Genomic DNA, 72,089 nt, shown 5'->3' with positions numbered 1-72,089 from the left:
CTCATGACCACAGCCTCTCTACAATTATTGCTCTACGAATTACAGCCTGATGTTTCACAATATCACCTGTCACCAGGTGCTCTTCCAATACAAAAAATAATATAGTTGCTAAAAAGAACACATGCATGTCAAACAAAATCACTCTGAGCTGAAAAACCCAACAAAATTTTTGGAATAAAAACTGAGACATCCAAACCTACTCTTGCTTCTGCTGCTGATCATCTCCATGCCAAGCCCAGACTATGTCCTTTAGCGCTGGCCGGATGTCTTTTTCCAATAGTTTCTGGTACTCAAGTGAATCACCGCTTGTTTGTTTCATCTCAATGAGATGATGGAATGGCGTGATCTCAAAGATCTCAGTGTCGAACTGAAGGACACCATTCCTTCCCTCCTTCCTCCCTTGAATCTTGACTACACCATTATCCTTCTTCCTTACCCTGAGATTCAGCGTCTTTGCGACATCTTCAAGCTTCGAGATGATGGCTGAGGCAGGCTTATCTGAAGTAAACTTTGCCACCTTTCTGCACTCTTTTTCGATAAATAGGCCAGAGAGATCAAACCCTGTGGAGAAAGAGATAATTTCAAAGGCATTCAAGTTTGTGACAGTCAGGGGCTTCACGTCTTCATGACCATTCTTCTTGCGCCTTGCAGCAAGTGTCGGATCAGCAATTGTGGTGGCATTCTCACTGGGAATTCTCTCCTTCACTGCATGGGTCTCTCCAGGACCTTTTCGGAACCAGGTGGACTCTTTTATCTTCTGGATTGATATTCTTGTGCTTGGATTGGGGTCTAGGATCCTGTACAACAGCTTCTCGAGTTTGTGTGAAAACCAATTGGGGCACCTGAAATCACCATGTTGTATCTTCCGATACATCTCCATCAAGTTTGGGCCTTGGAAAGGGAGATAGCCAGCAACAAGAACAAATAGGACAACACCACAAGACCAGATGTCTGATTTTGCACCATCATAGCCTGTCTTGTTGATTACCTCTGGAGCTACATATGCCGGTGTTCCACAGGTGGTATGGAGCAAGCCATCTTGCCTCTTTGACTCTGAAAGTGCGCTCAGTCCAAAATCGGAGACCTTCAGGTTCTCATTCTCATCCAACAGCAGGTTCTCAGGCTTCAAGTCCCGGTGATACACACCTCGGCTATGGCAGTAATCCACCGCACTAATGAGCTGTTGGAAGTATTTATGTGCATTGGCCTCCGTGAGCTTGCCACTCTTCTTAATCTTGTCGAAGAGCTCACCGCCTTTCACATACTCCATGACAAAGTATATATAGTTCCTTGTTGCCATGACCTCATGAAGCTGAACAATGTTCTTATGTGCCACCAGGCGCATGGTTGTGATCTCACGGCTTATCTGCTCTGAAAGCCCAACCTTCAGTGCCTTCTCCTTGTCCAACATCTTAATAGCAACGCTCCGGTTTGATTCAAGGTTCCTTGCATAGTGCACCTTGCCAAATGTGCCTTTCCCCAACAATCTCCCTAACTCATACCGCTCCATTAAAATCTTTCCTCTACTCTCCATGCCTTCAACTTCAACAATATAAGTCACAGCGCTATCTTCTGGCCGCCAATCAGGTGGACTGCAGTGCTTTAGCCATCCTCCCCGATGTCATGATCCAGGATGGTGAAGAGTATTCTTATGGCTTGGTCTTGTTGGAGTCTGAATGGTGAAGAGTTGATGCAGGTAAGGCGATCACTCACATCAAGGGTTGAGCAGCTCAGTAGCGCTTGTGGAGCAGCGATCAGTGTCTGGCAGCAGAAATCTCTTCTACGAAAGCACATCTTTCAGCATTCCCTGAGGTTTTAAGTTCTTGTTGGAAATGGAGTTATCTGCTAGGAAGAAAAGGACATTCGAGTCAGAAATTGAAAACTCTACTACTCTAGGCTATGCACAAAAGCTAACAACTTTTTGTTATATACTGCAAGGACCAACAGCCAAATGTACCAAATAAAGGCTTCACAAAGAATTAAAAAGGCTAACTGTATAAACCAAGCGAAGAGGATATCGGTGCAAGTGATAAGGCAGCTCGAGGGATCGAGAGCGAAGGGACTTATTGGCGGTTAAGATCGCAAGACGTAGTACACGCGTCGATATCGAAGCACTTTCTTAAGGTGTAAGTAAATGACAGTGAGTCATGCTTTGAGAAGCGTGCAAGACGGTTTTACGGTTTGACCTCAAAACCATAGGAAGTAGGAGTGCATGTTGCATCATCGTGAAATTTTTCTTGAGACAAAGCTAAGTCATGAAGGCATCACTGTCGTTTGATGGAGGAGAAAAAAGATAGACGAAAATGCTTTGATGGTAGGTAGGAGGCCATTTGAAAGAGGGGTATTTTGGGAATAAGAAAACTTAAGGTTAAGTTACTTTCTTGTGATTATAAATAAAGGGGTATAGCTATGTGGGAGATTTGAGTCAACCATTTGAGAGTTTTAAGTTAGGGTTCTAGAAGGGTGAGATGAGTGCTTATCTTATGTATTAGATTAGAGTCTTTGTGAGAAAAATACTCTGTAATATGTTGAAAAGAGAGCTGACCTTTGCAAGTAATGAAGTATTTGTTTCCTCTGATGCTTGTGTTCATCTCCTTCTATTTTTCCTCTATTGGCTCCCTTGCTTTGTTGCGAGTTTTCGGAAAAAAATTCAAAATTAGACAACACACATAAGCATATTTGTTAAAATAGATAACATGTTGTCGTATTTACAAATTTAGCATCCGTATTCGACGCATCATTTATCGAAAATGGATTTTCGGTACAACCAAAAACCCATATTCGCCGCACCGTGTGACAAATATCAATCGTATTCGGCACACGGTGTGCTGAATACGTGTTACAGTGTCGTATTCGCCACACGGTGTGGTAAATATGACCGTGTGCCGAATTAATGACCGCACGGCAGGCAAAGGCCATATTCGGCACATGGTATGCCGAATACGGCACTGTAGCTTGTATTTGGGTGTGCCTAATACGGTTGATATTCGGCACATGGTGTGCCGAATATGGGCTACAGTGCCATATTCGGCACACTGTGTGCCGAATATGACCGGGCTCGCGGTTTTTCGGCGTACGGTGTACCGAAATTCCATTTTTGATAAATGATGTGCCGAATACAAATGCTAAAATTGTAAATACGATAGTATGTTGTCTATTTTAGCAAATACGTTCATGTATGCTGTCTAATTTTAGATTTTTACCGAGTTTTTCTCTTTTTGGTTGTGATTTTTGTTTTGATTGTTGAGCTGAAATTTTCGCATTTTGAGAAGTCATTCTCCTTGTTGCTAGATATATAAAATTCACATATAAATATGTACAAGTGAGTCTTGAATTCTCTTATCTCTAAATCATCAATTTGGAGAGTTTTTTTATCCGGTGGCTATCATTTTTGTTCTAAGATTTCTTTTTTCAAATTGCTATCTTTTATGTAATGATGACTCATAGAATGAGTTTCAATAGAATCAAGAGTTCATTTACATCCATAAGAGATATGCTTCTCTTGTGTTTTTGATCGCAGCTTGTTTCTCTTTGATTTTGCTTTCGCTTGTTATTTTGAGGTTTATTGGATGAGAAAATAGAAAAAGTTCATCCTCTTCAAAAGAAATTAGTGACACGTTTATTCACCTACTCTAGTCACCATTCTCGGTCATTCTCGGTCCTACAGTACTACTGAATAAATTAAGATAACACAAGGTGTGGCCATCTAAAAGGTTGGAAACATAAGAAAGATATGGGCATGCACTTAAATAAACTGAATTTCAAGAAGATGTGAGCATCAGGACATAGAGATGGAAATGGAATGCATACCTTCCGATGCCACGAAGAGGATGAGGAGATCGAGGAGGCTGCAAACTCAGAACTCGTGTGTGTGTGCAATTTTGGTTTGATTTTCTTCTTGCGGTGATTCTTGTTCTCTGGGAGGGATGCGAGGACAATAAGGAGAAGAGGGCTCTTCTTATATAGGGAGAGTTCAGAGGAGGAAGAGATTGATTTGTCGGCCTATTCAGATGGCTGTTTTGACGATAATGACCCTGGCTGCTGCTGCTGATGCGTCTCTGCGTTTCCTGCGCACCGCATCACACAAGTCCGGATGGATATTCTGAGCAGCACAGCACATCGCCGTGTTTGGGAGTTCATATCATACATGCTGGTACAGCTAGAGCGCATCGTCGCTGTCTGGATTACAGCACAGCTCTTGGCTCGTTGCCACCTCCAATTTCATTATTTTCCCAATAGAACGAAATCTTCATTCGAGTTTCATTGTTGCCCAATGACAATTAAGGCAGCTGTAAACTACTTTATCCGTGATGATATGATTTTTTAAAAAAATACCAATATAGCTCGTAGATGTACGTACATATTTATATCATTATACACCTACTCACAGTATTTACCAACATCAGTGGTGATGTGGCTTTGGTTTAAGATTAGTAATAACACAGGATGGTTGATCTCATCCTTTTGCTGAGTCATGGGCAGCCTGTTCCATGGACCTATCCGATATGATTCTTTCGTACGAGTGCTGGATCACATGTGATGGCGATTGCAGTAACCATGTTCGGGTTCCTCATTGGAGAAGTAATTAATCATCAAGCTGCTTGCACACAACTATAATAAAGGCATCCTGTAATAAATCGCCTCCAATTATCTTTTTATGCTTCAAATACAAGCAGTTGCTCCGGAAAAAAAAATACTTCAACTACAAGTGGACAAATAAAACGCCCGGTTTGTTTCTCAACTCTTACTGCGCTCACCTTGATCTCTTCTCAATTTTCTGAAAAGAAAAACATGGTGACCTTGAGCCCAGATTACCAGGCAGATCGTGAAAAACGCTTGGGCCAGAAGGTATTATTTGTGAATTTGTCAGCAGTGCTACCAGCAAGTATATATTTTGATATTGCCATCTCCAGTCCCTAATATTTTACAAATTACATCTATCATCTGGATTTTTTTTCAAGGTGTATTTGTTTCAATATTTGAACTCCATAATTCATGATCCAAAAAATATATCATATTTGTGTAACAGGGTTTCATCTGAGAAGGAAAAAAATACGGTGATATTTGAAACTCAATAATAAAGATATGAGATAAATGAACACGTTAGATGCTAGCGGAGTCGTGTCGCCACATGGAACACCAACCATCCCCACTGATTTTCAGTTAGAAGAATGAGAACCGTCAACTACTCTATCAAGTCTGCTTAACGTGAAATGACGAAAAGAGATATTGATAACATTTTATGGATATATGATAGCGATGTGGCAAATAAAGAGAGTGAAAAACACATCCATCGAAAAAGAAGAGTGGAAAATAAGTGTCCCTTGTTTATAACACGATCCTCGATGTCAACCATTCATTTATATAAGTATCTATAGGAAAAATACAAAAACTTATAAAACTCTTCAAAATTATAGTATGCTAAAAAATTTGAAACTAATAATTTACAACGGAATCGACGAAATGTAGTGTAAAAGAGAAACTATTGTTGCTGCATTAGAGATAATGGGAACTATTAACTACCATTTTCTTCTTGAGACCTCTTGATGTGATGGTAAATACGTGAAAGTACGACTTTACCATAAGTATTCACATCTTAGTATCCACGATTTACGTATGTGTAAGCGTATTATACCTAAGCGTGTGATAGGAGCAAGTATTATATGTAAGCGTGTGATAGGAAAACACTCGCGTATGTGTAAGCGTATTGGTGTGCGCACGCGCGCGTCCCTTTGTAATCACAAAAAAAAAAAGTTTGAGGGTTCATGAACTGCAATTTATTTAGCTAGGAGAAATCCAAATAAACTTTCTTTTCCCTTAGATGAGCAGGTCAACTTTATTAACTTCCTTCCTGACAGGGTTACACCATCTACTAAAATGGGTACAATGAAATCTGGAAATCTGGTACGTCTTCTGATTTTAATGTTGCTCATTTTATGTCGTTTATGACTCAATTTTGTTTCCTGAACTTAATTTTAGTAGCACAACGAATCTTGTCCGGAATGATGTCTCAATTCATTCGCAGGTTGCATGTGGTATATTTCCTTGCACAATAGCACCTAATTTGGCCCGGAGTTGTGGCTCTATTCATCTCTATGAGATGTGTTCAGCTTCTGTACAGATCAATCACGAAGCAATCTGTGGTCCTAGCTACCGACAACGAAGAAATCACTATTTCAAGAACAAATGATCTCAAATAATCGACCAGATTCATCCAAATACATGGTGGTAGTGCATTTCAAAAGAAACGTACTAAGTAAAATCAGGGCCTATTCAGAAGAACCACTCGGGAAATTAAGCTCGAATCCATTTAGAATAGCAAGGGATGTCCTTTGAAATTTTCTCTAGAAGAACAACGGATAATTAACTACCATTTTTTTTTTCAAATTTTAAATTTTGCCAAATAAATTTTCTCCGAATTTATCGAGCGGTTTTTTCAAATTTTTCGCATTATCGGTAACCGCTTGGTTTTTCTCGGTAACCGCTCGGTTTTCTCGATTTATCGAGCGGTTTTCTCGATTTCCAGTGAAGTTCAACAAAAAAACCCAAAAATTATCTCAGTCTTGTAAAATCAATAACTAATTCATCTGAGATTCAAATCAAGTGAAACAAATTTTGTTCGTTTTCTTGTAACATGATCTACATGATAAAAGTATTTATACTTATAAAAAAGTTCAAATTTTCTGTGAGAAATTGTATTTGTTAAACTAAGTTAAATGCATAGTTTACTCTTTGCTAATCCAAAAATCATGAAACTAATTTTGTTAGTCTTCTTAAATGATCCTATGTCTTTTAAAAATACATGAACTCATGAATTAGTTATTGTATCATGCATGATTGTGTAAATATGTTGCGACTAGATTAATTCATAACTGACCCATCACACCTCAAAAATTAGTGAAACCACTTTCATTAGCTTATTTATACTATGATTTATGTAGGAAAAATAATAGTAGACATGAAAAAGTTAATTACAGTGATGTTTCTTAACATATTCATTTTATGCTTGTGAACTTTGTAAAAATCATAGAGAAATTAATAAAACTCTAAATAAAGTGAAATCAATTTTAAAGATTCTCTTAAAATATATTTTACACAAGAAAAATATGTGTTTGCATGTTAAACTTTTCCTTAACATGAGTTAATAACTGAGCCGCACGCTTCAATTTTTTTCAAACTTCCTCCCTATAAAATATGATACAAACGACATTATTATTTTTTTCATATACAGTCTTAGAATTGTGTCTAGTTTTTTTAAGATTTATTTTGATTTTTTTTTAAAAAAATTCGATTTTTTTGAATTCAAATTCGGTTATCGTTCGGTTTCTGAAACCGGACCGGATCGAGAAGGTCGGTTATCGTGGTTTTTAAACGGTTACCGTCGATTTTTTTAACCGTGGCCGTACCTAGCTGCCTAGATAAAGGATAACGAACTGCAAGTCAAAACAGTTAAAATACACCTTATTACTGAGAAAACAGTTAAATAAATATCGTCTAAATAACACATAATAATTATCTAACGAGCTGCAAAAATGTGATCCGTACGTTTAACTTCATGCATTGGCAGATTTTATTTCTTGTAGATCAAACGATTTTTTTCTTTGTTGAGGTCATTCTCGATGGGTCACTGCCACGTCCGCGTCATATACACCAATTCCTATCAACAATAGCCACCTGCCACCACATATTCTGGTGGACAATGATTTATTCCTTGAGATCGCATCCTGGTTGATCGATCAGTGATGGTTCGGATGCTCATCGCCATAGAATGGTCAAGCAATCCCAGATATTCCAAAAGAAAAAAAAATTGACAACTCGGATGGTACATAGAAGGACAAGAACAGGAGCAAGGGAATCTGAAGTGTGGTAGAAAGAACTACACCATCCACTCAAGACTGTAATCGATGGCTCTTTTTTGTTTTCTTCCCCCCAGCTCTGCTCTTGTATATTTCCTAACTTTTTCTTTTAATATATAATCCATAGAGACTAAATCCCTCTAGTTTCCATAAAAAAAAATAGATTTATTGTAAGACTATCTCTAATCATATTCCTTTATTTTATTTTTTTTCTGATTCTTATTTCTATTCTCTTTATTTTCTCCCACCTCCAACAGCTGTCATTCAAAAAGATTTGTAAAGGGTAATAAGAGAGAATTCCGTAATGAAGAGAATAACCTTAGGAATATTTTCGTGACAAGAATTATGAAAAAAAAACTGTTGAAACGCTGAAGTAAATGAAAATCTTTTCGTGAAAAAAATTCTGAGTCATGATAAGAATCGATTGAGATAGTCTAAGGGCAGAAAGGGGCTAAGCCCACCTACCCTGAGCGGACTAGAAGCTCTAAGTCTCTTTTAATTTTTAGTATGAAAAAGAAAGAAGTAAATAAGGAGAGGAGAAAGAATAGGACAACCTTACTCGATGGTTATAGATCCGTTGCTGGATAGGAGAGAGAAAGGTGAAAAAAATCTCAATTTGTTGTGGGGTTTGGTTTGGCCAACTAATTGAATTACCAGATGAGGTTGCACGTTCCAGATAGAACCAAAGCACACCAACAACGACAAACATAGACCATAGTAGTAGTATAATCATGTACCCTTCATCTAATTATCATGCGGCCAAACAAATTAAAGGAGCTGTCACATATATAATAAGCCTGTCCAGTGATTTGTCGGGGGAAAAGATATATAAGAAGCCTGTCCAGTGATTTGTCGGGGGAAAAGATGGGTCCCGTCATCAACCTATAACTTATTTCCAAGGACAAACTTGATGACGACGACGATTAATCGAATAAATGTCAGTATTTAGAGCCCAGATGAGAGAGTTTTGACGTTAAGACGTGTAACAACAAAACTAAACTATATACACAATATAGATCTTATTTAACATCCGGCGCTTTAAATAGGGATTTTTTGTTACTTGGTTTTCTAATTTTAGAATGAGTGTTTTCTATTTTATAATAGAGATTTTACGGTCTTCAGTTTTTCTGTTTTATAATGTGTGATTTTTTATTTTGTATTAAGGATTTTACTATCATTAGTTCTTTCTGTTTTATAATGTGTGATTTTGTTTGTAAAAGTGTTTTTTTATTATAGGTTGATTCGACAAGGTTAGATTAGCTGATGCGTTAAATATTTATTTAAGACAACCATGTTAAATAGCATAGCGTGTTAAAAGAGAAGGAGTGTTTTTATGTTTTATTTGGCTAGAAGGAAAAGGACAACCAGAAGGCAAAAGGGAAAAACAACATGCCGTCTGCTGGATCGTTCCTCCGACTTCAACGTCACCGTGATCTGAGCTGCAGCTGCTTAGAGAATCTTGGTTGAATGGGCAGCTGTTTAGCAGAACTGGAGAAGCAGGTACAAATCGAAACAATTGAGGCCAATATATTTCAGGCTTTCTCATGTGTCAATTACCTTGGTCATGGGTAATTTTATTCTCTTCTCCATGCAGATGACCTTGTCTGGGAAGTCGGCGAGCTAACGGAGCGGAGTATTATACAAGCACAGTAGTAGCAGAAATTAAGCGTCAGCAGTATATTATAGGAGCACAAGTGCCGGCCGGCCCTTCATGATCAATCAACAGGCATATGGCATCGCGACTCAGCTTATGGAGTTACCAGTCAAAGCGTGTTTATCCTCTTGATTTTGTAGCCGCTACTAGTAAATCGCGCGTTTGACGTACTAGCCGTCCATAACATTATTAATATTATCACGGATGTCTAAAGAATTTATTGTACTTCTATAGAATAAAAAAGTTATAGCAGATTTGATTAATCTTCACCGTCCACCAAAGTTAATTAAATAGTCATCGTATAAAATTGGATCACGTTCATCCTTCTAAAAATACATTTAATATTCTATTATTTACCTTTCATACATAAACATTCAATATTTATCTTCCATATATTTCAAAAATATATTCGATCTTCTATTATTTATCTTTAATAACTAAATGTCTAATATTTATCTTTCATTCATCCATCATCAGGTTTTTCTAGAGAGTGTACCGTCTCCCGTACTTCACCTACAACACTAACTTTTTAGAGAGAGTGTGCCACCGCCCGCATGTCGTCTCCACCGTGGGCTACTACGGAAGTTGACTTCATCGTCATATCTTTACACCAAGGTACTATACGATAATTATTTTTATCCTCTCATAAACCGGTCATTATTATGATCCTTCTCGTAGCGTTGCTACAGAAAGCAAACTCTGGACGATATGGTCCTCTATGTTTTTATCTAGATACTCGTCGTTCTCCTCCTTTCTGAAATTAGATGATCATGTTATAAATTTCGTATATGTAAATCTTATTTTTGTTATGCTATTTTTTGTTTTTTGAAAGTTTGAATTACTATATCTTAAATTAATTTTAAGTGTGTGAAATACACGTATAGTTACAAGTGAGTCAAAAAGATCCAGAAGAACAAGTATGGCGCGTCGTCGTCGTTGCTAGTGTTATCGGCGGCCTGAGCTGACCAGGACCTGATCCATCCACGTACCTTAGATTCACTGAAAGCAGCTACGAGATTGTAATGTTATCTACATGAGCAGAGTATACACAAAAACTAGTATAAGCTAATTAAATGACATCATCGACTAGTTCTAATTTAGAAATAATCCTATGTGGGGCTTCATTAAGTATATTGATCACCCAGCCAGTCTGTTCCAAATCTGTGGTCAGGTTTGCTTGTTTCCATGCCAATAATGGAGCGCGAGCAGCACAATACATATCCATCAAGAGCGTCGATCAATTTAGCACATCTCCTATTGATTACTCGGCTAAAATTTTGATTTCTTACCGTCGAGTAGCTCTGGCAAGTTTCCTTCGCAATTTGAGTTTGAGGAGGTGGTGGATGAGGATGGCGGTGAGGGCGCCGTCGGTTGTAAGTGGTGGAGGAGTAACAATTGGGTAGGATTGGGGATAGCAGATAGCTAGAGGATGATTCAAGATAGCCCTGGTGATGCTAGGTTGGAACGATGAGGGTCGCATACGTGGATCTGACAATAAGAACACTGGTCAGAGATAGAGGAGGCTGGTGGTGCAGGGGTGCAAGTACATCCCGAGGAGGAGGATGATTTTAGCTGGAGAAAGAGTAAAGAGGAAGGGTGTACGGCTACAGTTTAGTAGTTTAAGTTTGTGTTATTGTCTAAGCTAGTTTCCTATCAGATTGTAATGGTGTGGAACTACATAATGGGCTTAAATTTTTGTCACTCTAAAGATTTGTTTCGCAGAATTACCATTAAAACAGTGATGAATTGATTTTCTTGCTATTATGTTGTTTTAAAATAATGTTTTGAGTGTCATTATGCATACCATAAATTGACATAATGATAAGAAAATCAAAGAGGCAGTGCGTTGAGTAGCAATTTTGCGAAGTCAATCTTTGTAATGGCAAGTCTACTAAGCCCACTATTTAGAGTGGCAAAAATGCAAATTTCTCCGGATATATATGCATGCTTCGTTGGATGTACGCACATAGCTAGAAGCATCGACATATCTTCATTGATTACTCGGATCAGATCAAGAGAGATTAGTGAATAACAAGCTAGCGATATTAATAAAACTGCTAATAGTACTAAATCAATCGTGATATATAGTTTATAACTTCAGGTCAGTCGGTTAAGCATAGAGAGAAAAAATGGACAAAGCCAAGGCTTGGGCTTGGGTCTGGCCCTCTTCTACGTTTGCTCCTGTCGATGTCCATCCTCACCATTTTCTTCGCCTTCTTCCCCTCAGCTGGTGCCACCGACCCCTTTGCCGCTGCAGAGGATGAAGACGACAGCAACATACTAGAGCAAGATGAGGAGCGAAGCGCCTCGCAGCCGTTAATGTCATTGTCAGTAACCGATGCCCCCTTTCCGGCAACAGCAAGATACTGATCTGCAGGGTTACTCATCGTCGATGGATATGCCTGGACGATTACGTGGCCGGCCAGAGGTGCAGCTGTTGGGCTAAATTCCATCCACGTGGAGCTAAACATCAGTCCATTGCAGCTCACAAGCCCATTGATTTTGGTTGGAAATCAACTCTGGGGATGTCTCCTTGAAAGAGAGGAGAGAAGAAGAAAACCTTAGCCCCCTTTGCCTCAACGGCTGGCTGTCATTGGGAGTGAGAGAGAGCAACACGCACAACTTGAAGAGAAGAGAGGAAGGAGAGATGAATCTGTCCAGATTTAGTGGCTCTGAACTGATCGTCTTCAAGCTTGTGATCGGAGGCTCAACTGTAGTTGAATCGACACCAAACTTGGTCCGTTCGTTTTACACTTAGAGTACTTCGATTTGGTCAGTTAGTTTAGTGGAGCATCAGATTTAAGAGGGGGTTTGTCAATTCGGGTTACTGCAGTTTTAACACTGAGCAGTTTTAGTAGATGATCATTTTGTATAGTGAAAATCTGTCCGATTGAGCTGAAATTTGACTGTTTGGGACTCGTGGAACTACGTGCATGCCAAAATTCATGCAGTGTGGAAATGTGGTTGTAGTTGTGGATGCCAAAACTGCAACTTGATGAATGCGATGTTGTTGTAATCCTCTAAAGGTTCTAAAGAAGACTCCTTCTTTCCATGAATTTATTCATTATAGTGGAAGTTTGGAATGGACCGGTGGGTCCCGTATTTTTTTACTCCTCATCTTGATGAGGTTTTTCCATGTAAGTCGATGTGTTAAATATGCATATGATTGTTATTATTCTGCTATATATCTGTTGATTGAAACTTCTCTCCTTGTTCATCAGAAGATAGAGGAATTAATTGGTTCTTACTGTGTCCTTGTTCCCATCAGCAGCGTCATGCCCTGCTGCACCCACACGTTCCACAAGGGCTGCATTGCTCGCTGTGCCGAGCAAAAGTGGTAGCCGCCATCGTCCCCGTATCCGACAAGGTCGCGGACACTAGTCACTAGCCACCAATCTTCTTCCTCTTTTCTTTTTTCCCTGGAGGAATTTCCTTTTTCTTTTTCAGAACAGGGACGTCCTTTATTACGCCAAGTATTGTACATGCCCAATAAGCACATGAAGAATTGGTCCAATCCAGCCCGCAATACAACGATGCAAGCTTGTAGTTTGTTGTTTTATAGACTGTCGCAAATGAGCACGAGTAAAAATCATTTTGCAATTTGTAGTTTTTTGTTTTTTCTTAAGTGTGAACCATGTTTTGTTAACACTGGACGTGTACAGAGGTTAATTTTTTCCCTTGATTAGCAATGATCGAAACGATAAAACACGTGACTCATGATTAAGAAAAAGTAAGTCATATGATTAAAAAAGTATCCGATCCTGATTTCGAGTCAAAAATATCTGATGCCAATTCCCCAAAAATATATCGGTTTCCGATTCTAACTCGGATCGACTGAAAATTATCCGAGTCGCTTTCATCTCTACCTAAACTAACCATACCCCTTAGCATAGCTGCAGATCTACAGCCACATAATATTTATTTATCTGTGGATTCTCTGTCAAAAATTAAAGAGAAAAATTTATCCATCCGCCTCGTTAGCTACGGTACTTGCCACATCTGTAGAGTAACGGTAGTCGTGCCAGCATAACAGATCATTAGCTGAGGTTTTTTTAAAATAATATTATTTTATTGAATTTTTTTTAAAATGATATTTAAAGAAAAATTCATAACTTTTTCATATGACTTAGATAGAGATGTTCGTTATATTAAAAAAAATTGTATCTATCGATGATATCTATAATTTTGTAGTTGTACATTTTTCTATTAAATACCTAAGAAGAAGTTATAAATTTCAGATATTATTAAAAACTAGATATGGAATTTCTAGTTATTTTTGGGTATTTAACGGATTCAAATGGGAAAGTGTTCAACTATAAAGTTGTAGATATCGTCGATAGGTATATTTTTTATATAAATATTATCTCTATATGAGATTATATGAAAAAAAGTTAATAATTTTTCTTTGAATATCATCTGCATGACATGCACCTACAGGCAATCGGAGTATTGATAGGCCTCCAATTGCTGATAGGTAATTAGTCAGCAATTTGAGTGCCGACTGGCACATATTTCTGTAACTTTCCTATGGTGTATGCTTTTGGTTCTTTGTTCTCCCCAAATGCTGTAATGTTGCGCTTAATCACCTATTTTCTTTTATTTGAAAAAAAGTTCTATTTCATGTTCCAACAAAGAACATCCTTAGGCGTTCACCAATTTGCACATCTGTTTCTCTCTTTCCTTCTCCAGCATAGGCCATCTTGCCTCTGCTTACCAGTTCTAACAAGTCATAATTGAGCCTTGCAATGTACTTACCGGTTATAACAATTAATCTAAATGCACTGACATGATCAAGACGGACATAATCATACAAAAAGGAAAAAAAATAGAGTTAGGACAACATCCAACTCCATAAGAGGACGGAGATCAATTTACTATGAGGGGCAATCACTCGATTTTATTTTGTCGTCAAAGTCTAGTTCATCCCACAACCTAGGGTTTTACAAACAGAGAAAAAAAAAATCCCCATTTTAGAACCCTAAACCATTCAACTAGGCACAAAAAGGCGGGGACCTGGTTCTAACATGTACCTCCAACGGTGGTGGCGGTGGTGGGGGAGACCTTGGCAAGAGTGCTTTGGTGCAGTGACAAGAGGAGGTGATTGTGCCTTGGTGCGGAGGCAAGAGGCGACCGGGAGGGGGGGGGGGTGTTGCAACAACGAGAGTAGGCAAAAGGAGGAGGCGGGGGTAGGGGCGGGGTGTTAGCAGCACGCGCCGGTGATAGCTGTTATGCACAACGGATGGTGAGACTAACGGAGCTAATAGGCAGGTGTGTTAGATGAAAATGAGATGCATCTCACCTAGAGAGAAGTGAAGGATCGAAATGGCGGTCTACGGGGTGGATATGTCTTTCAAATTTTCCTTAAATAAGCTAAAACTTCTCCCTAGCGAAATTAAGTACAAAACTAAAGCTACTCTAGAGCAAGCAATAAGATGCAATCCTATATGAGATAAATACAACTAGGATGAACACTAAGCAATATATATATATATATATATATTAACTTGCAATAAAGTAAGAAAATATGTGAAATAACTGAAAGGCGGAGACAAGTCGATGTTATTTCCAAAGTTCGGATCCTTAAGAGGATCCTACGTCTCCATTGAGGGACTTGATCACATTTGAGTCGTGTCTCTTTCAACCATTTTCCTTCCAAGATTGCACAAAGCACTCATCGATTTTTTTGGTATTTCTTCCTTTGCGGAGATGAAATCCGGCAATCACAAACTTTCTCACGACGCACCACAAAGTGTTGGTGGCTCGTGAGCGACTCCTAACCGTCTAGGAGCCCTCAAACTCCAAGAGAAATGAATGAAAACACAAATGCTCGGAGATGAAACCTAGTGCTCAAAGATCAACCTTTTCTTTCTAACACTCAATCTCTATTTTCAAATGTTTCTCAAAAGATGGAATACTTTCTTGAGAGAGGAGAGTGGCTTTTGCTCAAGAGAGATTCTCATATTCGAAATGGCAAGATGAAGGAGTGGGAAAGGGGAGGGGGTGTATAAATAAATATTTTAAAAAACTAACCGTTGGACACCTTTTCAGCCTGCATCAGAATTTTCTGATCCCCACGATCGGAACATCCGATATTTTCAAAATGATAGATTTGAACTTCAAAACCCAATCCAAACCTGATAAAAACAATACATCGAAACATCCGATCTAAGAATTAATTTGAATACGAGAGATACATGTTCATAAAAATCAGATGTTCTGACCCTGACCGGAACATCCAATCCAACCATCGGAACTTCCGATATTAGATTTTAATTCAAGACTGAGAACCTTATAGTTGAAAAAATCGGACTATCCAACCTACATCGGAACATCCGATATTAAAATAAATTCCAACCCGAGAACTCCATGTTCTGAAAAATCGGACTATCCAACCACAGCGGAACTTCCGACTTCACTGAGAAAACTATGTCTCGGTCCGTGTTGTGAATTTTGTGTCTCTCTTTAAACTGAAAGAAGATCTTTTTGAGAAGTTCATAACTAAACTACAGCGTTAGACCCCCTCTTAATAATACGATGATCCTATACTTAATTTTAAAAATAAAAGAATACTTTAAAGAGTAAAACCATTTGCCGTCTTCTTTCTTCAATTTTTAGAGGTCACCTACGTCAATATGACTTTTACCTATTCAAATGCTCACTAAATACATTAATCTCTTAATCATTTATCGTCAATTATCAAAACCCACGTAGAAGAACTAGATGCACTTTTAGAAAGATATTTCCCCTGCCGTGCCACGTTGGAATGCCTAGGTGATGGAAATAGAGCTAAAAGTGGTACACGAGTAACAAGTTTTCCTATGGCAAAAAATTGAAGATGACGAAGTAGATATCATTTTAAGAGTGACCATTCATAACGATGTCAAATACTTAATTTTCTGGCTGCCAGTGGTCTTCATGGCTTTCCGTGGCAGTCGCCCAGGCGGTCCACACCTATTGCAATCCGTTTTTAGTCCTTGGGCAAGCCGTGTTCTAAAAAAAATGCTTGGGTTTTGATTGATTACAATGATTTACTACTAGGGTGACAAGTCCTATCATTCATCATAAGGTGATATTGCAATTTGATATAGCGCTTGCTTACTCTCTTTTTGGAGAGAATTAATTCGTTAAAAATCGTTCACATTCACTTGCCACTTTTCCTCTTTTGACCTTTGCTTGCATAGGGTCTACACTGCTGCTGCAGCTGGACCTTCATCCCACCACCCACAATGCATCACAAATTCTTGTCTGTCTCTGTGACCTTTTGCTTTTGATGTTCCCAATGCCATCTCGATGTTCCTGTCCTTACACTTCCACCACTGCTCCTGCTTTAGCTTCGCTTTGCAATGCCACTACAACTTCAAAATGTCTTGAGTGGGAAGGGCAACTGTCTGCAACACTCCGCAGCAAATCCAGCATTCTACGCTCATCTCATCTCGCCCAGGTACTTCTTTCTTGCATTTCCTTATCAACGAATTTTCTTTTTGGGGCTGTAACTAGTTGGTCCAATGAGACATAAACCTAACATGATTTCTTTTTGTTAGCTCTTTGAGAATGACCGGGTTTGGGGATTTGATCTGCAGATCTTTAAAATTTGACCTGCATTTGTCCAGTTATTTCTCTGTTGAAATTCTAAGCCAGCATCAGAGTTGTTTTCTGCGTGTGGCCTTTGCAGCTCCGGCAGCCAATTGTTTTAAGCTAGATCTTATCTTGCTCATGAAAATCTTTAGCAAGCTTGGCCCTTACCCTACTTCAGTCAGGAACATGCATTGGCTAATCCGCTTGTTCTTGCTCATATCTTGTACAATCTGGTGCTTCAACTCTGAAATTTATACTACTGCTAAAAATAGTGGAAGGGGCATTGAACCCGAGATTTACATGTTCCCCAGATGTTCTCGAACCTATGTAATGTTTAACTGTTTGTTTTAGTTTCCAGGGGAAAATTGCAGCTGCATATGGTCAATGCGGGTTAAATCAGTTAATTAGTCTCTGCATGAAATTTGTCAGAATGCTCCTTTGTTAATCCTGTTGTTTTGTCAATAACTGAATGTTTGTTTCTCCTTTTCCTGGCTGCTGGAGGCAGTCACTAGGCCAAATGGAGTCACCAAGAGCAACAAGAACTGCAAGGACTCCTACTTGCACCGTTCCTGGGCTCCTAGTAGGCCTCACCAAGCTCTGCAAGCTCACCAAGGTTTGCGCTGCGCCGGCGCTGGACAACAACGAGGCAACAACAAAGCCAGGACTCCGATATTGCGGTGGGTACGATCAGAGGCTAGTTCTCATAAGACTGTTCGAGGGAACAGCAGCTCTCAAATCAGCCTACATCAAGCTGCAGAGAGCTCACATCCCTTACAGCCCTGCCAAGATAGCTTTCGCCGACGACATCATCACGTCCGAGCTTGAGTCAGTAACAGCTCTGCAGTGCCTGTGCAGCAGTGCGAGCGGCAGCGTCGGGCCGTTGGTCAATGAGCGGTGGTCGCTGCTTCAGGAACTGGAGGCCGAGATGAGGAAAAGAGATTCAGACATTGTCCTGCTGAAGAGGGAACTGGAGGGGCTGCAAAGAGGGAACGCGAGACTGAACAAGCAGATCAAGAGCAAGCAGCCGGCTAAGCACTATGACAAGGTCTTTTCTGTACCGAAAGAGTTAATCCCGACGACGCCTAGTGCATTGCTGAAGCTGTTCAAGGTGGCGTCGACATCGGTGCAGGACTTTGCAGGGTTGATTGCTAGCCAGCTGCTCTCGTCGGATCACTGTATCAGCAATGCAGATGTTGCAGAGCAGTTATGGAAGAGGTACTCACTTGAGGCACACTTGTCGCGAACAATGTTCGGAGGTGGTTCCGGTACAGGTACTGCAGGAGGAGAAGAAGGGTTTGACATCGATGCCGCTCGTTTCGATCGAATCATGGGGTTCTGCGATCCTCTGGACGCCCTGATGCAACACCCAAGCTCCAGTTTCTCAAGGTTTTGCCGGACAAAGTACTTGGCTGCCGTGCCGCCGGAGATGGAGACGGCGGTGTTCCGGAACCTGGACCACAGGACGTTCGTGTCGCGCGGCGGGCACCCGAGGACGTGGTTCTACCGCGCGTTCGCGACGACGGCGAGGTCGGCTTGGGCGCTGCATGTGGTAATGGCGCGCTGCTCCGGTGCTCAGAGTGTCAGGATGTTCTACGCGAGGAGAGGGAGCGAGTACGTGGAGGAGTACATGGAGAGCGTGGCCGAACCTGTCTTTGGCCGCAGAGGAAGTCACGGAGAGGAGAAGCTCAGCGTCGCGCTGACGGTGACGCCGGGAGTCAAGATCGGCGACACGGTGGTGGCGTGCCGGGTGTTTTTGTGTGATCCACAGGACGCCAACAATATTCAGTGACTGGTCTAGAAGCGCAATTCAGCTAACTGTATGCATTACGTTCAAGTGTGCAAGAGTTTATGCGTTATGTTCAAATAGGTGTTTATTGCGTACCCTTTTGCAACTCATTTCCATGTGTACAAGAGTTCTTCAACGGTCTGACACGGCACTAGATCAAATGAGATCAGACCAGTAGGTATGATTAGCCCGACCATCATTTGAAAATGTACTTTTATGAAGATCAGCTGCTGTTGATGTCTCGCACATAATCTATCCATCATCAAATATTGATTCAACATCGTAACTATTTAAGCTGAAAAATAAGGCCGTTTTCTTCGATATGTCTTCAGAAGAAAGAGCAGCACTGTGAAACAGTACCGAGTTATATAGCATAAAATCGTTCCAGTATATCGCAATCCATAATACCGACAAAATGAAGCTCAGAAAAAATTGGTACAAACTTGATCAAGCTTCTAACTTGAACAAGTAGCTAAAGGAAATCTTCCTGATATCATTATGACTGGAAGTTTGAAAAGATGTACAAATAAACATAGCAAACACTGTCAGTCTCAGAAACCGTCTGGTACTGCTGAAGAAAATAAAGGCAGCATGAAACCATGCTTTGCTACCTAATAAGAAACTTCCAATAATCATATTTTTAATCCATACATAAATTTCCATATACATGAAAAAGGAACTGCATTTGATCTTTTTTTTGTAATGAACCGACACAAGAATGTGCCTATTTCATTTAATAAGCAGAAGTTTTACAAGCAGTAGCCCTGGAGGCTACCGACAGGGAATGAAAATAAAAACCCAGAAAAACAAAATACTCTCACTCTCCTCGCTTCCTCCTGGATCTTGTCAACACAACTCTTGGTGGTAAAACTCTTCCCAAAATTTTGAAATCCCATGAGTTATCACCCATGTCATTTGTTGCACTCGTTGAATTTGATCTTTCTGTTATGGTAAATTCCTCCAAACTAGATCTAAAAATACTACAGTTCTGCAGGAAACTGAAAAGAAGGGTGAAAGCAAATTACCATTTTGAACAAATCGATGGTTAAGACTAGTGCCCCACTGGTCCAACCTTCAGTTCATATCTTTGAATGTCTTGTTATCTTGTCCCAATTTTATAATTCGGAATCAAACTGAAATGTTGTTATGTCTAGTGGATTGTAGCGGATTGCGGAGGTTGTAGGTATGATCAACGGGAGTGTGAGACCAATCTCGCCGCTGCCTCCCCATTGTGATATTGTCGGACAGCAGCAAGCCAAGAGAGAGAGAGAGTCGGTTGAGGGAGAGAGAGAGTGGAAATAGAGGGAGAAAATGCAATTCTAATTGTTTGCTTTATTATGAGGATCACCTCTCTTTATATAGGGAGAACCTTACAACCCTAAATCAACTCCAAATCTTACTTTCCTAACTTGATTCCTGCTGAATTGGAAACTAACTCATTCTTATCTCTAACCAAATCAAATCTATTTTCTACCAAACTTAACCTTTAAACAAAAGGAAAACTTAGCTCCTAATCTGATTCTTCCCTTGCTGCTGCCCCCCCCCCCCCCCTTCCTTTCCTTGCAGTGGCTATATTGCCTTCCGCACATAACAAATGTATTACCCACTAAATCTTGTGAGCTTAGGGGTCGACCCAACTATATATATTAGAGATTCTATATAGCCATTTTATTAATGCAGAGATACATTAAAGGGAAGTCACATATTCTAGCCTGACCATACATGCAGCGTATGTTAATTACTACACAATAGCTAATTAGCATAAGAATGGAACAACAGGTAGACACGATGCCATTTATATGATAATGATGAACCTTTGAATCAATGTTGCTAAAGAATCTGGGAATACTGATTACTCAAAGAAATGGTATGCAACATAAAGAATCAATGTCTCTTTCTTCTTCCTCAAGAACTTCAGTTTTCGATCGGCTAAGCTATCCTCGCAGATCTGTGTTAAGTCATTTGGAAGGTATTGCTCCAGTTTCTTCGGCAAAGAACCCGCCTCTTTTTAATTCAATTTTCCAAATTCAAACTCTCCTTAGAGGTGTCCAGGTGTTTATCGCATAATCATTGCCGGAACTCTTGCTCAAATCGGATAAAATGCCATACCTATTTAAAGTGGGGTCATATTGCTAGTTTTTGCAGATTTGGTTCCTCTTCTAACGGAATACCGGTATCTACGGCTTTTTCTCCGTCATGCACCTTCTCTAATCAAGTGATGGAATCTGTTTGGGATTTTGACTCTGTCAAGCACTGGTTCCGTCGGCTTCTATCTCTAGAGGATGGGCCTGGCCATAGTGGGCCCAAACAATATAGCTCGTTCAGTGATTTTGGGCGGGCACTTCTAGGGATCCCTCCGGTTACTCAAGCCTCTCCACGTTCCACCCCCAATTCGGAGCTTATGCACTGGTGATTTCTCTTCCTCAGGAGTGTGCCTCTCTTCATTTGGAAAGTGACTCCAGCGGTATAGCGTTCAATGCAATTGACCCGACTCCCCTTTTGCTTCCAGAGTTTGCAAGGAAGGAAGTGCAATATCGGCTTCTTTTTGCTAGTGTTGTGGTGGATGTGGCTGCAGAGCGTGTAAATGAGGACGTTGCTATCATCTTGGTCTTGCTGCTTTCGCCAGGTGAAGGGAACTTTGATAATCTCCATGTAGTCATTCTTGATTTCCTAGTGGATTATCGATATGTGGCTGTTAAGGATATTCAGTTTTGTCCGTTTGGAAGGGGTATGGCTTATGTGCGTTTGTCCAAAGTTAGTGAAAGGGATGCTCTTGTCCATCATAGTCCTCATAATTTTGGAGGGCTCTCCTTTAACTTTGTGAATCACAACATGGGTCCTAATCACAGGGCAATCAACTTCAACAGAGAGTGTTGGCTAATGTGTATTGGCTTCCCGCTGAATTATTGGACCCTTGAGCACTTTACTAATGCAATCAACTTTTGGCAGACTTTTAGTGTGGGAAAGAGAGGATGGTTGCCTCGCCCGTATTATCATAAAGGCAAGGATAACTGATCTGCAAGAAGTTCCATGCTTTATTATTATCACAGAAGGGGATGATTTTTAGGGTTTTTCATGTACTATTCAATGCGAAATCATTCAGCAGACTCTGCTTGGTGTTCTGCCTCAAGATGAGGACTTGCCTCCAGATAACAATGAGAACCATAACCAATCCCTCCTTCAGATTAATAACCCTGTTTTCCATGGAGGTCAACAAGTTGGTCTTCATCAGCTCCAACAATGGGACTTTAACTTAATCCCTGGACTAGGAGGCCTTGAAGCTCAGCCACCAGCTCCCTTGTTGGCTTTGGGAGCTCCTAAAAAAAAATACCAGAAGAACCTCAAGTTAACTTTATCGGTGATGATCAGGTCATGAATAATAATGGCAATGATGATGAGAGTGGTACAAGTCTCTCTCTGTCTCTTGCTTCTGCTGCCATTGACTCTTCTGCTGTTTTGATTCATAATTATCCTGATCTCAATATACATGTGGTTCTTGCTCTGGAAGCTCGGATTAAAGAGCAACATGGTTTCATTCCAGATGATGTTGCAGCTCATGAATTTGTGAACTTTGATCATGTTGTGGAAGGCTTCCCAGAGCTGCATGCTTTCATTCTAGATAATGTTGAAGCCCATGAATTTGTAAACCTTGAACCTGCTGTGGAAGGCTTACCAGAACATCAGCAACATGGGGGGAATTATAATTTGAATTTGCAAATCGGTGTTGTTCAAAACATAGTTGGTCTAGAAGCTGATCCAATCTTTGAGACCTTTCATCATAACTTGAACAACTATTGTGGTCCTCTGGACCATCATGTCTCAGCATGGGCAAAGCTCCTCTCTCCTTTGAGATCTAATAACCCTTCTGTAAGTGTCCCAAGAAGCTAGATCTCCTTCTTTGTTTTGGCTTTCTCTTCACCTTTTTATTTTGACTGGGCTGAGAGTCTTCTATCCTCTCCTGCTTGGGGTTTTATCTCACAAGATTCAAATTTCAGTGACTCTTTTGATATTTTGATACCTAACAACCACCTTTGGATTGAGGAGCTAAAATGTGGTGACTGCTCCAGCAAGGACAAGGAGGCTGAACCTTGCACTCCTCAGAGAAAAAGAAATTCCCGGTGTCTTTCTCTTCCTTTAGTTGAAACTAAGGTGAGAAGAAGTAATAGATTGAAAATTAAGAATGGGGGATTCAATAAATTACCATATACTGATAAAAATTATTTGGCCTGCTCTTTCAAGCCTCCCAACATTTCCTCTAGGGTAATTAGGAGCCTTGGGGAATCCTTTTGCAAGCTTGACCCCTCCAAGCTAACAAAAGATCTCTTGAACAAGAAGAAGAAAATTGCTCAGCAAGTGGGTGCTTCAAGTTCAACAAAGCCTGCTTCATCTGCTGATAACTTGGGAAATGATGAAGGCAACAGAATAAAAAAGGACCAGATGGAGCTTCCATCTCTAGGTCAAATAAGTGAAGCCTCTAGATTAGGCTCTCTTGCTTTTGGGCATCTTAATGATGTTCCTCTTTTGGGTGTACAGTTACAGACTCTTTTCTATGTTTATGGCTCTGTCTCTTTGTCATTTCTGTACCCTGAAAAAGTTTGTTACTTTTAGGCTTATCTCAAGTTTCTGTTATCTGAGAAATTTAGAAATCTTGGGTGTCTTTTGTTTGCCTCCCCCAACCTGTTGATCAAGTGGGCTATACTATTAGGTTTGCTCTGTATTGATGAATTACAACAACAGATGCCACAAGAGAGAGTGGAAAGTGCTATGTTGGAACATTAGACGTATAAATGCGGATGGAAAATGGAATGCCATAAAAAGTAAAATAAAAGAAACCCAATGTGACATCATTTGTATTCAAGAGATGAAATGACAGTTCTTTTATTTCTCTTACATTAAGAATTTCTACAGCATGGAGTTTGACAGCTTTGAATTTCAGCCGTCCAGTGGAGCTTCTAGTGGTCTTATTACTATTTGGAAAAGCTCCTGGTTCCTGGGTACTAAAACTTTTAGCAATAACTTTTCTCTCACTGTTGAGTTTACTTGAATCCACTCTAGGGCCACTTGGTCCCTTACCAACATTTATGCCCCCTGTACCCCTGAGGGTAAGACCCTTTTTCGGGATTGGTTCAAAAGCATGGATATTCCTGATGATGAAGACTGGTTGTTCCTAGGGGATTTATCTTATTAGATCACCTTCGGACAGAAACAAGCCTAGGGGTGATACAAGAGAAATGTTAAGTTTAATATAGCTATCAGCAGTTTAAGACTTGTTGAACTCCCCTTGAAAGGAAGATCCTTTACATGGTCTAATAATCAGCTCTCCCCCCTTATGGTAAGATTGGACTGGTTTTTCACCTCATGCTCATGGACCACCTCCTACCCTAGAACTTATGTCAGTGCTCTTTCTAAGTAAACCTCTAATCATGTGTCCTACTTAATTTATATTGCCACTGAAATCCCTAGGCCAAAAGTTTTCAGGTTTGAAAATTACTGGATGGAACATCAACATTTCATGCAGATCACAGAGCATGGTTGGTCTGTACCTGTAAATCAAACTAACAAGGCAAAAATTATTGTGGCCAAATTCAAAAACTTAAGAGTCCTTAGGCAATGGCATAAGCAGCTATCCAGTTTGACAGTTTTAATATCTAATGCAAAGTTGATTATTCTTCTTCTAGATACCCTGGAAGAATTTAGAGATCTTTCCCTGCAAGAGTGGAACTTCAGAGAAATTCTCCAATCTCACTTGACTCATCTATTGGAAGCAAAGAGAGACCTTAAATTGGGTCAAGTTTGGAGATGAACGTACAAAGTTTTTCATTCCAATGCAACTATTAGGTTCCAAAAGAACTCTATTCTTTCCGTGCTAGATGTTTCTGGGAATGCCCACATTTCTCATGAAGGGAAATCTGAGCTTTTATGGTCTTCTTATAAGGAGAGGCTTGGTATGTCTGAATACTCCCACATGCATTTTGATCTTACTGACCTTTTGACTATGAGAGTTATCTGGACTCTTTGGAACTTCCCTTCTCGAAGGAAGAAATTGATAAGGTTGTTGCCTCTCTACCTTTTGGTAAGTCTCCTAGGCCTGATGGCTTTAATAGTGAATTCCTCAAAAGAGTATAAATGGGTCTTATATTACTTTAGTCCCTAAGATGGACAACCCAATCAAGATGAATGATTACATGCCAATTTCTTTGGTCTATTCCTCTATAAAACTGATTACTTAGATCCTGGCAGATAGAATGCAGTAGCAAATCATTCGCTTGGTTCATAGAAATCAATATGGTTTTATTAAGGAAAGATCCATTCAAGACTGTCAGACCTGGTTTTTCGAATACTTGCACATCTATCATAAATCAAATAAAGAGATTGTATTTCTAAAATTAGACTTTGAGAAGGCTTTTGATACAATTGAGCATCAGGTGATCCTGGATATTCTTCTTAATGAGCTTAGGGCAGCGTTGGATTTCTTGGATCTCTGAAATTCTTAAGACATGCACCTTAGCCGTTCTCCTTAATGGAGTGCCTGGAAAAGTTTTTCATTATAGGAGAGGAGTTAGGTAAGGGGATCCTCTCTCCCCTCACTTGTTTGTTCTAGTTGCTACTCTGCTACAAACCATTCTTAACAGAGCAAAAAACATGGGTATTCTCTATTTGCCAATTCATTTGAGAGCTGATTATGATTTCCCTATGATACAATATGCAAATAATACTCTTCTTGTCCTTGAGGCCTGTCTTAGGCAGCTTTTTAGTATTGAAAGCTCTTCTCAACACTTATGCGAACTCCACTGGACTAAAAGTTAACTATAACAAGTCTATGATGGCGCCAATTAATATAGATGATGCAAAAATAGAAATTCTTTCCAGAACTTTCAATTGTCAGAAGGGGTCTCTTCCTTTCACCTATCTTGGATTGCCTCTAAGCCTTACCAAGCATAAGATGGATGATTTTATGCCTCTCATTAAAAGAGCTAAAAAGAGATTGGTTAGTACCTCCATCTTTCTTACTAAAGCTGGAAGACTGGAAATAGTTAATTCTGTACTCTCCTCTCTCCCTACTTTTTCATGTGTACCCTAAAAATTTCTATGGGAGTTATTAAACAAATAGACAAATATATAAAGCATTGTCTATGGAGAGGCTTAGATATTAATGGAAAGAAACCGGCTTTGGCCACCTGGAAGAAGATTTGTAGGCCAAAACAAGAAGGTGGTCTTGGAGTTGTAAATCTGAAAGCTCACAATGAAGCACTTGCTCAAAAATCTTCACAAGTTCTTTAATAAGAAGGACCTACCTTGGGTCAATCTCATCTAGGATCAATATTACAATAATGGCACTTTAATTGCAGCATCAAAGAAAGATTCGTTCTGGTGGAGAGATACTATCAAGCTTCTTGATTCTTTTAAAGGCATTGCCTCTCCTCAAATTGGAAATGGTAGCACAATTCTTCTTTGGGATGATCTTTGGTCTGGAATGGTTCCGTAGCAAGCATACCCAGAGCTTTATTCGTTTGCTAAAAATAGCAACATCACTTTATATGAGGCAAGTCAGCTGAGTCATCTTTCAGAAGCCTTTTATATTCCTCTATCGATTCAAGATTATGTACAATTTCAAGACCAACAAAAGCGTCTCTCCTGCTCCCCTTTAAGCACTCATAATGACAAATGGAATTATATTTGGGGAAGTTCTTTCTTCTCTGCAAATAAAGCTTATAAATACCTAATTGGGCATACTCCTATTCATCCAATCCTTAAGTGGACTTGGTTTTCTTGTTGTCAGATGAAGCATAAGGTTTTTTCTAGCTGCTTCTTAATAATAGGCTAAACACAAGGAACATTCTTCACTGCAAAAAATTTTTCTGCCTTCGTATACATATGCATTTGGCAGATTGAAGAGAACATAAATCATCTTTTTCTTCTTTGTTCCTTTGCCATAAACTGTTGGAACCTTCTTCACCTCAGAGTCAATGCAAACTGTAGTATTGTTGCAAATCTGAGACGCTTCAAATGAAAGCTTGATGTTCCATTTGCCATGGAAATCATCATTATAATGTGTTGGAGTATATGGACTGTCCGCAATGATTGGGTTTTCAATGATGCTTCTCCATCTTTTCCTTTAGTTTGGTCTCAAAAAGTTTTTCGCCCTGACTATTCATAGAGCAAAAGCTTCTCAAGTGGACATAATGTATCAATGGTTTGTTTCTTTAGAATAACTTGTATAGGTCTTTTCCTTTTCTTTATTTTTGGCTTGTAATTCCTTTTTGTATGTTTTTGTTTTTTATAACATATAACCAGTAGGGGACAATCCTACTGTTTCATAAAAAAAACATATGATTTCCCAGGGATAACTAGTATCTTCAGTTTTGTGCAGTTCTAAAATAATTTAATAGGGGGCTACAAAAGGGAACAGAAACTGCAATAAAATCAAAATAACTCATCCTCTCTATGGCGTACATGGCAATAGACCTTATACACAGAGAAATCCAAGGCAAACAATCCTTAGAATAGTAAGGCTTTGTTTGGAAGCTTAGGGGATGAAACCTTCCTGATTTGTATTTTTTGCTACCATCGTGCTCCACACTGCTACCACTTTCCCCGGCTCCATTGCCACCACAATCATCATCTCTATGCTCACTACCTTCCGCTCCACCTTTAGTTGGTTCACCACCTCCTCTGATGGTGCCTCCTCGTGATATCACTCATTTCTACACCCGTCGTCCGCAACATCCTCCACCACCTGACTCCTCTTTGTACCTTCTCGGACTTGCTCTGGAGTCTCCACCTCGATAGGATCTATGTGATTGTCATACTATTTGGCCACCTGAGCGCTATGGCTTAACAGTTGCTACTCTTGTCAAGCCCATGACCTACCAAGAGGCCGCTGTTCACTAGGAGTGGCAACGAGTTATGGCTAAGGAGATTGATGCTTTAGAGCATACTAGCACTTAGGATCTTGTTCCTTTGTCATCTCATGTCATTCCCATCATTTCCAAGTGGGTCTATAAGGTAAAGACTCGTTTTGATAGCTCTCTTGAGCGCTACAAGGCTCGTCTTGTGGCTCGTGGTTTTCAGTAGGAACACGGTCGTGACTATGATGAAACTTTTGCTCCAGTTGCTCACATGACCACTGTTCGGACTCTTTTGGTTGTTGCTTCTATTCGTCAGTGGTCTATCTCTCAGCTAGACGTCAAGAATGCTTTTCTAAATGGTGAGCTGCATGAGGATGTCTACATGCAGCCACCTCTAGGATACTCTATTCCTAATGGCATGGTCTATCATCTACGTCGCTCTCTATATGGTCTCAAACAGGCTCCTCAGATTTGGTTTGAGCGCTTATCTTCTTTTGTTAGTGATGTTGGCTTTCAGCCTAGCGACCATGACTCAACTCTCTTTCTTCACACTTCTCGTGGTCGCACGCTTCTTCTTCTCTATGTTGGTGACATGATTATCATAGGTGATGACTCTCAATTCATTGAATTTGTGAAGAAGCGTCTTAGTGACAAGTTCTTGATGCCCCCTGTGCTAATTCCTTAGGATCGAGGTCTCTTCTACGCCTAAAGGCATCTGCTCTCTCAAGAGAAGTACATTCAGAACCTTCTTGCTCATGCTGCTCTCACCGATCACGGCATGGTTGAGACACCTATGGAGCTTGGTTTTCACTTGCGGCTCATTGACGGTGAGCCTCTTGTAGATCCCACTCGCTATAGCCACCTAGTTGAGAGTCTTGTTTATCTTAGGATCACTCGTCCTGATATTTATCACTCTGTCCACATCCTCAATTAGTTTGTTTCTGCTCCTACTCAGCTACACCACACCCACCTTCTTCGTGTTCTGTGCTACCTTCGTGGCACCGCTTTTTGCCGTATTTTCTTTCCTTGTTCCAGCTCACTCCAGCTTCAAATCCGATGGAGGCGGCGGCGGCAAGATCTACCCTAGACTCAGCTGGATGAGATCAGGCGGCGGCGGGGATCAATTCATTGACGATGACTGGAACCTTAGGCGCACATCAAAACCAAGGGCGCTCTCCCTCGACCTCGCTAATGGGTCTAGCTTCTCTGACCAGAACCTCGATGAGAAGGGTGACGGTGATGAGGATGAAGAGGAGCTTCAGGCGACGCAGGACGACGACCGTCACTGTAGCCACATCAATGAGGAGCTTGAGGAGGTAGTCCCCCATCTAGACAAACTGAGAACTACAACTACTGTATTGAGACCGTTGTACAAGCTACAAATCTAGGGGCTAGCCCCGCTCCCTTCCGCCTATGAGCTCGCCGGAGATGGAGAGGGAGGGGACTGGATATGAGGAACTTTGTAGGAACTAGGGAGCCGTGGGGGAGTTCGCCTCTTACCCACAGGCTATGATTATTCGATGACTTAGCTCCGATTTGTTCATAGTTAAGTTTCCCCTTTCTAAACCATTTGCATGGCTAGCAACTGACAGTGTCTGATGGAATTACGGCTGCAGACGAACATCTCCACGCCCTCCTCGCCAAGTTTGGCCTCCGCCTTCCTCCCCGCCCTTGTCTCTCACCTCCCGGACACCTTTCCCTCCTCCTCGCCGCTCCCCTCTTCTGCATTTCCATGGCCGCGTTCTCCTCCTCCCCCGTTCCGTCCTCCTTGCTCCCCCGTTCCATCCTCATTGCTCATCATCTTCAACCACATAACCAAACTCTCCCTCCCTCCCTCCCAACCCCGCTCCCTGCCTTCCCCGCCCTCTTCAAATCTTGCGCTCGCGCTTTCAAGCTTAGCTCCCTCACCAGTGCCGGTGCAGCCTTTGCTGCGAAGGGCGCTGAGCTGCATTGCCGCAAGTTGGGATGCAGCCAAGATCGACACGTAAAAAACGCTATCATCTCCATGTATGGGCGTCTCAGGGATGTGCGGAGGGTGTTTGATGAAATGCCAGTGACGAATGCTGTTTCTTGGAATGCGTTGGTGGGGGCTCATGATCTGGGTTGGGCCTGGCACGGCGTAGAGCACGTCTCTCAGGAGATGCCGGTGAAGAACATATCGTGGTGGAACACTGAGATCATGCAAAATGTGAGGCTCAGTGATATGGCTGAGGCAGCTAGGATATTCAGGGAGATGCGTGAGAGGGATGCCTTGTCTTGGTACTCCTTGATTGGTGGCTATGCGAAGCTTAGGATGCATTACTGAGCATTGGATGTTTTCCAAGAGATGCAGGAGAATGGCGTTCAACCGACCAAGCCAACGATTGTGTTGGCTCTTGGGGCTTGTGCGGTGGTGGGCGAGCTAGAGCTGGGGAGGGGAATCCACAATTGCATTGAGAGCAATGGCATTGCTGCTGATGGATATGTTGGCAATGTGCTGGTCGATATGTATGCAAAATGTGGCAACTTGAAGCTGGCCAGAAAAATCTTTGACAGCAATGATTGTTGGGTTGTTGGTCCATGGATATTCGTGTGATTCCCTGGAGCTCAATGAAGATTGAGCCTGATCATGTCACACACATTTGTGGGTGTCTTGATTGCTTGCAGCCACAGTGGCCTAGTGAATGAGGGAAGAACATAAATGATCAAGGATATGCCTATCAAGGCATGTTCGGTGCTGTGGAAGAAGGTATTGGCAGCATGCCGAGTGCATGGGGACATCGATGTTGCTAATATTCATGAACTGCGTCAGTTAATGCCAATCGATGATGAGGATTTCATCACAATATCCAATATTTATGCAGAAGCAAAGCGATGGGATGATGTTGAGCACCTGAGAACAAAGGTGACCCGTCATAATGTTTCCAAGCAAGCTGCACGCCTGTACACAGTCAAGTTTTTGTAAAGCAGCCAGCCAATATATTACCACAAAGCATAAACTGTAAGGAGCGATGATCAGATTCAGTTCTAGGAGCCTTTTATGGTTTTACTGCCGCCAGACTTAGCTCCATTGTCCCACTGGTGATAACTTTTAACTATTTCCTAGGTAATTTTTGTTGCAAATCAGAATATCTCAGTTAGCTTTGTATTTTATAAGGCAACTTCCTCTAATCTAGTAGGCCGGTACATTTTTCAGACCTCAGAAGTGCATATTGCGTTACTATGATGGCACATCAAATATCGCTACCAACATTGTTGGATGCTGATGGAAGTTCCTATTCCAAATAATTCTTTGAAGTCAAGGGGTACGTACCTAAAACTTTCTTGATCTTATAGCATTGTTCTAAAGACCAATTGCGACCAATCAGAATTTTTTTGGTCTCAAATCAGCTGCAACTGATTGTCCAAAGTTCACCCACTCTAGCTCAAATGACATATTGACATACATATCATTACAAATTGAAATAAAAAAAAGCCACCTCTAAATCAAAAGTTCAAAGAGAAAAATGCAGATGTGAAGTTCCATTTCAGTCCCTCTTAAAAGTGGATTCCGTTGGAGTCAAACCATGCAACTCCTTTTGTTAACCTTTTCAGCTAGAAATTTTTTACTCCTAAATGTTGTTCCTGTAGTAGTATTATATAGGACTTTTCTCTGCATTATTCGATGTGCCTGGAGCCCTGGATGGATGTACACTAGTACTCATCCCTTTGTTCATTCATTCTGTTGAGGACTTCATATAGACTTGCATCATTTTTTCTTTGGAAGACCAGATAGATATCGTTGTGGTCTTGTGGATGCATAACTGAGCTGTCATGGTGGAGCATGACATGGGTTGCTTCAATTTTATTATCGGTCTCTTTCTATTCATGCTAAGAAAACAAATCCAACAAATTGCTATATGCATAGGTTTTTCGTTGTAAATTCATCAGGATACTGAGCCCGTTGTCAAGGGTACATCAGAGAATCTTTCATCACGAAATCAGGTAAAACTTGTACCTGATACCTGGTTTTATCTAAATACAAAAGCTCATGATAACCAATTTGTGGAGCATATTGGTATGCAAGCATCTAACCTTGAGCAATGATGGGATAAGATGCATTTGCAGTTTAGCCTAGAGTGTAATTGATTGGCAAATTTATTATCAACAAGACAGGAAACATGTAGCATGTTGAGAACTAGATCATAACTAGGTTGATCCACTCATCCTCATGCATGTTGTGCAGTTGAGAACAAATTGTAGGTTCAGTTCAGGAGATCCCTGCAAACACACATGCACGGTCGATTCACAAGCTCCGACGGCTAATTAATCAGTGAGCCATTGAGAACTGTCAATGATACCCACTATCACTGTCGATTCTAGTTACGAATCAGCAGTGATACAACACTGTCAGTTGGTGTTATGGACAAGCAGTAATACTTCTTTATCACTGTTGATTTTTGTCATAGATCGACAGTGATACTTATCACTGCCAGTCTGTAATACTCACCGGTAGTGATACAACACTGCTGGTTGGTGTCATGGACCGGGAGTGATACTTCTTTATCACTGCCGGCTCATAAACTAAACCAATAAATCAATGATTAAGTCGTTATGAACTGGTAGTGATAAACCTTGTCACAGCCGGTTCATAGCTAGAACTGGCAGTGATAAGACGTCATTCTATAAATATCTTGGCCACTCCGCTCCTCAACTCACTCCCCTCTAGAATATCAATCCCGACGGGTAGTGACGGTCGAAGTGGTGCATCGCCGACCTCGCTGCCATCCCCATCGCCCACCGAAGCCGCGCCGCGCCAAACCGTTCTCCATCCCACTCCCCTCGGGCCTGTCACCGACCTCGTCGCCGTCACCGTTTATGACTGTGGCAAAAAGATGATCTAAATGAGTGGTAGAAAACACATACGTTTCAAGATGATTGTGTTTTCAACATTCATTTAGATTTACCATTGTCACTTGTCGAGTTTGATAGCTTAGCAAGAGAGTTTGAACTGCTAGCTTATCGTTCTTGTAGATTCTTATTCCAAACTTGATGTAAATGATTTGCGCAAAACTGCTCTAAAAGAAACTCTTCAGCGTATGGTGATTTGAGACGGATCTCATGCTGAAGAGTTCTTAGTAGAACAATTTTGCGCCATATGACACATTGATCACTGCCGATTCAAAGCATAAAACCGGTATTGATAGTTGGGTTATCACTATCGGTTTGTACCATGAACTGACAATGATAATAATAGATGAGGGGTTTTATAAAATAATTTTTGAACTAATAGTGATTATGGGTTCTATAGTAGTAAGTAGTACAAACAACAAATAGCAACACAACAAAAACCACCAAATGATGGGCTTCTTCTAAAAAAACCAAATGATGGGCTTCTTCTAGAAACCAAATGATGGGCTCAGCCCACTTCTCTACAGGCAACAGCTTAACTGAGGCCTTGCTTTCTTCGGCCCAACTCAACTCAAACACCAGGACAAAACCTGGGACCCATCTAATTAAGATTCCCTGAATTAGCACATGCAATTCTTTGTAGAAAATGGAATATCAGTATCTCAGCCTCTGCATTACAAGATGCACATAGGCATTTATTATTACATAGCCAAAGGCCACTGCACCACCTAACAACAAAAAGTTCTTTGGTAATAAATTCTTGGAAACTCTACCATCGAGCACAAATTCTATTACCGCACTTACAAACATGGTTAAAAGAAGAGTTGTATTTCCTTTTACGGCATCAATGGTTTGGGACGTCCCCTCTCCGTCTTTCCAGGGACGTAAGCAAACTATACTTGAATGTCTTCTTCCTCAACTATCCCACTTTATTCATTGATCTCCGTCAATTTTACACAAGTTAACTTGGTAGAAAAAGCTAGTCTAGCGATTGAAAATGGATGTTAATTTCTCTATTTAGAGGCCTGGCTCTTATGTATGAATGCTAATCTCCGATAGCAGTTGGCCGTTTAAGTTTGGCAACTACCACACCAAATTCTGTTGGCATTAATATGTGACCATGCATGTTACACATTCAATACTACACAGCTAATGCGAAGGCAAAATTAATTGGTTACTTTTGCCTTGCTTTCGCGACCGATGCCCACGTACAGCAGCGAATGCTTGTTTTGATTGGTTCATATACTCAGGTCGCCACCACTGCCACAAAATTTGTCAAACTTGCCTAAATTTATCACACTTTCACTTTTTTAGATATAGGGAAAAGCCCCGAACTTCGATTAGCCAATTCACATTATAGAGGTCTTGTTCAACAGTTTAACAAAAAGAGCAACGTAAACGGGATAACAACCGCAAAAGCCAGAGCAAGACTGGAGCTCTGCTAACCATCACATACTAATACGTTGGTTTTTCAAGGAGACATCACACTCCCGATGCTTAATTTTCATCGGCCAAATTGGTCCTCATGTTGTCTTGGTATCTTTTTCTACATCTTCGGACAGCGAGCGCTTTGCGACCGCGCGCCATTCCACCCAACTTTGATCATCGCCGTCTCCACCATAATGTTACGGATTCTTGCCATTCCTTGCGCTTGGTTTTCTGTTTTCTACAAAGCAACCCAAAGATCAATCCAGTAACAAACTGGGTATAGAACCTCAGCAGCGTCGTCACTAGTCTAGGAAAATCTTACCATACTTTTTAATATAATAAAATCTTGTCACAACTATAACTACGAATCAAACATGCGTCCAAGTCACGTAGTGAGGGTGATAACTAAATCCGTCACTTATAATTTAGCAGAGGTAACAGGTGTAGAACCCATCAGCCAAGAGGGTTTACCCGTCACTCATAAACTTTTTTCATATAGTGAGAGTTACTATTTTTAAAAAATCTTACCATACTTTTTTAAAGTGAATAAAATCTTGTCACAACTATAGCTAAGAACCAAACATGCGCCCAAAGTCAACTAAACATATCTGGCTCAGAGCGTGGCGAACTGTGACAATGTATAGCTGTGAACTAACAGGCTCGCCGGGTATGTACTAAACTCGCACGCCGTAAAAAGGGTGAGAATGAAACAAACTACGTACTGCTAGCCCGGCCCGTGCATTTCATGCAAGAGAAACGTACGTACGCAGCTTCTGTCGGATCATGCATGATGGGACGGGAAAGGAGGGCATGGAGTACGATTGTACATATGCACATGCATGCGTGTGTGGACGTGTGGTAGACTGGTAGCAGTAGCTATAGCTTGCAGCTGACACAGATGTATCGAATACAATGGTGAATGCATGCATGCACAAATAATGCACAGTCCAGGTTTTCGATCAAATTCCGAATACAAACGAAGCATGATCACATGCATGCATTGATCAAATAGTACGTCCCGGGCCCGTGCTCAACCACCGGTGCACACAGCCAGATCTCGTCAGGTAGCACATGGACATGCCTGCACCACCACCCTCCAAATTAAGCTTCTATTTATACCCTACCTCTTGCATCTCCTTGCTGCATCGTCACAAGCTAATCAATCAAGCTAAGCTAGCTAGCACTCGAAACTTCCTCGCCAGTCACCACACTTTAGACACTTCACTCACTAGCTCAGCGCAGATCGCATTGGTTGTCGTGCAATGGCTCGCTTCGCCCTCGTCGCGGTGGTCGCCGTCCTGGCGGCGCTGGTGGTGGCCGAGACGGCATCGGCGGCGGTCAGCTGCGGAGACGTGACGTCCGCCGTCGCGCCGTGCCTGGGGTACGCGATGGGCAGGGCGTCGGCCCCGTCCGCGGCGTGCTGCAGCGGGGTGAGGTCCCTGAACAGCAAGGCGTCCTCGGCGGCCGACCGGCAGGCGGCGTGCAGCTGCCTGAAGAGCATGGCTGGCAGGCTCGGGGGCGCCACCATGGGCAACGCCGCCAGCATCCCCAGCAAGTGCGGCGTCAGCGTCAGCGTCCCCATCAGCGCCAACGTCGACTGCTCCAAGTAAGTAATAAATTTTTAACTTACTTATTACAGCTCCATTTCTAGCATGCGTCGTTAACCACTGTTAATGACTCTTATGCAGGGTTAACTAATAAGGTAGCCATCAGCATTGTCCATGTACCACCTCATCGCTGTACGTAGGCTGTAGCTGATCGATGGATCGATGTGCACACGTACGTACGTGCGCGAGAGAGGAGAAGACCATCCAGTGATGACGTACTCCATTTATTACCTTACCACCACCCTCTTTGTTCGTTTACCATTCGTTGTCAGTGGCTGCTGTGTCCTTCTGTTTTTATGTACCATGTTCCTCTCGTAAAATAATAAATAATGTGCTTAAGGGATTGTGCCCCCTACGTTCTGTACTGTCGGATCTGCTCATGAGATTCATGAAGAGCAAGAAGAAGAGAGACAAATAGTCTCTGACATATCTGTAATTTTGCTCTCCGCAGTAACGTGTGCCTGCCGCTGGTGGGTATCCCGTGCAGCTGCATATATCATCCTGCTCCCGTGCAGCTGCATATATCATCCTGCTTCAGGGAACCCGCCAAATGCATGCATGAGGGTGGTTTTCGGAAAGAACCTGGATTTGCTTGTGAATATGCAAACTGCAGGGTAAGGGGCCGTTTGGCAGATTTTGGAGTTTTTAGAGCCGGTTATATCTAGTTTCAACAAATCTAGAATCTAAAACTATAGGTGATTGAAGGTATTTGATTGAGTCATCTAATTTTTATTTTAAATAAAAAATAAATGATATAAACTCTAAATCTAACATAAATCTTAGATCTATAATTGTGCCAAACAAGATCGTAGTATGCATAATTGCAGTCTTCTGTTTGGCTGTAGAGCTATGGGCCGAAATCTGAGTGTGGACGTGAACTTGTGCATGGATCTGGAGTGTTAACTGAACTTCTTTAAGCTATGGCACTACATCTTTGTTAGGCCTTTTCTACTTCGCCATGAACTCCCGATTTTTCGATCCCAGTACAGATTTAAATGTAGCACGAATTATAAAGGAATCGCTCTGGCAAGGTTGTAGAATAATTTAAATACGTGGGTCCCAAATAAAGGAGAAACACTACACTGCAGAGCAAAGACACACCTTGGGACAAAAACACCAAATAAGACCAGCAAGACTACCTGTACTCACAATGGAAATTAAAGACGAAGGGCATGTTTGGTTCATAGCTAAAACTTTCACAGTTTGCCATATCCAAGATTAGTCAAAATTTGATTAGTTTAGTTATCTGTTTGGTTTGTAACTATAATTATGATAAGACTCTATTCCTGTTACTATAGTTTCGTACGCCGTTGACTCAAAAAGAATATGGCAAGATTCTCTAAGTCTTATCAAAGTGTGATGAAGATTTTGATCAACTAACTTTAAACGAGTATGATAAAAATTATAACAAATAGTGACAATATTAGTATATGAATTAAACAATCCCTAAAACAAGCTACTAGGCACTGCAAGATAGTGTGAGCATCACGATCCCGCAAGCTGCAGAAACTAACCCCAGCAAAAAGATCCCACAAGTCACAACCATGAACCATACATCTGAAAGAAGCAACTTCCATGCACTAGAAATAAGTGAGGAGAAGTGAGCGTGACATCGGGTTTGTGACAGCATCTTTAGTGTTGTTTTAGGAATGATGCTAAGGAGAGAGTGTTGAACACATTTACACTAGCTTATATACAGTACATAGAGAAATTAAGAGATGGTGCTTTCCAAGGAGGATCGAGCAAGGTGCTAAAGACTCCATTGAAGAATGTAGCAATACGGACAGGTCTGGAACCTAATGGTAAGATTTAAGGGAGGAAGTCAAACCTCCGTCCCGTACCCTAGCCTCCTAAAAGGAGGCCTAGTTGGAGAAGCGCCGCTAAAAAAAAAAAATCAAGAGCCAAAGATGGAACAGGTGGTGGCAAGGAATATACAATGGAGTGTGGGTCACCTGTAAAAGGAAGACAGAGTTAGCGAGAGGTTTTCTTCCTTTCATGCATTTAATTTTGGTGACCCACACAGAAGAGAAAAGGGTGATATACTTCAGACCTGCATACAGCATGGGACCGTGGGATTATAGGTTGTACTGCCATCATTTTAAAAGGTAAGTACTCCCTGCATAGTATGTTGTTTCAAGTGGTGTTTTAGCAAGATTCTGATTATATTGATCCCAAATTTAAACATCAATTTAAAAACATAAATTTTATATATAGTAATCACGTACATAACATATGAGCATTTTAACGGAATATAGAAATAAATCTATACTACACATGTTCCGTAATATACTAAGCATAGCATTTGTCATGATTAGGCGGGAAAACGTTAGAAACATATCAATGAGTGTATAAGATTAATTAAAAAGCTCTCAGTGTGGGTTATCAGATTAACGGCTTTCGAACGCAAAAAGGCTTTTCTAAGATCTAGACTAGTGTGACATCGTCTCTCCAATATCCTAGAATTTAGTTCTACATAATTAGTGTCTAGATTACAAGGGCAATTAACTATCCAATTGATCAAAAGTGCCAACACAACAGTGATAGCACCATGCCTCAAAGTAAAATGCCAGCCGAATGTAACAATAATCAAGACAGTAAAGACATCAAAATAAGTAGAGCACACTAAAGTCTAGAATATGGTCACACATGTCTCACTTAGCCCGATTTCATCATTGAGCATTATACCCACCTTAGCATGCAATTTATCCTCAATAACAACACACAAACAGATATAGGCACTATTAATTGCAAAAATTGTAAGCTTTACTTATAAAGACAGCAAGAATAGTTTACGATGTCTAGAAAACAAAGACATCCCATTTATACCGAGGAACAAGAACACGCTGTTTCCAGAGATACAATGCCTATTGTGCCAGCCACGGGGCACACCGTGGACTGACATCCGAGGAGCAGGCGCTTGCTGCAACAACAGAGAGAGAGGCCTATCTCCGGGCCAAGAGGACATCGCCGAACACTAGAACGCAGACAGAATGCACACAAAGAGCGGTCACCGCATCCAGAACGTGTGCGCGGTCACCACCACCAGAGCCGCGAACGAGTCGCGGTCACCGCGGTCAAGGCGCGCAAGATGGCGCGCCACAGATAGCCGAACACGCATTCATGGACGCCCAAAGCATAGCTGCGCGACAGCACATCACTGCGGACCACCAGGACGACAACAAGAGCACCACTGCACTCCGACGCAAGCAGCTGCACATGGACGGCAGCAGCTAGCCGGCCTGCACGCACGGACGGCCGACGGCTGGGCAGCAGCACGACCGGGCACACCCATGTGAGGAGGCGAGTCTGGGCGTTGCGAGCACCTCTACGCCGAAGGAACCAAGGCCGGAGTGTGAAGCAACCAGAGGTCGAGCAGAGTAGATCGCCGGGGAATCGATCAGATCGGTGGAGGTGGAAGGGGGCGAGCTCGTGAGTGAATCGGAGAGAGGAGAACCCATCCGGGCCCATTTAATATAGAGGGTGGCCGTCAGGGTTGTGACTGGGATGAAAATGAACGGGATAAATTCTGTTTCGTTTCGATCAGTTTTCTATATTTTTTTTATTCAGATATGAATTGCGATGAATGATGTTGATGATCTAATCTATAAGCTGAGTGGAAGATTATTTGTCTTGGTATTTTGTTGTCCTATTAGGTTATCTATTTGTGATTCAGTGATGGTATGTTGTGTCAAGTACTCGAGTTATAACATGATGGTTGTTTTTTAGTTAAAATTTATGTTATTATGTGGTCTATCTATGTATAGTATGAATTATTTTTATTAATGTAAATTAATTATGTGTCGCGTCTATACTTGAAGTCATGGTTTTATGGGCTGGTTTTTCTGCTTTGATCTATTCTGATGGATCATTTTCGATATCCCTATATTTTTGAGTTTGTAAGTTGTTTCTAGCTTTGTCATTTTTTATTATGTTTTTGAGAGAAAATATGAAAATAAAAATGATTAAGTGTTTCCTAGGCCGTTCCCATCCATTTTTATCTTTAATTACGGCACTGCCTCCACGACGACACAGTAGCCTCTGAGCGACATGTGCGTAGGGTGGAGATGGGTGCGCCATCACTATGACCGCTGTCGTCCATGGGGAACCCTTCACACGGAAGGAAGAGGAGAAGCGCCTGGTGGTGCTGGGCTGCTTGGCCTCACTGGCGTTGTAGTGGCCCAGTAGCCACCGGCTCATCTCCCTCTCTCCTTTATTTTTTTCTCTTCATTTCTCAAATTTCGTTTGCTGAAATTTAATTCCATTCAAATTTGACTCCAATTCAAACTCAAATTTAAGAGAAAACCCTCTAAATTCCAACATAGTAGTGATTTTACTCTAAACTGATTGTTAATTTCTTTTATCTTATATTGCTCATGGAAATAAAGCTTTGATAAATACGAAAATACTTTGAAATATAAATCCAATAATATCAATGTCATTTACAAAATTTGTAGGCTAAGTATTGGTCAAATTTTAAAATTTTAAAATATGCGACACCTTAAGAAAATGGGAGGAGTAGGTATACGTCTCACGACGAGGCTCACCGGCATTAATACCACAGAAGGGAGGTTGGCAGGCAGACGAGACCGACGACGCGCGGTGGCCAAAGGCCAAAAGATGCTTTGGAAGCTTCAAGCTAGCCACCGACGTACGCGAAGATCTATCGATCGTGCAGAGGTAGCCAATGCAACGTAGGATGGATGGATGCATGCATCGATACGATCCACCGAGACAGCAAGTGCAATTAGGTAGAAACCAAACTGCCTGCCTGTCTGTAGTGACGATCTGACGCATGCATGTAACTACGAGGAGGCACGGGAAGGATGGGCAAGATCGATGCTCCTTCTCCTTCTTTCTTTTTTTTAAAAAAAAAAAGAAATATTCCCTTGGCTTAGCCTGTAGCTACAGGCATGGATATGTACGATGGACGACATGGTAGGAAAATAGGCAAGCAAAGCGTGGGAAAGGCACCACGAGCTTCATATACATATACACATACACATACACATACACGTATGTATATATATGAAGCATTTTATGTATTTTTGGATGTACATACTTCTCCTCTAATGGATGTAAATAAAGGAGTATATACATCTTTAAAAAATATATATCTTAGAAAAAATTTATTTCATTTATAAAAAAAGTATATACATCTTAGGTGATGTTTGGTTGGACTAAGTAAACACAAACGTAAAGGGAATAGAGAAACAGTGCTAACGTAAACAGTTTGAGCAACATACTTGATTTGTTTGGTTGGCCTTGGTAACGTTTTCCATTTCCACTACACCGTTTGATTGAGAAGAGCTAACAGCACAGCAATGTAAAGCAACCGGAAGAAGGATAAAAAATCGTCAATTTCCATCAAAAGCAAGAAATCTCCCGTTGGTGATATGGATAAAGCAACCGGAACCAAAGGCAATAATCAGCTCGAAACTCCTGTTGGTTAGTAGAGAATCGGAAGGGAAGGGGAATCAAGTAGTTGCTAGATGAACCAGGGTGTCAAGATGGATTGTGCTGCCTCACTCAAGAGCGAAGGAAGAGATTGTACTGGTGTTCTCACTCAGGAGCGAGGCACCGTCGGGGGGTGGAGAGAAGATCCTTGGCTACACCGAGGGCTTAGAGGTGGTCATGGCGAGCGCTGGCGTCCTTGTGTTGAGGAGATTCTTGGCGGCGCGGAGGACTCGTAGGTGGTCATGGCAAGCGTCGGCGTCCTCATGCAAGTCCTTTGATTTGGATAAAAACTGATGGTTAGCAGAGGATAGGGGATTTGAGAGAGAGAGAGAGAGAGAGAGAGAGAGAGAGAGAGAGAGAGAGAGAGAGAGAGAGATGGGAAAGGGAGGAAATGATGGCGAGATTATACTGGCAATGAGGCGGTGCATCGGCTTGGCGGAGCTCTCCATGGGGAAGGTGGAGGCACATGCAAGCAGAGGCGACGAGATGAGGCAAGCGGAGGCGATGCGATTACAGCCTGGGAGGGGTGGGATCGGTTCTGAATAATCTGGTATCAGATTACGCGGCACTCGATTACCGGCCAAGTCGAACCAAACCGTTGTAATGGTATCTCTTAACCTTCTAACATGTGTTTAAGTTACAATCACTTAACCAAACACCACCTTAGAAATAAATATATACATATGAAAAAGTAGTATATACATATCATAAAATAGTATATACTTAAGTTATAACGAAATCAACTATGAATTAAGCCGGAAGCATATACTCTTGAAAATACATATTAGTTTTTCTATACACACGAGAATGGTAAGTACTGGAGCTAGCTCGTGATCAGCAGTGTACATGTTCGCAAGGTATGTATTGTCATTATTACAGAAAAAAGTCATCACTGCTGGTTATTAAACCGACAGTGAATTAGAGTGTAACATCCCAAATCTTTAAATATGTCATTAAGCATTCATGAGCATCATTAGCATCATAATTGAAGCTTTGAGCAAGTAATTGATTCAATTGAAATTAAATATAAATTGAAAATTTTAATGGAAAGTGATGCGATGTAAAGAAACTCACAAAATTTCTATGCAACATAGGACTGGAAATAATTTTAGAAATTAGTCCATAGAATATGAGTAATATTAGTGAATTTTTCCAGATTTTTGGAAAACAAATTAGGCCTTAAAAATTGAAGCAATTTAGAAAAGGTTGCAACTTTGAGGAAATTGAATTTAAGTTTGGCTCAGGTTTTTTGCGCCAAACCAATTAAAATAGGTTTCACATGACTTATAGTTTCCCATAAAATTTATCCCACAAAATTTTGAGCTTGGGATAATCTACTTTTGGATCAGAGAAGGAGGGAGATCTTTTCTCTCATGTTGGTCACTGTTCATCTGGTACCTCTAGTCATCCCCTCTGATCTCTGCTCTGTGTCAGCCACCGCCGTTGTTGACAATTGTGGCCGGCCACCGAGCCATGAAATCGAGCGAATTCCAAAGCACGTCGGTTACCGCTCTTATCCTCTCCTCCCTCGGTCTCTCTCCCTCACTCCTTTCTCTCTGTCGAACGCAAGCACATAGAGCCGAGTAGAGCAGCATAGCCACCGTCGCCCAAATCTCGCACTGCCGAGCTCCAATCCACCACATCCAAGCTCTATTTAGCCCTAGCCCGGCTATGTGAAGCCTTAGGGAGAATCACCCGACGCCCTCAACTGTTCTCTCCAGCCGTTTCAGCCCTCTCCACCACCGGACCGAGCTCCCAGCGGGTCTTCCCCAACTCTGGCGCCTTGCTTCACCACCTCGCCAGAGCTCCTCGGTTCAGACCAATCACACAGTGAGGATCCCTACTTTGCACGTGTGCCGTGGCACGTGTTTTTTTTGTTTCGGCCCGACGCCAGCGCGGCCCATCGTGGGGCTCCGAGTGCCGCCATGCCTCAGTTACCGCCGTTGTCCTTCTCTGGCCGAGCCTGCTTGAACCCTGCTGTCAATTTCATCGTGGTGCACTAAGGCTCCAACAGCCTGCCCCGATCGTTGCCCATGCGGATTCCACCATCCTCCCCGTCGAATCAACGTCACACCGTCATCTTCCTCGACTCTGGAGCCTCTCTCCACCCCTTGCTGATGCGCCACCAGTCTACGACCCCTCGGACTCAACCAGCCCATGGTGAGCTTCGCGTGGTTTCCCTTCTCCTTTTGCTCATGCTTTTTTGTCTTAAGCCGTCACTAGCGCAGCTGTCTACATGGACCAAGCGTCGCCGCACCATGGCGCTCGTCGTCGACCATTTTCTGGCCATGCTTACTGGCAAAACCCTCCCCATATGAGTTTTCCACGGCTTGTTTCTATTGGTACCCTCATCCAGGCCAACTTCGCCGCCGTTCGTCACCGGCAAGGCCAGCCCGTGCCACTGGTCGGCTCGGTGTTGTGCCAGGCCATGGCCTCTGGTCATTTGACCAGAGTCAAATAAGCCTGGGCCCACTGTCATGGGTGTGACTAGCCAACTTTAGGTGCAAAAAAGATTTTAGGGCTTTAGATATTTTGTTTATTTTGTATATTTCAGAAAATGCAAAATAAAATTATTTGTACACCGTTAAATAGGTTGAAAACTTGTAAAATGCATAGGAAATTAAATGTAGCTCCAAAAATTATGAAACCAATTTTGTTAGCTTCGTATGATCATTCTTTACATGTTAAAAAAATGCTAGGAGCTTCAAAATATGTATTTAAATGTAGATGATTAATATAATGTGTTTAAACTTTAATAATTCATAAGTAATCTTGTTAGTTATGCCTTGTTTATTAAAAATACTCAGCCTCATGTTAAGCATAATTAACTTTTGATTTAGGAATAAGCTTTAGTTTAAGATTAAATTAACCTAGGAAATTGATAAATCAATTTGCAATAATCCAATTTAAGAAGGAAATTGATAAATCAATTAGCAATAATCCAATTTAAGAAATCATTGAAGCTTTAAATTCATGACACAATGCATTGCATCTCCACTGTCATCTTGCACTGTGGAGCATCTTTCATCGCATGTTATCCATACTCATTGCGATGCATCGTTCTTTTAATTAGAAGCCGATGTTTTGGAGAGTCACGTGCTTAAACTTGAAGGAGAACCAGAGGATTTTGTTAGTGTAGACGGGGAAGCACAAGACAAGTATCTATTATATTTCTCCTACATTTTAGTGAATTATTGGTCAATGTGTCGTCTATGCATGTTTTAGCGACTATATGTCAATAATCGGGTAGGTCCTATTTGTTGCATGGTACCTACCTTGGCAAAGTTGTTAATCCTAGTCTGTGTAGCTTAGGTATAATGTGTCATGTTATAACTTAAAAGTGATGTAGTAATTGCTTAGTCTTGTATAGGTCCTGGGTAAAAGTCAAGCGATGGATGTTACCATCGTTCGTGAGCTACATGGTCTTTAATTAATGTTTCAAAGGAATGACAAGTGGAGATGATGAGTTGGTAAGATTGAGACGAGGTGTAGGCGGGGTTAGGGGCAGTTCGGGAGAGGAGACCTGGGTGCTATAGACCTCTTGCATCAATTAAGAACTGTCTGTGGTGTCATTTGGTTTAAGCACTTTTTCAGACTAACCACATATCCGAATATGATAAAGATGAGCTGAATACCTTTTGTAGCTATGACCCTTTGGCTTGAACGTCTAAGGTGTGAGTGACGCGCGCTTGTAGAGGTATCTAGGTTTCTCCGGGAGTAGTCCTAGTTAACCTCCAAACCATTAGGCGCATGCTCCAAATGGTTCGGGCTTATTTGGGAAATATTGTCACATGTACCCCCCTTGTGCAACATGATCAGTTGTATAAGCCGAATGGTCTCGTGTTGTGTGGGTAAAGAAGTACTCTCCTGCAGGGTGTAAGATCAATTCAAATTGTCACGCTCTCAGTTATGAGCATGTTTAATGTCCATTGGGAATCATCGTAGAGTTTTGTTCAATTTGAAAAAATGAGAGAAATGTGGGATGTTGAGAAGTATCTAAGGATGTTTATTTAAGTTGAGCAAGTTTACCTTTCTTGAAGATTATGATATTTGTTGTTTAATGCTAGCTGTTTAGGTCATCATGTTGGTTAGTGTGCTTTTCGTTGAATTAACCTAGACCTGTGGGCTCATTCCTTGCTATTTATCCAAATATATTATCCTTGGAGTCAGAAATATATATACCCATATTGTGTAAGTCTAGCGAGTACCTTCGTACTTAGGGTACTGCCCTTAAGTTGATTCAGGTAACGATGAACTAGTGTATGGATATTTCTATTCTGCCAATGCTGGCGATGGGCAAGAGTAGAGGAGGTCTAGTTGAGCTAATCTCGGTGGAGCCTTTTGGGCAATGGCGCAACTGATCTTTTGTTTAGTAATACTTTCTACTGCATATGAAAACTCTATCATTAAGTAGAAACTGTGATGAACAAGGTATGTAATATAAGTTAAACATTTGTACTCTATGCATATCTTGTGGTGAAACTATATTGTAAATGGTCCATTAAGCCGGGTGTAATTTAGACACGTCTGACATAGTGGTAGTGATAATCCATGATTATCACTACCGGCTTATGAACCGACAATAATAGTAAGTATCACTGCCGGTTCAAACCTTGAACCAACAGTGATAACCCAACTATTATTGATGGCTCATACCTTGAATCGGCAGTGATAATCCTTTCACATGTGTAAAAATACTGTACCATGAACTCTTTAGCATGGGAATCTATCTCAAACTTAAGACAGAAGCCTCTATATCAAAATATTTGTGGTAGAGTATTTTATATCTAAATATACAAATAGGAATAGATGTTGCAAAGCTAATGTACTAGGAGCTCTTATGATGTTCCAAGTCAAAAAGCTCCTGATACAATAACCCTACGCCATCCATTATACATCTTGCGCTAGCCGAGTGACAATACTATCCAAATAACAATAGTAACGAATGGAAAAGGCACAATCTTTAACACTCAAACTTGGTTTGAAGTGAATGTACTTTTTGTCATTCGTTTAGATCTACCTATTGCCACAATCATCTTCACACAATATTCACGCGCGTAGTGGAGACGGGGAGAGGAGATGAGGATATGTGGAAGGCGCGTGTCCTCTTGTTGGCTTGCGAGATGGTGGGCTCGGCAAATGCGAGGTGGCTATGGCTTGGAGCTCGGCAGACGGTGGGCTTGGCAAATGCGTGGTGACTACGTCTCAGAAGACGGCAGACAACCATAATGGAGACGGTGCGAGGAGACGGAGAAGGCGCGGCTGCGTGTTGGCTTGGCAGGGGGCGGGCACGGCGAACGCGAGGTGGCTATGGCACATAACTCGACGGACGGCGGGCACGGCAAACGCGAGGTGGCTACAGCTCGAAGGACGCGTTGAAGTAGGGCACAAGGGGTATAGGTGGATGCAGTGAAGATAGCGACCACTGCTCCACTTCGACCACCACTACCCCTCGAGAGTGGCTTCAGGAGAGCGAAATGAGATGGAACGGCTGAGGGACATGCTCTATTTATAGAAGAATTATATGCTGGTTTAGAATACAAAACGGCGGTGATAATAATTAGCACCGTCGGTTCATCTTCGTCAATTATTGCTCCATCGGTTTGAATTATCACTGCTGGTTTGAAATACGAACCGATTGAGATAAATATTATCACTATCGATTATTAAAGACACGTCTTTTTAAGAACTGACAGTGATAATTTGACTATCACTGCTGATTCGTAACAAGACACCGGTAGTGATAACTATTATTATTGTAGCTTCTTGCTAACTCAGTTTTTTACGTGTGTTTGAAGCTTATAAACTGAGAGTGATATATTATTATTGTCGGTTCATTATTATTATGGACAGGGTAGGGATGACCCTTTCATGTGCTCGGTTTGTCCGCGATCTCTAATGAGGCGAATAAACAAACTACTAGTACTAGTAACTGTAAAAGAGAACAACGCATGCGGGGTTCGATTATATCGCTGGACAATTAAGCGTCGAATAACCTCCACACAGCGTATCTACGCGTCTACGTTGGTGGTTGTGGGAGAAGACGCGACTCCTGGAAGGATCGATTGATCATATCGGCGGATGGATGTTTAATTGTGTGATAAGCACTTAGATCTAACTCCAAACACGCACTGAATTGAATTGAATTGAATTGAAAGCACCGAATGAGGCATACATGCATGTACGTCAGACCTTGCAAAGCATACTACTCGTCGTGTTAGGCTGCTGCGAGTGCATGCTTATTAAATTCACTGACGATCGATGTGGTTTGCCGCAACATCCAACTACCTTGTGCCGAGCTATTGACTCCTATGGACATGGAGCCACCGACGACTGAAACTGAACAGCATGGATGCATGCATGCATGCATCCATGTCGGCAAGAAACCCTATTTAAAGACCAACATTCCCTTGCACTCTCCTCACCAGAGAGCATTAGCAAGCACCTGCTTAGTTAGCTTCTTCGTGTCGTCCCACACAGCTAGCACAAGAGACCGATCAGAGAGATCGACATGGCTCGCGCTCAGCTGGTGTTGATCGCCCTGGTGGCGGCGCTGCTCCTCGTGGCGGCCCCGCACGCCAACGCCGCCATCAACTGCGGCCAGGTCAACTCCGCCATCGGCCCCTGCCTCGCCTACGCCCGAGGCGCCGGCAACGGTCCCTCGGCCGCATGCTGCAGCGGCGTCAGGAGACTCAACGCCGCCGCGAGGACCACCGCCGACAGGCGCGCCGCCTGCAACTGCCTCAAGACCGGCGCCGCGAGAGCCAGCGGTCTCAAGCCCGCCAACGCCGCCAGCATCCCCTCCAAGTGCGGCGTCAACCTCCCGTACACCATCAGCGCTTCCATCGACTGCTCCAGGTATATACATACATATATATACATCTCTATCCCTGTACGACCTTATCAACTAGTTCGTGTATATATATACTAACCAAAGCTTGTGCATGATCGATGTGTTTATGCAGGGTGAACTAAACGACCGGATTCATTCTATCTCTCGCCGGAGCCTGCATGGCTCCATCGTTGCTACATGGAATATCTAGTATGCCTCTACTGAATAAGATCTCTCCGTCGTGTACACTGTTACACGCTTGGTAGTGTACGTACGTGTGTGTGAGAGAGCAGTCACACGTGTCCTTGCTACTGTTGTTGTATCCGGCCACCGGTATTTCCTTGTTCTTTGCCGCCTCCGTTTGTAGGAGACCGACATGAGACCGAGTTTGTACCATGCATGTCCACTACCTTATAGTACCTACACCTCTTTTTGATAATATATACTCCATGTGTGTTTGTTCCATACGTTTGAACGATGCTGCGTGTTTTTTTAACAGTTTTGCTACTTGCTACTTTTCTAGCGCTTGAAACTAATTAACCAATCTTGGTTTCAATCACTTGAGAAATATTCGCACGGTGTGAAAGAAAAAACTCACAGCCTTTTCATGTTACTCCTATCGGTTGCATACCAGATGTGCAGAACGCGCAAGACTCGCAACCAGTACAAAATTCCAAAATTCATTTGAACAAATTGCAAAAAGCAAAAAACATGTTGAAACTCTCTGGTCATCCAACTAGAAAACAGAGGGTGTGTATGCAACCGTTGGCTTCGTAGTAGTTCCATAGTTTTTTTAAACCCAATATAATACGTAGACACACACGCATGTAGACAAAGAGTGTGTAAGTCACAATTGACCTTTTGTACCGCACAAAGGCCCTCTACTACTTTTTTATAAAAAAAACGGCAAGCAAATTGTCAAAGAAAATTATATGAGATTCGGTCTCACAGAATGACTCTCTCTTGTGCAAACCACGTGTCCTACTCATTCCTCTCAATTGCACGTATCAACTGATAGATTAGAAAAAAATGATATAGATCAGAGTCTCGTAGAGATCTTTCGATGAAAGATTTTATAGAATTTTCTTCAGTAAACTGCTGGTTAACTCTATAGGAGGCAGCTCGCTACTATCCTGACGACTGCGGATGCATCCATAGGAGGACAAGTATAATGTTTTGGCTACTGATCACTTAGCTTCTCGGCAGGACTGAGTCCTTTCTAAATTAGGGCTCAGTAGTAACACAAGAATGTTACAGGAAACAGTTCATTTTCTACGGGAATTTGGGAAAAATCTCTACGTTCCAAATAGGGATTTACGCTAGCTGTTAACTTATTTTCCTTTTCCCCTATGAATTACGTCACATGTTCTTTTATTTATGGCCCAATGTGCTTTTTTTTGTCCTGTTTCTTGAACAAACCAAATATACAGCCACGAAAATTGCAGATATTATCTAGACAACTCTACAATACTTCTGAATAAATTAAAGATGCTCATGTAACAAATCCAAAATACTACCATTCTGCCAGGATACCATCTTTAATTTGTTGACTATATATAACTGGTGACTGGGAACCATTTAGGATATAAATTAACGGTCGCATAAGGTATTGAAGTGTCACATGTATCACTGCTTAAGGGACTTCCGAACTGTTGAGTCCAAACAATTGTCAAATTAGGTCTCTTGAAACTATTGCATATGTACTACAAGTTGTTGCTTAAGTTTTTTTTCCCATACTGTTGCACCAACTAGTTCACTCAAAAGTAAATAGAAGTTGACTGCAATTTTTTATTTAATTATGTATGTTCGGATTCGAACTCAAGACATCTGACCTTGATATCGTATTAAGCTACATGCATCAGCCAGTTCACTAAAATCCTAAACTGATAGAAAAAGATGAGCAATTCACTTATACTTAAACAATTAGGTCTCCACCACAAATTGTTGCATGAGCTATCTTCCCAATTGCTACATCTGGTCGTAAACTTTTGTGTGCATATATGCATGCGAATTGCAAAAGATGGAAATTCAAAATATAGGACAAAAACTTTGAAAGCAAATAAAAGAAGTAAGAAACAGATATAAGTACTTGAAATAAAAAAAATAAGAAAAGGAAAGAAAGAGGAAAGATGGTGTAGAAAGATAGGTAGATGGCGCAACTCGCAAGCACTGCACAGGCCAAGGAGGCCGGGCTGGCTTTTCATATATAGCCGGGCAATCGCCGGGATTAGGAAGTTACAGTATCCTTAGATAGAGGAACTAATCTAGGCAATTAACAACTGAACAATACTATACAATCTTATCTCTACGACTTAAAATATATGTAATATAAGTCATGCACAATATAATATCAAAGTTACGTGTCAAACCGTACTATATAAGAAACCAGCAAAGAAGACACCATATTAGTGACGGCTGCTCAACACACGTCACTAATGTCCTATTAGTGACGGGTCCAATAAGGACGCGTCACTAATCTCCTTTCTGATCGAAACCAGATATAGACCCGTCACTAATGAGTGGTCATCAGTGACGGGTCGTAACATGACCGTCACTGATAATAATAGTGATGAGTCAAGTTGTGACCCGTCACTAATAACTAGGTCATCAGTGATGGGTCGTAACATGACCCGTCACTGATGATAATAGTGACGGGTCATCCTAGGCAAGTTATTAGTGACGGGTCAATTTGTGACCCGTCACTAATGATAAGGTCATCAGTGACGGGTTGTCCTAGGTCAGTCATTAGTGACGGGTCAACTTGTAACCCGTCACTAATAACCAACTTCAGTCACTAATGACGGTATTCGTAAATATTTTTTATTTTATTTTTATTTTTCTCTTATTTTTTCTCACCTCAGCAGCACTAGAATAGGAACTATTATATATTTCTGCTCAAATTTGATGTAAGGTGTGACGGCTATGGACACAGCGCGCGTTCCAAAAACGGTGTAGAAACTTCCGGGGCGAGAACTCAATCTTGCAAGCCATTTTTGGCCTCAAAAAATTCTCCGAACCTAACAATATAGGGGAGAAACGGATGTAACTTTTTTTAATGTTCGTAGAGTAAAAAAAAAGTCAAAATCGGAGTCCGTATGCAAAAGTTATACCCATTTTACTGAATACACTCCAGGTCACCTATCAAATCATAACCCTCGACGAAATTTGGCAAAATTAGTCATTAGTGACAGGTCATGGTTATGACATGTCACTAATGACCTTCGGTAAAAAAAGTTAAAAGGATAAAATATCCGATTTCTATCACAACTACGTGATGGCAGAGGTGGTAAGGTGGCTACACGCGCAAGTAGGATATCATGGGTTCGATTCCCACGGAACGCAAACTTAAAAATAATGTGAAAAAAGCGTAGCTTGTAAGGCATATGAGATGAGTTTGCGTTGGGATGGCTCAGATGAAAAAATATATATTTTTGACTTTTTTTGTGTCCAAAAAATATTCATCGATCATTAGTGATGGGTCAAGATTACAATCCGTCACTAATGTTTAGTCATTAGTGACTGGTCACGACCGGTCACTAATGACTGAACATTAATAACGGGTCATCACCCTTCACTAAGGACGTATCATTAGTGACACGATAAGAGTGATGGGTACATGACCCGTCACTAATACCGGTTATCACCTGTCACTAATGACTTTTTTTCACGTTGTGCCTGTAAACGCTGCGAACCATAAGAAATTTACACGAAATAAAGTTGTTGAGTGACCGTATATTGCAACGGGAGCCGAAAATTTACTCAAAATAAAGTATTTTTCTTCCAACAAATATCTCTCTTGATGAGGCATGCAAGCCGGACCACGTAGTTTTGGTGTCTCGGGCACGTATAGATCGTGTTCTGTTACACGTGGAAAGGCTGCTGGAGTTACTAGCTATTTTAGCGGGTGCGCGTGGGGCCTGTGCATGTGGCAAGCGGCTCAGAAGCGTGTTGGCTCATAAGTGTTTGTTCACGTGCAGAGGTGAGTAGGCCGTGGTAGAGTCAGGCGGCTGGTGCTATCCCAGGCTAGCTCGGCTACTAGGCAGTAGCCCTGGTGGGGCTACGCCAGAGGGCGGCCAAGCCGAGCGACCCAGGTGCCTAAAGTGACCCGTGCGGCTGGAGACACTACATAAGAAACCATCAAAGAAGATAAGTCATTAGTGATGGTTGCTCAATATATGTCACTAATGCACTATTAGTGACGGGTTAAATGACGACCCGTCACTAATGTGTGGCTCGAGATGGGACTCGGTCAAGACCCGTCACTAATGAGGGGTTATTACTGACAGTGAGGGAACAACCCATCACTAAAGATAGTAGTGATGGGTGACCTCAAAACCCATCACTAATGATGGAGTTATTAGTAATGGGTAGAGAGAGCACACTCATTAGTGACTGGTGATCTCAAAGCTTATCACTAATGATGGAGTCATTAGTGACGGATAGAGAGAGCACACTCATTAGTGACGGGTGACCTCAAAGCTCGTCACTAATGATGAAGTCATTAGTGACGGGTAAAAAGAGCACACTCATTAGTGGCGGGTTACCTAAAGACCCGTCACTTATGAGTCAGTCATTAATGACGGGTAGAGATGGCATGCTCGTTAGTGACGGGTGATAAAGAAACTCGTCACTAATGCCTGACTCATTAGTGATGGGTCTTTAGGTGACATTTCACTAATGACTGGTCGGATCCTAAGTCATTGCTGGTCGGGTAAAAAATTTATAACTTTTTTATACTAACTCAGATGAGAAAAAACTTTATATGAAAATTATAGCTCTCAACGAGGTCTACAACTTTGTAGTTTATCACTTTTTATTTGAAGCCATATAGATGCACAAATAAATATGAAGGAACCTCACAGAGGGTCACAAACTAAAGTGCTGGATCTAGTGTAAAACTAGTAGGAATCATTGAAAAAGATATACATATGGTCACAAAGTTGAAAATTGCATATTCAAAGATTTTTATCGTGAGTTGGTAACTCGGATTGATGAAACGTCTACGCAGGACTAAATTTCAAATATAGCACTATTTCTCAAAAAATTTCTAGGCAAATCGGAGAAGGTCAATTTTCGACGAAAAAACTTCAAAGATCCTGTCGAGTGTCTTTCAAGCTTTTTTTGGGCGGGGGGGGGGGGGGTGGGAGGTCAAAAAGGTACAGGTCTTAAGTCGTGTATTTTTTCGAATGCGCCTCCTCCTTAGCTTCGAAGTAGAGGTTAAACATCGAAATTGGACTTCGTTTGCAAAGGTTATGGCTGTTTTACTGAACGTTGCACGGGTTGGACGCAAATTTTTTCATACGGAGTCAGATGGGACAAAATTTATAAGAACATTGTAGAACTCGATGAGATATACAACTTTGTGGTTGACAAAATTTTCATTTAAGATAATTTAGCAAAATTATAACCCTCGATGAAATTTTGCAAAATTAGTCATTAGTGATGGGTCATGGTTATGATGTGTTACTAATGACCTTTAACAAAGAAGGTTAAAAGGATAAAATATCTAGTTTCTATCACAACTACGTGATAACATAGGTGGTAAGGTGGTACAAGCGCGAGGAGGAGCTCGCGGGTTCAATTCCCATGGAACGCAAATTTGAAAATAATGTGAAAAAAGCATGGCTTGTGAGACATATGGGATGGGTCTGCGTTGGGATGGCTCAGGTGAATTTGTTTGACTTTTTTGTGTCAAAAAAATACGAAAAATATTGTTATTAGTGATGGGTCAAGATTATAACCCGTTATTAATGTTCAGTCAATAGTGAAGGATCACGGTTACAACCTATCACTAATGACTAAACATTAGTGACGGGTCACGGTTATGACCCATCACTAATGATCTTATTATTGACGGATCATCATCCGTCACTAATGACCTATCATTGGTGATACGATAAAAGTGACGGGTATATGACCCATCACTAATATCGGTTATCACTCGTCACTAATGACTTTTTTTTCACGTAGTGAGGTGTGCCGCGAAGATGGATGGCCCAGGTGGATGAGGGGCTTGGTGGCCCAGCGAGGCAAGTGGTGCTCGCGGCCTAGCTCAGGCGGGTGTGCTCATGCTGCACAGGACGATGTTGCGCGACCCATATGGCCAGGTGGCAGGACGTACTGTCTGTTGAGGACGGACCACTGCGTATGTTTTAAGTAGTAGAGATAGTATTGGTTAGACCCACCTTGAGATACTACTGGGATTGTTATATGATGTGTCATCAGTTGTAATCTTAAATGGTGTACCTGTATGATCCTTAGACTTGAGATTGTCATTAATTCCCATAATATATAATGGTACACTTAGAGGTTGTCAAACACTACTCCGTGACTAAGTAGTCATAAAGGTAGATTTTGTTTTGGCCATGAAACATGTCATGGGGTGTGAGCGATCAAGATAGAATTGACCCCTCCAATATAATAGGAGGTATCTCTGAGCCCTCAATGTGGTTAGATTAGAAAGTACATGGCCATGCCAATGTGATTAAAGAGTTAATCACAAGTTGAATAATTTGCTACAAGATTGAGTGAATGGTCGAGCAATCACAAGGATGGCACATGTCTAACTTTGAACTTGATTGATATAATGAGGCAAATGGATTGGTGCATGTGTATATCAAGGTTCAACCAATAAGATCTTTGTGTATATTCGGGAATCAATATATTCTGCTAGTGATCGCTGTTGATTTCGGTTTGGAAAGAGATTTTCGAGTCATAGCTGTTTATATATGAACATAACAGGTCACACACTTAATAGGTTAGAACAAGACACACAGATTGGATTCGTAAGAGAATTTAAATGGATTGTGATCCGTAAGGGACTAGAGTCATAATATGATTCCAATGGGAGCCCATACTAGGATCTATATAGAGGTAGGTGCGGGAAGGGGTGCGTATGGTTGAGCCACTCTGAAACCTTAGCCGCGCCCTCTCCACCAAACATCTCGAAACCCTAGTTGTTCGTGCGGTGCTAGCACACCGGAGTTTGACATTCCACCCCAGGACGTGTGGATATCGTGGAGGCGCTACTGTTACTGCGACGCTGATTGACTGACGTTGCTCCTGGCAAGACGATCATGACTAGTCGGAACCCTCCTGACTAGGTAGTCGAAACGCTTCCAACAAGGAAGACGAACTTGGAAGTTGATCCCAACTAGGAGGTCGGTCGTCTATGACAACTCTACTGAGTTCGACTGCTTCCTCTATATCGACGCACATGATGTTAGATCGTTCTACTTTAACTTTTCTTCCGCTACACTGGGTGTCTAGTGGTAACGATCCATGATCTTCTACTCGTATAGTTTTCTAGTTAAATGTGGTAGAATTTTTTTATTTTACGCTAGCGTAGCCTACTCGTTTCCTAACACTTATTATTTGAAGCAGGTATGATTGATTTGCACAACTGGCTAGCTTTGAATTTGTACCTATATTAATTGAAATGATTGATCTAGATTTTCTCGGCTTCAGATAAATTATGGGGTTTCAGAACTGCCTTGAGCAAGTTTGTTCTTAATGGGATAATGATTGTTTATATGAACATCGATCTCCTCTCACCGCTAGAACATCAAATCAATTATGATAAACGAAGTACTCTCTGTCATGTCCATTTGAAATGACGTTGTAGAATACATGCATTGTGCTTTAAAAATACTGATCATTGATACGGTAAAACTACCTAGATTAGAGACATGAAAACAAGAGTAAAATTACTTTGGTAATAATATTATGGTGCTATTTACCCTAATCTAAAAAGCCAACAGACATCACTTCAAGAAGAATCTAGATGCACGAACTGTTTCGCCACATGCCTACATTAAACGATTAAGGAGCCAACAGACTATACGGCGCCAGACGTTAGCAGCATGCATGCATGACGTGAAGCTGGAATTGAAGTATTGAATACTTGTGAACGTAAGTCTTAGCTTGGCTAAGAAGCATCCACGCGATCGAGAGGTCACAGATGGATGGAATAGAGCTATTAGCCAACAATTAACCATGCATGTCAATCAGCAAGGGAAAATTGCTCGTGATCGATCGAGAATGAGGAGTTAGGTAGCCCATATATATCCACGTAAAGAGACGTGTGCACGTAAAGAGAACCAAGTCTTGATTTGGTTGATTAGAGTAAGGATCTGTCTAAATTGTATTTAAATTAATTATTAGGACGATCATTTAATTAGATGAAAGCTAGCACACGTATATCTCTAGACGCGTCACGTGCTAACCCACATCAAATCATAACAATCATAATCACCAATGATTAACTTGAATCTAATCCCAACAGTCCCGATATGTATACTTTGATAATTCCTAGGAGATCTATTATCCACATATATCTCTACCAGCATGTATATCACAACATCACGATTATAAAAAACTCAAAAACTTATATATTGATAAATTAAACAAAAGATAAGTATCATCTAGCGCAATTATATATAAATCGCAATAGAATTAACATCTAAAAGAAAATGATCGAAGACCGGTGGTGCCATTTGCCCATAAGGCAACTGACCGGGTTTAGTAATATAGTGACTACTCGTCACCACACCACTCTCAGTGGGGTACATAGCCAACATTTAACTTCACATGCAAAATAATCAACAAAGCACGATGAGTACAAATGTACTCGCAAGACTTACACATATAGATATATATCTCCGACTCTAAGGATTATGTATTTGGATGAATTGGCAAGAAATAGACCACAAGATTAACTTAAATTATGTGAAAGCAATTTAACGATATAGACATGTGAATACCTACATAACCTAAAAACTTAGGCTATCCTAACAAGACCATAAGAACATAACCATAACCACATGTAAATGTGATTATCTCAACATAGAACATACATGAACCATCTCATCTCATCCCCATATAACCTCAATATCATCAATCCAAACGAGACTCTAAGGTGATGTGTAATGAACATTAAGCTTACTCATAATCGAGAGCACGGCAATTTGAATTGATTTTGCACCTTGCAGGGAAGTACATATTTACCCACATGATACGAGACCATCCTCCATAGAACCCGTTAGTTGCAAGCGATGATTCATGTGACAACTGTTCATGTACCCACCCCAAATCGTTGTTCCCATGCCCGAGTATGTGGAGGCCAACTAGGTCTACTATCAGAGCAATCTCAGATGCCTCTACAATCCCTTCCGCTCATATCACAGGCGCATGAGTCAAATAAATGTGGCGACTTACGATACTTGGCTCATCATTACTCTATTTGGATATGTGGTAGAACGAAAAAATGCTTATGTTAACAGCACCAACGAATGGTGTTTAAATGATGTAAGCGGTCTATGGCATCTGGATTTGTCTTCTGACCTACCCCTAGCACCGCTCACATCTCGTCCTATTCTCACCAACTCTTCATCCCAACATCATTAAGTAATTAAGCCTATAGCTCGCGAACGATTAAACGTTTCACCGCTCGACTTCTATCGGTGACCTATGCATTGCTAAGTATTTTGAATAAATTTTAAGTTAAACATTAAAATACTTATCCCTAGGTTACAATGATGAGGATCAACAATAATAAGATAGGGATAAATTCAACAAGATAGGTTCTACCTGATTTCCGATATCGACTAGCTAAACATGCATAAACGACATATAACAATATCTAACAGATTGACCAATAATTCGCCAACATATGGGAGAATATGATAGATATTTACCTTGGTGCTCTGCTTCACAATCATGATCAACCACAAAATCTTTTCAAGAAAACCTGTCACTCTCCGGTCGTCAATCACTAAAAGAGAAAAATACATTGCCATGAGCATGATGAAATGTCATAAAATATGCTTTATATGTGTAAACACATTTTTCCTAGTTAGAAGATATTATAAGAAGGCTAGCAAAATTAGTTTGACCAATTTTGGACTTGTAATGAATTAATGGTGAATTAATGAAGCCTTTAACTTGATTAATTTATCTAAGAAAAATAATTAATTATTCATGACTGTAGATATTTTTAATTAGTAGAAGACATTATTATAAAACCAAAAAAATGGTTTCACAATTTTTGGAACTATAAATAATTTATAATGAATTTTACAATGTTCACCAAAATAGTAAATTGCCCTAAAACGGGTCTGTCTAAGTTAACCGTGGTCAGATCGACAATATGCATGCTCAGACCGCTAGGAGTGGTGGTCGGACCATGGGAAAGGGCAGTTAGACTCCTGAGAACTATGTCGGTTTGATACCCGGTAGTAAGACCGGTCCAAGGGATGATTTGACTCCTGAAACAGCGGTCAGACCGCTATGAGACTCGGTCGGACTGCTGTGCTCGGCTGATGGCACATGGCGAGCTCGCCAACGACATTTTCCAGCAACATCTTCGGCCAATGCTATCAATGAGAAGTCTTGGTAATGAAGTGTTGCTCTCGATCACAACAATGTCCTGCAATTCCCTTTTCTTGTAGGGCATCTTCAGTTCACTTGAACTTTCATTGGCAACAAGAGTGTTCCAGCACATTAGACAATGATGCTGAATGTATGAGCCGCAGGTGGATGTTGAACATCTTCATGATCCGTCTGGCCACCATCAACAACCTGGTCTTCCTGCAAAAGTGCTGCTACCCATTGCCCTCTAGCAGCACACCTCCATTCACCACAAATAGCATTTTGATCGCCACAATCAACACAAATATGTCTGTAGTTGAGTGCACCATTCAAGCTCTCCAATGAGGATAGTAGAACCACGATGCTTCCGCTCCAGAGGATATCCCACTGTCTATATGCATGTGAATTCGGAATAAAAGAACCTTGAATCACCAGAGAACAGGCTAAACTCCTTGCAGTAGTATTTCTCCAATTGAACATCAAAGAGATACAACTATTTCCATTTTCCACCAGAGAACAGGCACTCAACTGATGGCTGTGACATTACTTGTTATTTGTGGTTGCCATTTGTGTATTTCCTTCTTTTCACAATCCTATGCTCCAGTACCAGTCATACAACATGCACATATTTTGAAATCACTTGAACATGATTCCTTGTATTGCCCACATGTTTGACATCACATCGAGTACGTGTCGACGATTTGTGAGCCACCGATCTAATGAACTTGCTGAAGAGGTAAGGGTGCATAGAGTAGACGAATGAGAACACACGAGGTTTTTTTTTTTTATACAGGTTCGGGTCTACTTAAGGATAATAATTCTATGTTCTGTTTGTCTTGTATTGATTTGAGCCAATTATAAGAGGGTATGTGGCTATCCTATATGGATCTATACCTAGTCGATGACTTCCTTGCTCAGCTTGTGTGTCTTCTGGCTTGTCGAAAGGTTTGAGCGACTTCTTCGACTTCTAATGGCTCTTCTCCGTAGGGGCCCTAGGCTCCGTATATATATTGGAGTGTCGTACGTCCTCCAGAGTCTTGCTTTCTATTCTTGGAGATAAATATTCCTGTTTATGGGATACCCTAGGTACTTACGGATAGTTTCCTTTCATCTAGGGATTCTCTTCCTAAAGATAGAGATATGCCCCGAAAATCATGGGAAACTCTGAGGAGCCCGGATATGATAATTATCCAGTATTCATCATCAAGCTCCCCATTAGCATGTGAAATGAGGCTTCCACGGATCAAGTACATGACCATCAAAGATAACCTTTTTGTTCGACCGTGTCATCGAGTAAGACTCGGGTTCCCGATTATGGTGAGGCATCTAACCGGGTTTTTTGATCTTCTACATGGGATTCCAAACACCTTCGACTCCTCAAGAGAGTCCTTAGGAAGGTGTTCCATTCAAGTAGGTTTTTTGTTTGCTTCATACTCGGTTGTCACTGGTTGAGTTCAAAGTTGGATCATTGCAGTAGAGATTTTGGGTAGTGGTGAGAATCTTTTACTTGGCAGGAAATCGTGATTGCGGAGAGAAAATGCACACGTTGGGAGGTGCGGTGTGTCGAACTCCTCGGGTCAATGCTCCAACTGCCCTGCATGTGCCGGGCATTAAATGTGATGATACAAGAATACGAGAGGTCATGGCCTCGAGTCGTGACATGGAGTCAGTCAAAGAGACGTCCCCGAGCTTCGTTGTCATGTATAAAAGCAGATAGGGAGCCCACTTCACCGTTTACCCAACGTCATCGTTTGCTTTCCACCATCTTCTTTGTGCTCCTCGCGCATTTGCCCCTAAAAACCCTCCTCCCCTCCTCCCCTAATCCCTCCGCCTCCATAGGACGAAAGAAGGTTGAGAAGGAGAGCTCCAGCACCGACGAGATGGTGAGCGCCATCCCGGTCTGGCATGAGTTCGAGATCACCATGCAAACCCTAATTAAGGTGGAGATCGATGAGGTGATCCCTCCTCGAGCTCTAATCCCTTGCTTGCCGGTGGTGGGGCATACGATCCCTAACCAGAATACCACCTGAACGGTGATGTTTCTTGACTTTTTTCGCTGTGGATTATGCTTCTCTACTTCCAATTTCATCATCGAGGTGCTTAATTTCTATGGCATGGAACTCATCCACCTCAACCCCAATTCCATCATCACGTTGAGCGTCTTCGCACATTTGTGCAAGATGTTCCTGGGTTTTCACCCATCCTTTGGCATATTCAAATAATTCTACATGCTAAAAGGGGTTTCAGAACAAGGCAACTGGCGATGCCGGATTCTGGCAAGTCGGTGGAGTACATCGACTTTGCCACCAAGTGCTCCTAGTAGGAGTGGCACATGAAGGGGTTCTATTGCTAGCCCTGCCCATCGGGGCCCCCTTATCGTGGTCTTGCGCTACTACTAAGGCCCGCCTGGATAGAAGAGCCCGCGATGACCGCCCTCCATCGAGAACTCATTGGAGAGATCCAACATCTGAAGGAGAGGAAGTTAAAGGCGTATGACATCGCCAAAGATTTAATCAGGCATTGCCTGAGTCCTCTAAATTCAAGGATCACTGGCGCCAAGCAATTCTCTGCCAGGATGGATCCAGCCCGAGAAGGTGAGATAGGTACCTACCAACTGTGAATAGTCACTTTTGAGGGAATTTCTAGCTTAGCCTTTATGATTTTCTTGTCAATTTTTGGTAGTTCTCTCACTGGAGGCGGAAGAAAACCAAGCTTCTCTTCGATGCAATCCCCTCGTCCAATCGCTCGAACGTCCATATCCCCATAGTAGGGATGGATCTCGACAGCCAAAGGAGGATCATGTCAGTAAGTCTCATAAACCTTATCGTTCTTTAATTTTGTTTTCTTTACGAATAGTCATTTCTATACTGATCGTCGTCATGAACTTGGACAGCTTCTCGGGTGTGGGCAGCCTGATCTGGAGGCCAAGAACGCAAGGGGCCCTAGCTACAGACTCGGATGACATTGTCATCACGGGCACTGTAGGCACAAGTGGGATCAGAGGCAATGATGCATCATTGCAAGTCTCATCCTCAGCCCATGGAGAGAGCCAGAGGGGGATGACGATGTGGAGGCCAACTCGCTGGCGGGTGATTCTAGGCCACCGACGCCAACAGCTCCAGCCCCCTCTATTCTTGCCAACTCGGTGCCAACCCCACTAGCTGGTGATCCAACCCTGGTGATGTATTCTGGGGATCCAATCACAATGTGAACACTCGGACTAGCAGCCCCAACCCTGGTAAGTTGAGCTTTTACCCAGAGCCTTTACAGCCGGTTTATTCTTGACTTTGGGCACGTTTATGTTTTAGCCTAGGACAACGATAAGGCTGTTGGCTCCACGGGTTCATCGAGCGGTTCCCCCTAACTCCGACTGGATCAAGGACCGAGGGAAGCGCCCCCGAGCAGACCTTTAAGAGGTCATCGTCTTTCTTGATCCCAGTGAAGCCCTCCCTGGCCAAGAAGCGGCCTAGGTATGCGTAAGTACCACATACCTCTTTCCTATGTTGATAGGAGCACATTATTCAAATTCTTCTTTTTGCAGGCTACTCGGAGCACCGCAAGCAGCCCAAAGCCTCAGCTTTCAAGGCCCTAGTCGTGACCTCCTCCGAGAGAGATGTGGGAAAGCCCAATGAGCCCATAGAGATTATTGCTGACAACCATGAAAATGATCCTTCGACTTCCTAAGCTTTTCCCTCGAACCAGGTGCATGGGCTGCCCGGGGATCTAACCTGGAAGCAGATCGTTGAAGGTCCTCCCGGTTGCGATCTGGATAGCGTCTTCTCATCCTTTTATATAGAGAGCTTTCCTGCAAAACAATTACTTAGTTGATGTAATAATGGGTACTAACATGAAGTTTCATAGGTGTATGTGGTGCGACTGAAGAGAGTCCATGAGGAGGTCCGGCGAGTGACCACCCGGGTGGCCACACATGCAGAAGACACCACTGTGCTGCACCAGCAACTCTCCCAGGTGATCATCGAGAAGGAAAGGGCGATCACCGAACTGAAGGGCTGAACCAAGGGTACATCTCTGGTATTCCTGACTTGCCATCTCTTCACTTTGCGGCTCTAACATGTTGCCCTGCAGAACTCTCCGAGGCCTGAGAAGCTGTAGCCAAGGAGAAGGCCAAGATGATAGCCACCCATCAATAACTCATCACGCCTCTCAACGTCTTCCAGTAGATGCTTGCTGGAGTTGGGATCCAGGAGGATGCTACCAGCAATAATGATGTCGCCAAACTGGCTACTCGGGTGACCAAGCTTGCCGAGGCATTCAGGGGACTCCGACGGAATGTGTCCGAGCACCTCTCGAGACAATTCGGGTGGAGCACGAAAAAAGCAGTTGCCTTTGTGCTGGCCATCCTGAAGGCCCACTAACAGGCGATCAACATCTACATTCTCTAGGAGGGCTTCGGGGAAGAGTAGGAGGAGTTGTCGGCGTAGAAGGTGGAGGATGTGACTGGGGTAGCCAAAGCCTTTATAGATGAGATGGAATTCAAGGTTTCTCGGTTTCTCCCTCACCGTTGTGCTTTCTTTTTCTATACCTTGCGTTCTGTAATAAACACTTTGTAGCTTTTGTTAGATTGGTAGGAATTTAAATGCTTTTCATGTTTGACGGGAGTACTTTGTGCCGGACTCTTTTGACAACATATCGTGGACTTCTTATTGACATTTTTCTTTCAGTTAGTTCAGGACGTGTTGATCGCTAGTCGGAGCAACTATTATGACCAGCCTTAGATCTATTTGAGTGGGAGACATTGTAGCCCCCAATCACTTGTGGAACACGATCACAAGTTTTTCTGCAACTCCGAGTTCGCAATGCAACGATCCTTAGAATATGCTTTGAGAAGGTACACAATATGTTGTTTTTAGTTTCCAGTGCCTAGTACTTATTAAGCCCTCAACTGTCTACTAAGGAAGAAGGATTTCATGTAGGAAATTTCAACAGTAAAAATGTAATAACGCAAAGAGAACTCATATTGCCTTTGAGTTGAGAAAAGCTTTTCGCCACCCCGGGTGTGCGTTTGGGATGAAGGACCCGAGAAGCGACTTACCCTACTTGTTGGGCATGAGGATGCACAAAAAGATGAGTAAGGCAGGAAAAGAATTCGATCAACTTCCTAGGCAATATGATCTTTATTACTGTGAAAAGATACTCTTAGTACTTACACTTGGGACTTCCAGAGTTTATTGATGACCAACGAGCTGTCCATACCTATTATCTTAAACCTAAACAACACATACTATATTAAGCCAATAAGAAGTGACCCTTATTAATTCAGGGGTAGCGTAGGCACTATTACAATGGCTCCTAATTAGTTATGGAACCAAGCCTCTGGGTTTCTGGGTTTGTGTCTCGAGGCGCTATGATCATGGTCATGATTGAGGCTTCTTATCCACCTTGATCCTTGAGCTCTTGGGTTCCTCGTTTGGTTGGTGTTGAACTACCATGTCGAGACCCCGCTTGTCACAATAGAGATCTGCCTTGGGACTACCTTAGAAGGTGATGACTCCCTCAGGTTCCAGGATCTTCAGCACTCATATGCTTAATGCATGGTGGCCATGAACTTGGCGAGAGTAGGTCTTCCCAAGATAGCATCGTATGCCATCTCAAAGTTGACCACGTCAAACAGAACCTTTTCTATCCGAAGTTGTCATGCTTCCTGAAGGTAACGAGGAGCTATATCTGGCCGATGCGGGTGGCTAAAGATCTGTGTACTGTACCATGGAAGGCTTGAGTAATTGACTTGATAGTAGACTGGGGGACTACAACCCTTTGAGTGCGTTAGCGAAGAGGATGTTCAGGGAACTCCCTCCATCGATAAAAACTAGAGTAACACTATAGTTATTTATCATAGGCTCGAACACTATCGGGAAACGGTATGGCTGTACAATGTTATTAAGACAATCTTCTTGGATGAAGGAGATCTCAATGTTTGACCACTTGACGGCCCAATGACCCTTGGGGATGACAGCTAAGACTTCTTGGGCCACCGTATTGTACTGCCTTTTGGACTCGTAGGATGCAGAACCGCCGAACATGTTGCGGATTGTCCTCTCGTCCGGCTGAAAAGAGATCGGATCCATGTCGTCATGATTACCGCTGGAGCTGGAATCCCCACTCTGGGCTGTGACCTGGGTCTTCTTTCCTTTGGCCGCTTTCTCGACCTTCACTTTGAACATCTTCTTCCAGAGGCGGCACTCATGGACGATGTGGTTATCGGTCTGGTGGAGGTCGTACCAAGGATTACCGTGGCATTCGCTAGAGCCTGGTGTAGAACTCTTGCCTTGAGAAGAATTGGGACGCTTATCGGGACGCGTGTCAGGCAGATTTGCAAAAACTTCCTTATAATTATTTTCTTACCCTTACCTCCCTTAACGTTCTTCTTGCACTTGGTCTTGACCCTATCACCCTCGAGCTCGGGTTAAGGGCGTTTGATTCCTTGAGTCTTCTCCTTGACAAAGAGAAGTGTGCCTTTATCCTTTGCAGACTCAATGATGATTTTCATGAGCTCCTTAATGATTTTCATGAGATCCTTGACTATGTTAGGCTCCTAGATTGTGATACCTTCAACACATATTCGGCTCTTGACGCCCCCCCCCCTGAGTGAATGCTTGTATGAGGTCGTAGTCGTTGATCTTGAGGGTGTTGTTCCGGATATTGCTGAAGCGGCATACGAACTCGCACAAGGTTTCATTCCTCGTCTGCTCACAACAGTAGAGATCATTTTTCATGATGGGGCGAATGTATCTACACTGGAATTTGGCTAGGAATACATTGCAAAGCTGCTCCCACAAGTAGATTGTTCCTGGTGATAGGTTGGTCAACCATGTCTTGGATGCCCCTTCAAGTGATGTAGGGAGGTAATTTTCCATTACATTCTCGTCTGCACCAGTCGCTTGGATAGTTATGATATAGATATGGAGAAACTCAATGGGTTTTGTGCTTCCATTGTACTTTTCAGTTGTCCCAGGGCACAACCTTGCAAGCCAGCTTATGTTCCATAAATCTCGAGAGAAAGCCATGCATCCGTTGATGGCGCCCTGCTTGGTACCAGCAGCCTCAAGATTCATTCCCACAAGGATCAAAGATCGATCCTGATTTGATCGTTGTTGAGACGTCCTATGATTAGATTGCTAAGGGGTATATGAAGCCTCTTCCAAGGCCCTCGGACGCCTTCACCGGTCGTCGATGACCTCGCACAAGTCACTAATTAGATGACCTTTGATTGGTGAGGCTCGGTGGTTGTTATTCACCCGATTGTCATCCTGGGAAGCTTTGTTCCGGGGGTTACACCTCTTCGAGTCTGATACATCTTGCGACGAAAGATTGCATGGTCTGCCACGATTAGAACTAATTCCGACCAGGGCCAGATGAGAGTTTTCAGCCTAGATGATGACCTCTTTTGTTAAGTCGATCGTCAAGTTCATCCAATCGATACTAGCTGGGGTCGTCAGATCTATGGTTGGAGGGCATATGAGGGCCTCTTTTAGGAGAAGGATCCTCCTAGCGGTTGTAGATCTGAAGCGTTTATCCCCATGCTGATGGTTGGGAGATGGTAAGATCGGTGCTCTGTTAAGAATTTGGGGAGGTATGCTCATCTGGTGCTGACCATCGTTGCGCCCGAAGCCTGAGGGCCCTGTCTGTTTGTAGGGTCGTCTTCATGATTACCCAGACCATTACCCTTGCCTCCGATAGCGAAAACTTCTCATGAGTAACCTCCATTGGAGGAAATGTCCAAATCCCTCATGGTTTTTCATCGAATTAATCTGGGTTGGTGTCTTTATAATCCATGTTGTCAGAAGTTACGAAGATTGATCCTGTCTTGTTGTGAATCAGATATTCACAGTTTTCTTGGTAGCCGAGTGGTAGGAGAACACACGAGGTTTTTTATAGGTTCAGACCTCCTTAAGAATAATAACCCTATGTCATGTTTATTTTGTATTGATCTAAGCCTATTACAATGAAGTATATGGCTAGTTTAGATGGATCTAAACCTATTCGACAACTTTCTTGCTTGGCTTTGGTTGTCTTCTGGCCTGTCAAAAGATCTGAGTGACTTCTTTGACTACTAATGACTCTTCTCCTTCGTAGGGGGCCCAGGCTTCGTATATATATGAAAGTGCCGTACGTCCTGTAGAGTCTTTCTTCCCATTCTTGAAGATAAACTTTCCTGTTTATAAGATACCCTGAGTACTTAAAGATAGTTTACTTCCATCAAGGGATCCCCTTCTTAGAGATAAAAATATGTTCTGAGAATTACGAGATATCCTAGGGTACCAAGATATGTTAATTATCCAATATTCATCATCATCATCGGTACCCAAGTTGCTATGATCCTACCACCATGACCCAGGTATATTATGCCAACAGCAGTAATCAACAAAGATGAGATTCATTGATGTACGCCTTTAGCTGAGCTATGATCAACAGAGACTAGGCGGATTAACGCGCCTACGTCGTGCCCGTTTTTTTTTTCACAGAATATGACAAAAGAAGTCTAAAAAATTATGTTCACCAATTTTGGGCATCACAATATTTATTTATAAATTTATTAATATTTAAGACATTCATTTAATTATGGGGAAAATAATATTATTTTTTATGCATGTATATAATTTTAATAGGTAGACGACAGTAATATGAACCTAATTTTTTTTCATGTTTTTTTTAGTTTTAGATATTTTTCTGTGCATTTTAGATTATTTCAACCGATTTATCAATATAACTATTAAACCTTTTGCTATTTTTCTGAAATTTCCAAAAAAAAAATTATATATGTAAATATACAGATACGTATATACATATCCGTATCTATATATATACGTAGGACCCACATAAATAGTAGCTACAGTACCATGAACAGTACGTACAGTAACTTGGACCCCTAGAATCACTTTAATTCTTCTCTAGCTGCTGCAATTCCTTCACGCTCAGCGGCCCAAGGTCCTCCCCAAGCAAGTGCCTTTTCAAATTATGCAACACAAAAGTATTATGTAAAATTTTTAGTCACTTAACGTGTACACCGTTCATACAGAATATAAAAAGGTGTACTTTCATCAAAGAGTGGATTTGGTTTCATTGGAGAGACATGATATTATCACATGTAAAAATATGACAAAACCTCTGAGTGCGCTGCAAAGCCTCGAATTTTGCCCTCAGCTTAAAAAATTAGTTTCACCAATTTTGAGCATCTCAATATTTATTTATAAATTTATTAATATTTAACATATTCATTTAATTATGAGAAAAACAGTACTATTTTTATGCATGCACATAATTTCAATATGTAGACGACAGTAATACGAACCTAAAAAAAATTGTTTCATATTTTTTTGAGTTTTAGATATTTTTCTGTGCATTTTAGATTATTTCAGCCGATTTATCAATATAACTATTATACCTTTCGCTATTTTTCTGAAATTTTCCAAAAAATTATGTTATACATGTAAATATATGAATATATATACACATACATACACGTATATGTATATATACATATATATATCTATATCCGTATACGTACATATATACATGTATACACACGGCCATATGAACAGTAGCTACAGTGCTGAAACTTTTAGAATTATACATGTAAATATATGAATACGCATATACATACATACACATATATGTACATATATATATATCCATATCCGTATATGTACATATATACATACCTAGAGCCCACATAAACAGTAGCTTCAATTCTTAGAGCTTTAAGATATAGTATTGATAAATAAATATTGATGAGTTCAGCCGAGGCATGAGCAGAGTTCCTATGATCTGGACATTCGAATTGAGCCCATTCACAGACCACCTTTAGCTGAGCTATGATCAACAGATAGCCTGACCACCTGAATTCAGCCCATTCGACAAAACACTGAGTGGCAGCTCTGCAATCTTCGATTGCATCAAGAACTTCTTCCCTGGGAGGACCCCTTAAGCCAACCAGATCAGCAAATGTTGCAACATCAACAAGTGCGCGATTGAGACTCCAAGTTTTAGCACAAGTATGCAGCACCCAATAATAGCTTGATAGACAGCCGTCTCCACTACGTTTCAACTGCAGCATCATGCATGTTCTACTACCCAAAATCAGCACAAGATCCAAAGGGATTGGATCACCTGGAGGAGCCGTCTGCTCCTTCCGCTCCTCAGCATTCTCTTCCTACTGCTCTTTGTTCCTTACATTGATGATCAAATACTCTGATGGCTGCATCTGTAGTTGCAGCTGCTGCTGCTGAATCATCTGTTAGCACTAATCCACTGGATTAGCACTTCTCTCCTCTTCACTTGAGGTTAGCACACATGCAGAGCAAAAACTCCTCTAGTCTTGCCTCTGTGAAGTTGCAGCGCCCAGAGAGAATTCACTCATGCTTTCGCTTGGACGCAACACAACACGAAGGCACACAAAGGAAGCTAACACTGTACACAAGCTAACACAATTTGCACCTGTATTTCATTTCCACATACTCTATCATATGGCACCCTAGCTATTACATTTTGCTCTCCAGCCATGATTAGACTTCTGCTGGTCACACACCTGCTACTTATACCCAAACAACCACTTGCATCTACCACTAACTCCATTACCTAATTTCACGGTATGCACACAACCGCTCACTGCAATTCACATAGCTCTACTCGGTATGCAATCTGATCACTTCTCCCACTAACACAACTAACTTGCATGCACTCCACTAATGCACGATAGCTAACCTGAACGTGACAACGTTGTGCCGCACAACCCGGCCAACACACTTCACGTGCAAGTCAAGATTACGGCTAACATTTTCCCCTCTAATCTTGACTTGCTCCAACTCACCATTGCGGAACACCGAAACTCGCTTGTAGCCACATATAATACCTTCCAGGATGACACCTTCACAGCGCCGATCACGACTTAGTCTTGCCACACACAATGGTAACTTGTTGCCACAAGCAATAGCAGCTTGCGCGACACACGCGCCATCATCGATATTACACAGACTGGTCTTGTGCTCACCATTGGCTTCACACCGACCCATTTACGACGATAGTCTTCACCACCAACACCAGCCTAAATCTCATATGGAGTCTGCCGCCACCTATGGCCTCCACTTCTCATGAAGTCTGACGTTGGTGTGCCACCGCTGCTCTCCTCGTCGCTGGGCCGTATCACCTTCCTACTCGTGCACACATCATTTGCGATGTCGGCACACAGTCAACCTCGCCATAAACACATGCAATTCTAGTAATCTATAGGTGCACCTAACTCTTGGCTACAGATCCACTCACTACTCACTGCGAATCTGGCCACTACACCATGATACACTCTGTAACTAACTTAGACTCTAGCCACCACTACATGCATAGTCCAGCAGCCCACATGGCAGCAGCTCACAGCCCACACGACTGAGATCCCTCGCGCGCCCAGCTGGTCATCAAGCCACAATGCCTCTGTGGTAGCTCGAGCACGCAGACCACCACTGTGCCATCGCCGTGCACTTGTCTGCTCGCCGCGCTTGCCACGCGCTCGACGTCACAGCACGCCGCTGCCGGGTCTGCACTCGCCGCAGACTAGCTGCGTGCCACCATCACCACGCATTCGCGGCCTCTGTGACACCTCGATTGTAGCTTGTCACGGACTTGTCGGGTCCACAACATGCGCCAATCATGCCACCACAGCAGCGCACACAGGACGTCATAAGCCCTCGCTAATGCTGATCTTCGACATCGATCTCCGATGTCGCACTGGTCAACATCATCTTCTTTCAGGACCCTTAGGCCCTGATACCAATTATTAGCGCTAATCCACTTAATTAGCACTTCTCTCCTCTTCACTTAAGGTTAGCACACATACGGAGCAAAAACTTCTCTAGTCTTGCCTCTGTGAAGTTGCAGTGCCCGGAGAGAACTCACTCATGCTTTCACCTGGACGCAACACAACACGAAGGCACACAAAGGAAGCTAACACTGTACACAAGCTAACACTGTTTGCACCTGTATTTCATTTCCACATACTCGATCACCTGGCACCCTAGCAATTACATTTTACTCTCCGGCCATGATTAGATTTTTGCTGGCCACACACCTGCTACTTATACACAAACAACCACTTGCAACAAACAACCACTTACATCTACCACTAACTCCGCTACCTAATTTCACGGCATGCACACAACCACTCACTGCAATTCACATAGCTCTACTCAGTATGCAATCTGACCACTTCTTCCACTAACACAACTAACTTGCATGCACTCCACTAATGCATGATAGCTAACCTGAACGTGACAACGTTGTTCCGTACAACCCGGCCAACACAATTCACGAGCAAGTCAAGATTATGGCTAACATCATCTGGCGGCTCCCACGTCGGTGTTAACTGTTTGGCGCACGAGGGTCACTGGTCGCTCCAGCCGCATGTTTCAGGCACTGCCCTTCATTGCTCAGTGCTTCACTCTGAGCATCTTTCAGCCGTTCTTGCTACTCCAGGGCTTGCTGCCTGATTTCAATTGCATTGCTGCTCCAGTGCTTGTACTTCACCCGGCTGTGGCAGCAGTTCTGCAGCACGTCGTCGTTGGCTTCCGCGTTGAGCTCCCAGAAGATGACATAGTGGCCCGGGTCGCGGAATCGCGTCACCCAGGGGAGGCAGGAGGCGGTGAGGGCGCCGGGACGCTGCTGGAAATCCACGCGCATGGCACGGAGCCAACCCTAGCCGAGCGGGCCACTCTAGCCCATGGCAGCCCAGGCCCACCCAGTAGACCGTGACAGATGGCAACGAGCTACTTGGAATGTACATCGTCACATCACCAGATGTCTTGTATCTTTACTTAGGAGTGAAAATGGATGACAATAAATTCGAATTATCTGATTCCGTATTTATTAAATACGAATATAGATATCCGTATTCGTATTCGTTTTTAAAATAGATACTAAAATGGATATATCTGAATTCGTTTTCGAGATTCGGATTCAAATGTGGATATTCGAATTCGAGATATATCCGATTCGTATCCGTATCCGCCAACCAGGGAACCAAATTTTGCTAAAATTTTAGAAATTTCAGATATGAACGAAATTCCAACTCAATCAAATTGGAACAAAATTCAGTCAAATTTCGTCAAATTTCAGTTAAATTTGATCAAAAATTTAAATTTCCAACATGAATTTTGAACAAAATTTCTCAAATTCCGGCCCAATCAAATTAGAACAAATTTCAGTCGAATTTTATCAAATTTTAGTCAAACTTTTTCAAAACTTTAAATTTCCGACCTAAATTTCGAAGATCGAGTAGATATCCGAATGCGGATTCATATTCGAATTATCCGATTCGTATTCGAGGATATCTGAATCCGTATTCATATTACTAACTGCTTACTGCTGAGGCACCACTTCCTCAGCGAACTACAGAAAAGCGCCACATATAACCACAGTACACAAACTGCTGGCTTACTTTTGAACGCGATAAAGTTGTCAGCAAGAAAGCTCAGTTTGCGCTGGTGAAAATTCACTGGTAATAATATCACAGTTCATTTAAAAAACAATGCTTGCTAGCTGTTTGCAGAAAATATCCAGGTTAAGCGCGATGTATGTCGAGTAGGCCCTGCTTAGGATTTAACCTGAATCATGCGGAAATTGAACTGCTTAAATTTGCGTGAACTTCCTCGGTTAGCCAGCTCTAAATAGGTTGTTGCGTGGAAGAGTGGTACTGACACACACACACATATATATATATATATATATATGTATATATATATATATAGTACTTAATTACTACTATAAAATTAGTCATAATACAAACGGGCACAGATAAAATGATCGGA

General features: G+C 41.9%; 4 protein-coding genes and 1 pseudogene across 6 annotated transcripts in view; 4 read left to right on the top strand and 1 right to left on the bottom strand.

Annotated features, from left to right (window-relative positions):
- The window catches only part of LOC133906112 (CBL-interacting protein kinase 15), a 3,991-nt gene extending 52 nt beyond the window's left edge, over nucleotides 1-3,939 (bottom strand). The window contains exons 1-3 of one of the 2 annotated variants that reach the window (XM_062347896.1): nucleotides 3,811-3,937; nucleotides 2,546-2,623; nucleotides 1-1,842 (exon numbers count right to left, since the gene is read on the bottom strand). The exon at nucleotides 1-1,842 is cut by the window's left edge and continues 52 nt beyond it. In XM_062347896.1, coding sequence (XP_062203880.1) covers nucleotides 197-1,534 — 1,338 coding nt within the window. In that variant the 5' untranslated portion in view covers nucleotides 1,535-1,842; nucleotides 2,546-2,623; nucleotides 3,811-3,937 and the 3' untranslated portion in view covers nucleotides 1-196. Of the gene's footprint in view, nucleotides 1,843-2,545; nucleotides 2,624-3,810 lie in introns of both variants that reach the window. The other variant, XM_062347897.1, reaches the window with a different exon arrangement.
- A 12,783-nt stretch (nucleotides 3,940-16,722) lies between these two features.
- Nucleotides 16,723-19,093, top strand: LOC133905816 (protein GRAVITROPIC IN THE LIGHT 1-like). 2 transcript variants are annotated; one of them, XM_062347582.1, is made up of 2 exons: nucleotides 16,723-16,951; nucleotides 17,591-19,093. In XM_062347582.1, the coding sequence occupies exons 1-2, from the start codon at nucleotides 16,781-16,783 to the stop codon at nucleotides 18,872-18,874; spliced, it is 1,455 nt and encodes a 484-aa protein (XP_062203566.1). In that variant the 5' UTR covers nucleotides 16,723-16,780; the 3' UTR covers nucleotides 18,875-19,093. The 2 variants fall into 2 exon arrangements, with proteins under 2 accessions (XP_062203566.1, XP_062203568.1); XM_062347584.1 differs by having other exon boundaries at nucleotides 17,587-19,093.
- Nucleotides 19,094-28,498: 9,405 nt separating this feature from the next.
- Nucleotides 28,499-30,664, top strand: LOC133905646 (pentatricopeptide repeat-containing protein At1g06143-like; annotated as a pseudogene).
- Nucleotides 30,665-35,147: 4,483 nt separating this feature from the next.
- On the top strand, nucleotides 35,148-35,980 carry LOC133905677 (non-specific lipid-transfer protein 3-like). The gene is made up of 2 exons (XM_062347442.1): nucleotides 35,148-35,623; nucleotides 35,706-35,980. The coding sequence occupies exons 1-2, from the start codon at nucleotides 35,280-35,282 to the stop codon at nucleotides 35,713-35,715; spliced, it is 354 nt and encodes a 117-aa protein (XP_062203426.1). The 5' UTR covers nucleotides 35,148-35,279; the 3' UTR covers nucleotides 35,716-35,980.
- An 11,527-nt stretch (nucleotides 35,981-47,507) lies between these two features.
- Nucleotides 47,508-48,377, top strand: LOC133905749 (non-specific lipid-transfer protein 1-like). The gene is made up of 2 exons (XM_062347512.1): nucleotides 47,508-47,936; nucleotides 48,044-48,377. Exons 1-2 carry the CDS (start codon nucleotides 47,590-47,592, stop codon nucleotides 48,051-48,053), a joined length of 357 nt encoding a protein of 118 aa, XP_062203496.1. The 5' UTR covers nucleotides 47,508-47,589; the 3' UTR covers nucleotides 48,054-48,377.
- Nucleotides 48,378-72,089: the final 23,712 nt, after the last annotated feature.

Source organism: Phragmites australis, chromosome 23 (genome assembly GCF_958298935.1).
Source record: "Phragmites australis chromosome 23, lpPhrAust1.1, whole genome shotgun sequence".
Classification (NCBI taxonomy): Eukaryota; Viridiplantae; Streptophyta; class Magnoliopsida; order Poales; family Poaceae; genus Phragmites; species Phragmites australis.
Note: the sequence above shows the minus strand (reverse complement) of the source record. Positions and strands in the feature narration are given on the sequence as shown.

Coding starts and splice junctions, on each gene's coding strand:
- LOC133905816 (XM_062347582.1), top strand. CDS start 16,781: ATGTTCCCAATGCCATCTCGATGTTCCTGTCCTTACACTTCCACCACT. Junction 16,952..17,590: donor GCTCATCTCATCTCGCCCAG/GTACTTCTTTCT, acceptor TGCTGGAGGCAG/TCACTAGGCCAAATGGAGTC.
- LOC133905677 (XM_062347442.1), top strand. CDS start 35,280: ATGGCTCGCTTCGCCCTCGTCGCGGTGGTCGCCGTCCTGGCGGCGCTG.
- LOC133905749 (XM_062347512.1), top strand. CDS start 47,590: ATGGCTCGCGCTCAGCTGGTGTTGATCGCCCTGGTGGCGGCGCTGCTC.